Here is a 71,114-nt window from a genome sequence, read left to right as displayed (position 1 = left end):
TCCACAAAATTGGGCACATGTCTGGCCGGTTTGATCCGACCCGGATGTCCAAGGTGGAGCTCACCAAGGCCCAGGTCGCCCGCCGGGTGAACAACGTCACCAAGGCCAACATGCCGGAGAACTGGGACTGGGGGCTGATGCCTCACGACCGGGCGTCGCCGCCTGAGCTGGTAAGTTTTTTGTGCTTTGGCCGACTTCCGGCTTGCGGCTGCATGGCCGACTTGTTATTTACTGCCTTTGTTTTGTTTTCAGCTTTTCGACCGCCAGGGCATTGAGGACGGCGACCTGGAGCAGAAGGTCTGGGCGCCGGATCATGTTGATCCGGCTGACCAGGCCGTCGACCAAGCCGGCGACGACGAGCTGCCGGAGGTGCCCGACCAGGGCGGCCAAGGGGAGCACAACCCACCGCCCTCGCCAGAACAACAGGAGGAGGAGGAGCCGGCGACGTCCGCTACGGGGCCGATCCCTGCGATGCCCCTGCGCACGAGGCCGCCTGCCGCCTCGGCGACTTCTGCGCCCAAGGGGAAGAAGCGGGCCGGCGGCGGGTCCACGGCTACGCTGGAGGCTAAGGCCAAGAAGCAGCGCCGGCTGGCGCCCAAGAAGGTTCCAGAGGCAGCCGGGTGAGTCCTTTTTCTTTGTTGTTTGATTCCTTTTCTTTCCTTTCTTTCTTTGTATTTATCTTCTCTTGTTTGTCCGACTAGGGCTGCCATAAAATTCACCCAGGGCGGCGGCTCTCGGTCGGCTCCCCGCGTTGTGTCGCCGCTCCCGCGGCAAAGGAGGGAGTCGACACCGCAGCCTTCGACGCTTGCGCGCGCGCCGCCCGTCGTCGTCGTGCCGCCTACGACTACGCCTCCTTCCGCGGGGGCGTCTTCTTCAGCTGCACCTCCTTCTGCAGCGCCTGGCTGCGGCGCCCAGGGTGAGTCGGCGCGCCGGCCTACTCTAGACGATTTGTTTCCGCGCCGCGCTCGACTGTTGGAGCCTGGGGCCGGGGCCGGTAGGGGTGCGCCGCCTGCGACCGGAGCTGGAGCCGGCGGGGCTGTGCCGCCTGCGACTGGAGCTGGAGCCAGCGGGGTCCTGATCCAGCCGGTACTTAAATGTATCTGTCTAAGATGTTGCTTTTGCCAGGACAATTCGTTAAATCCCCGGGATACCGGGTGCATATGTAAGACAATATTATTATCCTTTTATTAGGGCACACTTTAATGTGTTTGTTAATCATTTGTGTGCCGGCTTGCTTTCTTTCGACTTGTTCGCTTTTTCCCATCCGCCCCACTCTTTGGCTTTGCCCTTGCCGATCGTACGTCCGACTTGCGGTCCGTCGCCGGATCAAGAGCGTGCCGCTGGGTGAGGCCGACAGTATTTCAGTCGAACGAGCCGAGTTTGGCAATCCGGCACTTTTATGAAGAGTTGTGCAAGAATCAATTCGCTTTCACTCTTTCCCTTGGCCGTCTTTCGCGTGCCGGCTCCCTAGGCACTTACTCCCGCCAGCCGGACAGCCGGGTTGCGGTCTGTAGCTGGTCGGAAGCCGGCTGTCGGAAACCGGATCACGTTACTAAGCCGGCCGCGTGAGAGGGTGTTAGCCAATCGGCGAAAACAGTAGAGTCCGCAAGAAACTTGTCGAAATCGGCGCTCTTAGCGCTTGCTTTTTCATAGCTTACAAAAGGGAGTACAAGGGATACATACATTCCTGCTCTCAAGTGTAAAATGGTCGAAGCAACCTGACATTCCAGAGACGTTTTGTCTCCTCGTCGGTTTTGTTCGCCTTGTTTTTCTTAGCCTCTTGGGCATCTATGAGATAGTAGAAATCATTGCCTACTGCCTTGCTCACGATGAAGGGACCCTCCCATGGGGATGACAGTTTATGTTGTTCGGCTGTCCGTTGGATCAGCCGGAGCACTAGGTCTCCTTCTTGGAATGCTAAGGACTGGACCTTCCGGCTGTGATAGCGTCGGAGGCTCTGCTGGTATATGGTAGACCTGGATTCGGCCATCAGTCGGACTTCTTCGACCAGGTCGACTCCATCTTCACGAGCTTCTTTGGCTTCAGCTTCTGTGTATAGCTTGATCCTAGGCGCGTCATGCTCGATGTCAGTCGGCAGGACGGCTTCGGCCCCGTATACGAGGAAGAAGGGTGTGAAGCCAACTGAACGGTTTGGCGTTGTGCGCAGGCTCCACAGTACATGGGGTAGCTCTTCAATCCAGCAACCGGCTGCTCGCTCGAGCGGCTCCACCAGCCGGGGCCGGATGCCGGCTAGGATCAAGCCATTTGCCTTCTCCACTTGGTCGTTGGTCTCCGGATGTGCTACGGATGACAGGTCCATTCGGATCCCCATCTCCCCGCAGTAGCGTTTGAAGATACCTTCGGCGAAGTTGCTGCCGTTGTCGGTGATGATGCTATGGGGGTAGCCGTACCTCACAATGATCTCCTTGAGGAATGTGACGGCTGTGGAGCCGTCCAGCTTCTTGATTGGCTTGGCTTCAATCCACTTAGTGAATTTGTCAATCATCACCAAGAGATGAGTCATGCCTCCTCGGGCTGTTTTGAATGGGCCCACCATATCCAAGCCCCGGACGGCAAAGGGCCAAGTGATGGGGATGGTTTTCAAGGCAGAAGCCGGCGTATGCCTTTGTTTGGCGAAGCGTTGGCAGCCATTGCACTTTTTCACCAGTTCTTCTGCGTCCTTGAGCGCAGTCGGCCAGTAAAAACCGTGCCGGAAGGCTTTGGCCACTATGGCTCTGGAGGAGGCGTGATGGCCGCACTCTCCCTGGTGGATTTCCCGTAGGAGTTCAATCCCTTCAGCCGGCTCGACGCACCGCTGGAGCACCCCACTTACGCTGCGTTTGTACAGCTCGTGGTTGATGATGGTATAGGCCTTGGCCCTTCTCTCAATCTGCCTGGCTTGAACCCTGTCATTGGGCAGCACACCATCGGTGAAGTAGGAGAGGAATTCTTGTGCCCATGATGGTACGCATTTTATTTCAAACACGCTGACCATCAATGCCTCCATCTTCGGAGCTTCCGGGTTCGACTGCATGGTCGCCGGGTTCGGCTGTGGAGCCGGCGGGTTTGGCCGAGAAGCCCCCGAGTTTGGCTGAGAAGCCCCCCGGTTGGACTGAGAAGTCCCCGGGTTCGGCTGTGGAGCCGGCGTGTTCGGCTGAGAAGCCCCCGACTTTGGCGATGAAGCCCCCAGGTTCGGCTGAGAAGCCCCCGGGTCAGCCGGCACGAATATGGAATCCGAGTCCGGTGACGGTATGATAGACGGCTTCCGCAGATGCGCCAAGGCAACCCCCGGCGGAATTGCTTGCCGGGTTGAGCCTATCTTGGACAGCGCGTCAGCCGCCTCGTTGTTTGCTCGCGGCACATGATGGAATTCGCAGCCGTCGAAGAAGCCGGCCAGCTGCTCGACGTGGAAGCGGTATGAGGCCATGTTGGCGTCCTTCGCGTCCCAGTCGCCGGATGCTTGTTGTATGACCTAGTCGGAGTCGCCGAAGCAAAGAATGCGACGCACGCCTATTTCCTTGGCCAGCTTTAGCCCATGGATGAGCGCCTCGTACTCCGCCACATTGTTGGATGCGGCGAAGTGGATCTGCAGGACGTAGTCCAGCCGGTCTCCCTTGGGAGAGGTGACGACGATGCCGGCTCCCAAGCCGTTTCGCATCTTCGAGCCGTCGAAGTGCAGCTTCCAGTGTGTGGAGTCAGGCACAGGCGGCAGGTATTGCATTTCGGCCCAGTCGACGAAGAAGTCCGCGAGGATCTGCGACTTGATGGCCGTGCGTGGCTCGTAGAGGATGGTGTGGGCGGCTAGCTCCAGGGCCCACTTGGAAACCCGGCCATTGGCGTCTTTGCTACCAATGATTTCCGCCAAGGGCACTGTGGCAACCACCTTGATGGGGTGCTCCTGGAAGTAGTGCTTGAGCTTCTTGGCCGCCATGTATACGCCATAGGTGACCTTCTGGTAGTGGGGGTAGTTTTGCTTTGACTGGGACAGCACCTCGCTGAGATAGTAGACTGGGCGCTGGACCGACTGCTCCTTGCCGGCTTCCTTGCGCTCCACCACCAGGACGACGCTAACCACCCGATTGGTGGCAGCGATGTATAACAGTATCGGCTCCATTGAATCCGGCGATGCAAGGATGGGCGCGGTCGAGAGCACGCGCTTCAAGCCACGGAAGGCTTCATCCGCCTGCGGTGACCAGACGAATTTGTCCGATTTCTTCAGCAGCTGGTACAGGGGCAGTGCCTTCTCCCCCAGCCGGCTGACGAAGCGGCTCAAGGAGGCCAGGCATCCGGTGAACTTCTGGACGTCCTTGAGGAACTGCGGCAGCTCCATCTTCTCAATGGCACTGATCTTCTCCGGGTTGGCTTCGATTCCTCGCTGAGAGACGAGGTAGCCCAGGAGTTGGCCGGCTGGCACGCCGAACGTGCACTTGGCCGGGTTGAGCTTCATCCGGAATCTTCGCAGATTGGTGAAGGTTTCTCTCAGGTCATCAAGGAGGGTAGGCATAATAGGATGAATATGGCGTCTCCACCTCCACCTCCGGCGACTAAACCCTAGCTCCGCCGTCACCAGTGATCCATCCGATCTCTGGCCATCTTCCTCCATGCATTTTCTTTGCCTTTCTTCCCACCATCTTTCCACCGCTTGGTTTTGTCTTTTCCTTGGTCAGATCTAATGGGATCTTCCTTGAAAGAATCCTGGAATGTTTCATTCCGAAGGGTTCAAGATTTGGATCTTGTGAACTTCCGGCCTAAGGATGGTGTACTTCTGGTTTCGGTTTGCGATTCTCGTTTTCTGTTCTCTCTTTTGGATTCATCTGGTACTGCCGTGACCTCGCGATATTCTCATGAAGGGGAGGTGATTCAGAAAGGATCTTATCTCACTTTCCCTCACCATGTGATCAAGGTTGGGGAGAAAATGGACCCTCTGGCAACCAAGGTATGTGATGTCTCCCAGGGATCTGATCTTTCTTCTGAGAAGTACGTGGGGGTTGAAGATATTGCTAGTTTTGAGGCTAAATCTAGGGCCAATCTTGTTGTCAACAATATCAATCCTAGAGGGGTTACGGCAAGGAGTAGATCTAGATCCTGGAAAATCACTTATTCTACTGTTAAGGACATCGATCGTGGTCGTATGAAAGCCTATGATGGGACGTTAGAATTGGATGAGATTGATCATTGGTTGCATCTCAGATGTGCTCGGGGCATACAGATTGGCTGTCGTTCATTGCAGAAGGGAGATCAGTTCAGTGTTGGTGCTAAGCTAATTTTCCCTATCCATTTTGTTCGTATTGGTATGTTCCTCTCAACTGGTACCTCCTCCACACGTGATTGCATGGTTCATGCAGATTCGGCAGCTGTTTTAATGACCAATAAAGAGTCTTCTTCTGCTGAGATCAAAGCGCATGTGGTAGCTACTGTCATAAATCCTACGCCATCTGAGGTCTTTCACTCTAACCCATCTTTGGATTTGACTATGTCTCATGGCAAGAATTTCTCAAAAGATGTTCACCACAAGTTTGGCTCATCAGTTCACCCATCTGAAAGAAGTGGTCATTTTCTTATGGTGGTTTCGTTTGGTAGAGCAGCCTTTAGGCTTAATGAGGAGACTGTTGCAGCTGCTCTTGAGTCAGTTCTTGGTGGCAACGACTATAAAATGAAGGTCTCAATTCTCAGGGACAGAGTGTCCTCCTTTTGTGTTTCTAGTAAACAGGTTGGTTTTCATATTCTGAAGCTAAGGATGTATAGGTGCTCTCTTTTCAAATGTTTCTTTCATCTGTGGGGTCGTGGTGGACCAAATTGGGAGCGTGAGTTTAATCTCTGGCAAAGGGAATGCCAATCGGAGTGGACATTGGTGAGTCCAGGGAAAAGAAGAGAGCAAATGGCTATGAAGGCTATGGAAAAACCAGTGCCTAGACCTATTATTAAAACCAAAGTGTCAGAGGGGAAGAAACTGAATTTTGCTGAAGCAATTAGTTATCCTGCTTGTAAGGGGTACAAGGAGAGTGTTACTGATCAGCCTGCTATATCTCAGTCTGTGGATACTTCTACCCCACAACATGATAATGGACAAACAGCAGCTGAACAAATTGCTTTATCTCCTGTTCAAGCCAAAGAAAGTGGTGACTCAATTCAGTCAAGTCAGGATAAGGAGCAACAGCCTGATTCAGATGGATCTCTTGAAAAAAATGATTCTGCGCAGCCCAGAAGCCTTGATGGGCTTGATGAGGTCATTGATGATATTGCATATCGTTTTTGGGAGTGTGGCCGTTGCCTTTCAATGGGCCATGACTCCAAGTCTTGTACTAAACGGGTTAGATGCAGATTCTATTTCCGATCAGGTCATTTTAGGAAAACTTGCTTCGACTGGTTAAAGAAAAAAAATAAGAAATGGGTCCCAAAAGTCGGTTTGTCTTCTCATATTCCTCCTGATACAGGGCCGTCCGCCGTCTCGACTCCTGTGCCAGGTAGCCAGGACACATTGATTGCGAAGGCAGAGTCCTGCCCAAATCCCACACCACCGCAGGCGGATCCACCTCACCGAGTCGCCATGGCTAACTTTGAGCTCAACCCTGCTCGATGGGTTCCGCATGGCTTCCACATTGTCGATGGAGGACCGACGCGGCTGCCACGCACGTTCTACAACGCCACTGTTGCGCCTGCGGTCACCCATGGTAATTTCTGTGTTGCTCAGCTTAATCCTCCGCCCCAGCAGCAAGATGAAATCTTCTGGAGAGATATTATTCGGGAGTTTATTGTCAATCATCATCAGCGTGCTGTGGAGAACATGCAGCCATGTCTTTTTGGAGTAGGGCTTTTTGAGTTGCGAAGCCCTGCTTCGGTGGCGGCTCTGGTTCAGCAGCAGCCTTTTGAGATTGCTGATAATGTTCTTGTGAGGTTTGTTCATCAGAACAATAGGAATAACCATCGACTAGTCCAGGGGGCAAGGAGGGGATGGATTATGGTTTTGGGAATTCCCTTTGATTATCGCAATGACTATGACATATCCAATGCAGTAGCTGCTTTTGGGAAATTTCATCATTGGCATCAGGATGATGTTTTCAAGGAAAGAACCATGATCTATGTCACCTATGACTCACCAGCTTCTGTGCCTAGAGACATTGTCTTTGGAAATTATGCTAATATTGGTGATCTGAAGGAGACCTGGACAGCCCCTTGCTATGTGATGGGAGCAGATGTTGCTGATGCTCTTCCTGCTGATGAAGACCAAATGCCACCAGATGGAAATCCTCACCCATTGCCAGGAAATTTAGTGGCTCCAGATAATATGATGGTTTTACCACCTTTTCCACAGCTTGGATGGAACAATGCTCCACTGCATGGGGAGCAAGTTTAGAATGATCAGCCTGGCAACAATGATCAGATGCAGCAACAAGAAGAACCACATGAGCAGCCTGTAGAGGAGGTAGTAGATGATTCCATTGTGGTTGATTTATCAGTTGCTGAAGGAGCCGCTGAAGATCTTGAAGAAGGGGAAGTGAATCAGCCAGTGATGGAAGGTGCTGCTCTTTTTCAGCAGCTTATGGGTGAAGAACAAGTTCTGCATGTAGGGATGGTGCACATTGGACCAATGCTACCACCACACATGATTATAGATAGACTGATTAATATGGCTCTCCCTTACTCTTTCTTCACACATGTCCCTAAATCACTCAGCTGTGCTCAGTTCAATTCTGTCTTTCTAACTGAACAAGAGTTGTTTTTCAAGGGATCTCTGTCAGTCTCTCTAGGGATTCACACACAGGTTGCAAGAAGGCCTTGGAGATTGCCATCAGCAAGAAGACAGGTTGCAACATTGACTGAGTGTGAGGACATCACTGATGTAACAGATGCAGATAATGCCCAAGTCACAGTTGACACTGTTGATGATCTCACAATTGAGGACACTATGCAAGATGGTGATGTGCAAGAGATGGATTCCCTTGTTTTCTGTGCCACACCAATCAAGAGTGTGCCTCAGAAGAAGAGGGGCAGGCCTAGGAAATCTGAGCCAGCAGTGGTGGATACAGCATATAGAAGGAGTACCAGGAGTTGTACCAAAAGGGATGGGCATAAGCCTGTATCTATGTCTGACACTGTCTCTCGTCCAAGAAAGAAGCTTAAACCTCAGAAGAAGAAGAAAGTGGAGGGAGAGAAGATAGATATGTCAGGCACTCAAGAGGAATCTAGTCAAGAGTCACAGCAGAATCATAGTGATGATAATGCAGTACAGATCCCTCCAGAGACACCTGTTCAAGTCATGCAGAGAGTGGGTGTGGCACTTGGCATTGATGCTAACTTGATCACAGAGGAGAGGCTTAAGGCTGATTCTAAGGGCAAGAATTCCAACAGTTCTTCTAATGATAGTTGAAGCAATGAAGAAAATAGGGAGTCCTTGCCTCCCTTGCAAAGCTGCTTTTGGTGCCTCTAGTTCTTTTGGCTATGAATTAAGTGTTTAGTGTGTGCTTCCTGGGTACTCTTCTTGGTTTTTATTGTGTCAGTGGATGCAGTGTGGGTGTCATGTAAAGCTAATGTTATGTTATGACTCTTTCAGTCCTTTTGGCAGTGGAGTTGGTCTCCTCTGCTTATCAGCCAAATCTTATTTATGTTATAAATGTGTTATGCAAAAGTGAGAAAATGGAGGATATTATGCTGGAATGTAAGGGGTCTAAATTCTGATAATCATCAAAGGGCACTAAGATCTAAAATTGAAGAAAGTCAGTGCTCTGTGCTTTGTGTGCAAGAAACCAAGTGTGAAAATATTGATCACAAATTCCTTAGGAAATTTTGTCCCAAGCGTTTTGATACTTTTGCTTTCTCACCATCTGTGGGTGCATCAGGAGGGATTTTAGTTGCATGGAACTCTTCTTTTTTTCTGGTGAATTGATAGAAATTCAGAGATTTTCAGTGGTCATAAAATTTACATCTGTTCACAATAATGACAGTTGGAATTTAGTCTCAGTTTATGGGCCTTGTTAGGGTGTGCTAAGGGACAATTTTGTAACCTGGCTGTATAATATCCAAATTCCAGTGGGAAGTAATTGGTTGCTAATAGGTGATTTTAATTTTATTAGATCAGAGGAAAATAGAAACAAGCCTGGGGGAGATGTGAATGATATGTTCCTTTTTAATGAAATTATTGGGCACTTGGGTCTGCTTGAGCTACCTTTAAAAGGGAGAAAGTTTACATGGTCAAATATGCAATCTCAGCCTTTATTGGAGCAACTTGACTGGTTTTTCACTAGTGCTGAATGGATCTCTTCCTTTCCAAACACTACTGTCATGCCACTGGCTAATACAGCCTCTGATCATGTGCCTTGTGTAATTAATATTGACACAGTCATTCCTAAGGCATCTATATTTCGGTTTGAGAATTTCTGGGTAGATCTGCCAGGGTTCATGGATTGTGTTAAGCAAGATTGGGAAGTAAGTTGTAACAAGCAGTACACATCAGCTATAATTGCTGCAAAATTTAAGTCACTTAGATATGCCCTGAAGCATTGGCATATGAATTTGTCCCAGTTAAAGGTTTTAATCCAGAACTGCAATAAAGCCATCTTAATTTTGGACAATCTGGAAGAACAGAGGCCTCTCTTTATCACAGAATTCAATTTTAGGAAAATTGTCAAACTGCACTTGGAGAAACTTTTAAAGATTGAATGCAATTATTGGAGGAAGAGATGTACTGTTAGATGGGTAAAAGTTGGGGAAGACAATACTAAATTTTTCCATGCTATGGCTACACAGAGAAATAGAAGGAATACAATTTCCATGATTAAAGCATCTGATGGAAGGGTGGTAAATGACCATGCTGAAATGGCAGCTTTATTGTGGTCAAGCTACAGGGACAGAATGGGTTGTTCTGAGGGTATAGATATGAAATTTGATCTGCCCAGGTTAATAAATAGAGTGCCAGGTTTGGAAGATATTTCCCAGCCTTTTCTGCAAGAGGAGATTGATCTAGTTATCAAACAAATGCCACCAGATAAGTCACCTGGACCAGATGGTTTCACTGGGCTTTTCTTGAAGAGATGTTGGCCCATCATAAAGCAGGATTTTTGCAAGCTTGTGCATGATTTCCATGAGGGTTCTTTGCAGCTACAGAATATAAATGAATCTTTCATTACTCTTGTTCCTAAGGTGCATAGTCCTGAGAGTGTAAATGATTTTAGGCCCATATCTCTCACAAATGCATGCCTCAAATTTTTGACAAAGCTGGTGGCAAACAGATTTCAGCAGAGAATTCTTTCCTGTGTGCATAAGAATCAATATGGATTTATCAAAAGCAGAACAATTCAGGATTGTGTGGCATGGACATTTGAATATCTATACCAGTGTCATGCTTCCAAAAAACCTTTGGTGATCATGAAGCTAGACTTTGCTAAAGCCTTTGATACTATAGAACATGAGGCAATAATCCAAGTGATGTCACATATGGGTTTTGATAGTAAAACCATCAAGTGGATAAAAGATATCCTCTCTTCTGGAACCTCTAAAATTCTTTTGAATGGTGTTCCAGGGAAACAATTTTCTTGCAAGAGGGGTGTCAGGCAGGGTGATCCTCTATCACCAATTTTGTATGTGCTTGGGTATGAACTGTTGCAATTAGTGATTAATGATGCTCTCAGAGATGGATTATTATCTTTGCCCACTGAGGTGGGAGATCCTGATTATCCAGTGGTACAGTATGCAGATGACACTTTGCTTATTCTTCCAGCTGATATGAACCAAGTGCTTGCTTTGAAGGACATTTTACACAAATTTTCTGTCTCTACTGGTCTGAAAGTTAATTATCATAAGTCTAGCATGGTTCCAATTAATGTGGATAGAGATGAGGTGGAACAGTTGGCCACTGCTTTTGGATGTCAAGTTGCCACTCTTCCCTTTACTTATTTGGGGTTGCCTTTGGGAACAGCTAGACCAAAGATTCAGCACTTGACACCTATTGTTACCAGATTGGAGAGAAAACTTACAAGCATTTCTAGTTTTTTAATCCCAGGGAGCTAGACTGCAGCTAGTGGATTCTGCTTTGTCTTCCATGTCTACATTCTTTTTGTGTTCCATTCAAATTCCCCCTGGAATATTAAATCAGCTGAATAGAATTCTAAGACAGTGTCTTTGGAGGGATAATATTGATACACCAAAGCAGTCATTGGCAGCTTGGGAAATGATATGCAAGCCTAAAAATAAGGGGGGGTTGGTACTGTTAACTTTCAAAAACATAATGAGGCTTTGTTGTTGAAATTTCTGGATAAGTTTTATAATAAAGCAGATACCCCCTGGGTCAACCTTATATGGAGAACTTATTATCAGGAGTCTGTTCCACATGCTGAGAATCTTTGTGGCTCTTTCTGGTGGAAAGATGTATGTAAGTATTGTTATCACCAGAATTTGACCGATTCAGAGGTGGGCCACGATTGAGATAGACTTGAAGATATACATGGAAGGAAGAACAAGAATTGGCCTTATACACGAAGTTGGGCTGAATTGCCCATGTATCTGTAATATAGTAGATCGCATCTTAGATTAAAAGTTAGAGTTTTACTCGTGCACGGTTAGGTGCACGTCCGAATTAGAAAGTCCCCTGGACTATAAATATGTATCTAGGGTTTATGGAATAAACAACAACTCACGTTCAACCCAAAACAAACCAATCTCGGCGCATCGCCAACTCCTTCATCTCGAGGGTTTCAATCAGGTAAGCGACATGCTGCCTAGATCGCATCTTGCGATCTAGGCAGCACAAGCTCCACGTTGTTCATGCGTTGCTCGTACTGAAGCGTCTTTGATGGCGAGCAACGTAGTTATCATAGATGTGTTAGGGTTAGCATAGCTCTTCGTATAACATGCTTACGTAGTGCAGCCCTTGCATGTCTAGCCGCCCTCACGCCTATCTCAAGTGTGGGGGCGGCACCCTGCTTGTTCATCATCTAGTAGATCTGATCCGTTACGATTGCTCCTTGTTCTGCAAGGATTAGTTTAATATCTGCAATAGTTAGGCCTTACAAAGGGGGGGAGGATCCAGCGGCACGTAGGGTGGCGTTCGCAAGTCCTAAACAGGATGTTCCGAGGATCAACGCCATGTTGGTTTTTAGGCCTTGTTTAGGATCGGCTTATGAGCACCGTGCGTGGCCGCGAGGCCCAACCTGGAGTAGGATGATCCGATTATGCGGTGAAAACCCTAAATCGTCGTAGATCTCATTAGCTATATCTTGATCAAGCAGGATCACCAAGTATTCGTGCACCCCGTACGAATCATGGGTGGATCGGCTCTTTGAGCCGATTCACAGGATAACCTGAGAGCCGATCGAGGCTCGTATTTAATGTTTACGTGTATGCCATGCAGGAACTAAGCGAGGCATCCCCATCACCTTCCTGACCAGGTATAGGTCAGGTGGCACGCCCTTGCACTTCGCATCGCCGCGTGTGACCAGAAGAGCATTGCGGGCCGTCGCTCGGAGGGGTCTCAGCCAGCCGCAGCTCTAGGCTCTTCCCGGCTCTACCTGTGTTGACAGGCCGCTACCCGCCGGTGGGTTTTGGCAGTCAACACATTCTGGCACGCCCGGTGGGACAATCGTCTACATCAACCACATCGCCATCTACATCTGAGATGGCGGCGGACGGCACGCCAGTCACCTACGAGGAGCTGCCTGACGAGCTCAAGAAGAGATACGACGAGATCAAGGTCACCCTCGAAGCCGACCTCATCGGCTCTTTTCAGAGAACCCGTTCCCATGGCATCAGATGGAAGGGATTCTCACCGCAAGGTGCACTCGATGGGATAGATCTCTCTGCCCCGTCGGAGGAACGCACCAGGGGCCTACGGCAGGAGATCAACTACTTGGTGGCTCACTCACTACACCGCCACTCTGAAAACTTGGTCAACGTGTTGGAGCGTCTCGCTCTGCGCGTGATCCAGGAGATCATGAGCTACCAGTACTCGCCGTCAGGACCAGCTCTCGGGACGCATCAAGGAGAGTTGCCGCTCCAGTCCCGTCCACCGCTGCCATATGCGTTGGCAGCACCGGCGAAGTGCCGGCTACACCGGCATTCGTCGTCTACAAGATTGGTGGTGACCCTAGTGACTACCGGTTCTTGGCTGAGGCGCCCAAGGAGATCCCTCAAGGATACGCGTGCACGTATGTGCCGGATTGTGGCAAGCGGGCACTCTCAAACCAGGCCACAACATCGGGGACTCCGGCGAAGACAGGAGGGTCGTCAGCTACAGAGCTTGAAAAGCAGACGTGGCTAACTAAGTACTCCACCCCGACGAAACTCGAGCCCGGCTCCTGCGGTTGGCTCGTAGCTGGAAAAGCAGACATGGCTGGCTAAGTACGCCACCCGGCGAATCTTCAGAGTGCAACTCCTGCAGCCAAGACGGCGGATCAGATCGCACCATGCGAGAGACCAGTTCGGCATGGTGCCGAAAAGAAGGGCAATCGGCTATTCCAAGCCGTACCCCGACGAGTACGAAATGATCCCGCTACCACCTAAATATCGGCTCCCTGACTTCTCCAAGTTCAGTGGATCAGATGGCTCCAGCTCCATCGAGCACGTCGGCCGATATTTGGCGCAACTAGGACCGGCTTCAGTGTCGGATCAGCTACGCGTGAGGCTCTTTTCACAGTCCCTCACAGGATCGGCTTTTGGATGGTACACCTCTCTGCCAGCAAACTCCATCCAGTCTTGGAAGCAATTGGAAGAACAATTCCATACGCAATACCATTCAGAAGCTTCCGAGTCTAGCATTGCCGATCTAGCACAACTACGTCAGAAGCGCGGAGAAACGGTGACAGAGTACACCCAGCGCTTCAGGAATCTTAGGAACCGATGTTATTCGGTTCGTATAACTGAAAAGGAAGCGATCGAGTTGGCGTAGCTGGCCTTGCAACACAGCTCAAGGACATGGCCTCCCAAGCAGATTATCCCTCGCCGGGCGCATATGGTTCGAAACTATCGGCATATGAACAGCGCCACCCGGACCTGTACCAAGACAAGTTCAAGCGTGCGATAGTCCTGGTCGATGCAGAGGAAGACGGTTCTGCGGGAGACCAAGAAGTAGCGATGGCTGAGTGGACTCGGGGAGGAACCCCCGTGTCCTGCAAATGGGTAAAGCCACCAGGGCCGCCCAGGGGATTTGATTTTGACGTGACCAAGACTGAACAAATCTTCGACCTCCTGCTCAAGGAGAAACAGTTGACGATTCCTGAAGGTCTCAAGTTCCCCACGGCGCAAGAGCTAAACGGAAAGCCGTACTGCAAATTCCACAACTCGCTCTCCCATGCCACCAACGACTGCAGGGTGTGGCGTCAGCACATCCAAGCGGCGATAGAGAAGGGGCGTTTAATTTTCAACCGCACGCCATGAAGGTCGACACCCAACCCTTCCCCGCCGTTAACATGGTGGAAGTCACCTACCCCGAGGGTTGCCAGCCAGGTCCCACGTTCAGCATCAACATGGTAGGACCTGGGAACCACTCTGGCAAAGATGGAGATGAGGGCAGCTGCTCTCATAGCAAGGATACAGAGGAGGCCGCTCCACGCGATCGGCTCCATCATGATGGCAAGCGCTACGTCACAGAGGGAGAAGTGAAGAATATAAGATATCAACGACCTCTCTCTGATCACCTCCTCAACAAATATGTGAGTCAGTATGACCAACGCCGACGGTCCAACTATGATGATGAAGGAGATCGTCTGGCTAGAGAAGCCAGAAGACATCGTCGGCGGGATCGCGACGAGGAGGAGCACGAGCGCCGTGCCACGGACACATCGAGGGAGCAAGATGACAACGCCGGTTCTTGGGACTGCCCTTTCTTCGGACACCGCTGGGATTCGGGAATGAGCCGATTGCCCACAATCGGCAATTGCCCGTAATGCAACCGAAGAAGAAGGAGGCAGCCAACGTGTCTGTGTTCAAGCGCTTAGGGCCTCTCCGCCACAGAGCAAACGTCTTGAGTCACCTCGTTGGGCAGATCTTGAGGATTCCGAAGACGAGGGACTAGAAGAAGAAGAAGACAGGTACCACCGTCCAAGGTGGTGCCCTGACGGACTCAGCCGTTCACAAAAACGCAGGGTTCAGCGGTTGCGCGGCCTGGAGGAAGCCGAAAGGTTATACCTGCATACGATAAGGAAGGCACGGCCTGATCTGGCTGCAAAGGTTCAGCGAGCCCTGGATGAAGAGGGTCGTCCACGGAAAATGGAGTGGCGCCCCAGACAAAGGAGAGCCGATGGTGAAACATCGGCTGGCACGAACATGGTGTTCATCCTCCCTTCAGAGTTCAGTGCTCCAGGGTTAGATGAGACATCCGTGGCACAACTTGACTGCGGCCCACGGCCGGTTATCTTTGAGAAGCCACGAGATAGGAGCTACAGGCATCTGAAGGCCCTGTACTTGCGAGGATATATCGATGGGAGGCCTGTAAATAAGATGTTGGTGGACACCGGAGCGGCAGTTAACATCATGCCGTACTCTATGCTACATCGGCTGGGACGCTCTAGCTCGGATTTAATCAAGACCAACGTGACATTGAGTGATTTCAACGGCCAAGCGTCTGAGGCACAAGGAGTTCTGAACGTGGATCTGACCGTAGGAAGGAAAACTATCCCTACAACGTTCTTCATCGTTGATAGCACGAGCAGTTATGCTGTGCTGCTGGGAAGAGATTGGATCCACGCCAACTGCTGTATTCCCTCCACGATGCACCAATGCATAATACAGTGGGATGGAGATGAGGTAGAGGTCGTCCAGGCCGATGACTCAGCCGAAATTTCAACGGCTGGCATGAACGCATGGGAAGCAGCAGGCCAAGAACCCCTCTCAGGCATCAACTTGGATGACTGCGAGCGCATCGATGTGACAAAGGGAAGGGTTAAGCTGGTTTTATCCACTGGCCTGACCATGTAGTTGAAGCGAAGCGATGTGCAACTTGGTGAGGCTGATCCTTGTGATCGGCCCCAAAGGTCTATGAAGGGACATTACAGAACCTTCAGTCAGCGCTCCAATCATTATGGAGGCCGATCCCAGCAATCGGCCAAAATTATCCTCACCACATGTTCTGTTTGTGTTCGCCCTTGACCCTATCAAGAGCCGACGTGCGAATGACGTCTGAGCCGATATCTGCCATTCTTTGACAGCTTCGGCTCGGGGGGCACCTAAACATGAGAACAGATGCAGGGGTACATGTGTGCAATGAAATACTGGGGGCCGATAGGAGAAAATCGGCCGGTAAAAAAAAAAAAAAAAATTTTTACAGCCGATGCAAGGGCATCGACTTTAGAATTGAGAAACAGCCGATGCGCAGCCATCGACTCTAGTGGAATCATGCGATGTTTATCGAGTCTCCACCAAATCCAGGCCAACGGTGGTGCCTTCTGTTGATTTCTTCAGCGGCTTCGAGCCTATCCGGGTTTCTGAACCTTTTTGTCGAGGATTTCCAATCTCTGGGGATAGTTCAGCCGAAACGGAAGATTATCGGCTGTCTGAGGAAGAAAGAGGATCGGTTGGCGCATTCTCTCTGACATTCTCGCCTCGAGTGAGGCTTGGGGGGCAGCAGGCTCGAGTAAGGCTCGGGGGGCAGCAGGCCTAGTGGATACTTTGTTTAAAGAACCGATGGGGATACCATCGGCTGATCTTTCATTGCAACCTTCTTCACAATGATGGGTACTGAAAAGGATTATTGGGTTTGGTTGGAAAAGTTTAAAGGTTTTCCTGAAGATCCTGCATTTTCTACCAGATTTAGAAAATCATCAGCTGAAGAAGAGTAGGGTGAATTTCAAAGGACCGATGCGGTGCGATCGGCTCATTACGCATTGGCAAAGGGGACGAATCGGCAAGGTCAGTAGAAGAGGGAATCGGCTCAATTAAACTCAGAAGGAATCGGCAAAATCAAAATTGGGGAAAAGTTCTTCATTGATTAGATGAGATTTCTTACATAAAGAGCTAATTGCTCTCAAAAGGGAAATACTAGGGGATCCATTGCCCCATCTACTACTACTGGCCCTATTCTAGAGGCCCTATCTATGGGCCGTCACTACCCTCGTCGTCGCCGTCGTCGCCACTATCGGCGCTGCTCCCGGCGGGCTCGTCGCCGCTCCAATGACCGCCGACCGGGCCCTCGTTGTCTTCATCTTCTTCGTCAGCGTCGTCCTCGTCGCTGTCGAAGTCGCTAAGATTGCCCGGCCAAGGGCAGAACCGCTTGGCCGGCGGCTCGTCGGAGGAGTTTTCGTCATCGTCCTCCTCCTCCTCTTCCTGCTCCTCCTCCCCGGAAGAGGTGAAGTCGCAGGAGAAGCTGTCGTCGTCACTCTCCTCCTCCGTTTCCCCAACGGCAAGGAAGCGGAGGTCGCTCTCCCCGTCTGTCGAGGATTGGTCGCCCTCGGACCAGATGGAGAAGTCGTGGTCTGACTCCTCCCCGGCCGCAATGGCGCGGCGGGTGTTCGCCGCGTGGACCTCTGCCGGGTTGTACTCCGGCGTCGGCTCACGGGATGTGGAGGATCGGGCTGGAAGGATCCGATGGAGCGAGAGGAGGAAGAAGACATGGTGGCAGGAGGGCTTTTGGAGTGCTAATGCGGAGGAGATGCGAGAGGAGAACTGTTCATGGCGGTTAAATAAAAGGGGATATAGTGGAAATTCAATGCCACAGCAGTTTCCGAGGAAGTGGTGCCTAAAGAAAAAAAAAACTGCCAGATCACGCGGAGAAGTTGAGAAGGCAGGACATCATGATGAAGGATACTGCAACAGTTCTGCCACGACATGACCCGACGAAGGAGTGATTTTGGAATTACCAATTCCAAAACCAGGGGGGCATGTGTTATCACCAGAATTTGACCGATTCAGAGGTGGGCCACGATTGAGATAGACTTGAAGATATACATGGAAGGAAGAACAAGAATTGGCCTTATACACGAAGTTGGGCTGAATTGCCCATGTATCTGTAATATAGTAGATCGCATCTTAGATTAAAAGTTAGAGTTTTACTCGTGCACGGTTAGGTGCACGTCCGAATTAGAAAGTCCCCTGGACTATAAATATGTATCTAGGGTTTATGGAATAAACAACAACTCACGTTCAACCCAAAACAAACCAATCTCGGCGCATCGCCAACTCCTTCATCTCGAGGGTTTCAATCAGGTAAGCGACATGCTGCCTAGATCGCATCTTGCGATCTAGGCAGCACAAGCTCCACGTTGTTCATGCGTTGCTCGTACTGAAGCGTCTTTGATGGCGAGCAACGTAGTTATCATAGATGTGTTAGGGTTAGCATAGCTCTTCGTATAACATGCTTACGTAGTGCAGCCCTTGCATGTCTAGCCGCCCTCACGCCTATCTTAGGTGTGGGGGCGGCACCCTGCTTGTTCATCATCTAGTAGATCTGATCCGTTACGATTGCTCCTTGTTCTGCAAGGATTAGTTTAATATCTGCAATAGTTAGGCCTTACAAAGGGGGGGAGGATCCAGCGGCACGTAGGGTGGCGTTCGCAAGTCCTAAACAGGATGTTCCGAGGATCAACGCCATGTTGGTTTTTAGGCCTTGTTTAGGATCGGCTTATGAGCACCGTGCGTGGCCGCGAGGCCCAACCTGGAGTAGGATGATCCGATTATGCGGTGAAAACCCTAAATCGTCGTAGATCTCATTAGCTATATCTTGATCAAGCAGGATCACCAAGTATTCGTGCACCCCGTACGAATCATGGGTGGATCGGCTCTTTGAGCCGATTCACAGGATAACCTGAGAGCCGATCGAGGCTCGTATTTAATGTTTACGTGTATGCCATGCAGGAACTAAGCGAGGCATCCCCATCACCTTCCTGACCAGGTATAGGTCAGGTGGCACGCCCTTGCACTTCGCATCGCCGCGTGTGACCAGAAGAGCATTGCGGGCCGTCGCTCGGAGGGGTCTCAGCCAGCCGCAGCTCTAGGCTCTTCCCGGCTCTACACTGTGTTGACAGGCCGCTGCCCGCCGGTGGGTTTTGGCAGTCAACAAGTATTTGGATAGTATAGGCAGGTGGCCACAGTTTTGCCTCGCAAAGGAGATACTTTTTTGTTCTGGTTGGACAGTTGGAAATTTGAGAACTCCAATACCCCTCTAAGTGAAAGATATCCAAGAATTTTTTCTTATGCTTTGGATGACAAGCTTACAGCTGAGGAGGTGTATGCAATTGATGATATTACACAGCTTTTCCATCTGCCATTGTCTTCACAGGCCTATGATGAATTGCAGGAGTTAAGTTTTCATATGAGGCGCAATCCTTTATCTGCGGGCAATGATTCTTGGATATATGTTTGGGGAAGCACATATACTGCATCAAAGTATTACAAGCACATACATGGGCATATTCAGGTCATTGGCCTTTATAGATGGATTTGGAAGTCTTCTTGCATAATGAAGCATAAGTTTTTTGCATGGCTTTTGATAAGTGATAGGCTGAACACTAGAGACATGTTAAAGAGAAGACATTGGAAGGTCACAGATGATACCCATTGTGAGTTGTGTTTTGCTAGATCATATGAGGACAGAATGCATTTGTTTTTTGAGTGTAATTTCAGTCAGAGGATTTGGACATATTTACAAATTGATTGGCTACAGGGACAAGATATTCAAACAGCTGCTACAAGAGCAAGATCAGATTTTGCTAAGCCTTTTTTCATGGAGGTGGTGATATTAGCCTGCTGGAATATATGGAAGCAACGAAATGAGAAAATCTTTCAGTATCACAGGCCATCTTTTCAAGGGTGGAAGAAGGGATTTGTACATGATATATCCATGCTTGTGCATAGGATAAAAAGGAAGCATGTGGACGATTTAGTTGCCTGGATAGGCAGTCTGATTTAGCTTTACTCTTTTTTGTTAGTCTTTGTACAGCTAGGTCTATTTTTTTCTTTTTACTCTGTACATATTTTAACTTGCTTTAATAAATAACTGTGGGGTTTTTTCCCCACAGTCACAAGGTTCAAAAAAAACGAGGGTAGGCATCTCCTTGGTTTTTACAACGACATCATCCACATATGCGTGAACATTTCTGCCGATTTGATCCTGCAAACACTTTTGCATGCACCTTTGGTAGGTGGCGCCTGCATTTTTCAAGCCGAATGGCATAGTCGTGTAGCAGTAAGCCCCATACGGGGTAATGAACGAAGTCTTTATTTGATCAGCCGGATTCAAAGGAATCTGGTGGTAGCCTGAATATGCATCTAGAAAAGACAACAGTTCACAGCCGGCAGTCGAATCTATGACTTGATCTATGCGCGGCAGGGGGAAGGGGTCCTTCGGGCACGCCTTGTTGAGGCTGGTGTAGTCGATACACATGCGCCAGGAGCCGTTCTTCTTCAAAACCAGGACCGGGTTCACCAACCAGTCCGGGTGCAGCACTTCCATGATGAAGCCGGCTGCTAGGAGCCGGGCGATTTCTTCACCGATGGCCTTCCTTCTTTCTTCAGCGAAGCGCCTGAGGGACTGCTTCACCGGCTTGGCTTCAGGCCTGACGTGGAGGTGGTGCTCAGCCAACTCCCTCGGCACACCCGGCATGTCCCTTGGAGACCATGCAAAGATGTCCCGATTCTCACGGAGGAAGCTGGTGAGCTCGCCTTCCTATTTGCTGCTCAATCCAGCACCGATGGTGACGTACTTGTCCGGCTGCGCCGGGTCGAGCAGGATCTTCTTGGTGTTGTTGGCCGGCTGGAAGTGAGTCGTCCCAGCCGGGTTGCCTACAGCCGGCATGTCCGACTGCGCGGCCTTGGCCAAGGCGACAGCGTCGTGGATGAGCTGCTTCTCGGTGGCGATGACCAGCGTCTGGGCCATCTTGGAGCTCTGCGTGGCGCAGTCCATGGAGCGGCGGTAGTCGCCGGCTACGGTGATGACCCCTTTAGGGACAGGCAACTTCATCTTCAGGTACCTGTAGTGGGGCACCGCCATGAACTTGGTCAGGGCCGGCCTGCCCAGGAGCGCGTGGTAGGGACTGACGAGGTCCACCACCTCGAACTCGACCTTCTCGGTGCAGAAGTGATCCGGCTTCCCGAACATCACCTCTAGCGTGATCCGGCCAATCGGCTGGCAGCATTGGCCTGGCACGATGCCATGGAAGACGGTGGGGGTGGGGCGCAACTCGGCCTCCTGGATGCCCAGCTTGCGGGCGGTGTCGCGGTAGAGGATGTTGATGCTGCTGCCCCCATTGATGAGGACACGCGAGAAGCGCACGCTGCGCCGGGTTGTGCCGATGGTGGGGTCGAGGACCATGGCGTAGCTGCCCGGCTTCGGCAGGACAGCCGGTGTATCGCGGCGATCAAAAGTGATAGCCTGCTCTGACCAGTATAGGTACTGGGGGACCAGCGGTATGACCGCGTTGACCTCGAGGGAACGGCTCTGCTGGCTCGTCTTGTCCTCGGGCTCGGAGGTGAAGATGATGTAGGTAGCATCCTCGGCCAGGTAACGGCCATGGTGCACGTGGTTAGCCTCGTGGTGCTCGAGGTTGGCGTTCTCTGCGCCGGCTTGGCCACCCAGCCCGCCGGCTGGTGGAGGCGGGGGTGGAGGCGGGAGCGGTTCGCCGCTTGTCAGCCGCTTCATGAAGTGGCAGTCGTGGGTGGTGTGGTTGGAGGGGTTCTTGCCGTTGTGGTACTTGCACAGCGAGTCGAGCATTTGCTCGAAGGTGTACTTCGGCTTCCAGGGCCGGTCTTGCTTCTGGCGCCGGCTGCCGCCAGCTGCCGCATGGTCCGACACGACTGCCACATGGGCGGAACCATACCGGTGGTCCGGCTGGTAGCTATGCCGCTTGCCGCGGTAGTTGTCCCGCCGGCCGCCATGCGAGCCGCCCTCGGCCGGCTTGTGCTCGGCCGGCTTGTTGTTGTCCCGCCTGGCGGGGGCCGGCGAAATTTCAGCCGGAACCTTGCCGGCTTCTTCAGCCAGCGCGTACTTGTCGGCGATGGCCATCAAGGCGGCCATCGACTTGGGGTCGCTGCGGCGTAGCTTGTGCCACAGCATGGTGTTGGGCCGGCAGCCTCCCATGAAGAAGCTGATGGCCTGGATCTCGTGCACGCCCTCGCAGGAGTTGCGCATTTCGCACCAGCGCGTCAGGTACGCACGATCCGTCTCGTCCGGGCCCTGCTTGCACATCTCTAGTTGCTGGGGGCGACCCGGCCGGCGGTAGGTGCTGGTGAAGTTGCTGATGAAGGCCTCTTCAAAGTCCAGCCAGCCGTTGATGCTGCCGGCTGGGAGGTTGTTGAGCCAGGTGCGGGCGGAGCCGACTAGCATCAGGGGGGAGTAGCGCACCGCCCAGCGCTTGTTGCCTCTGGCGATGCCGACTGCGGTGGAGTAGTCCAGCGGCCAGTCCTCCGGCTTGGCAGTGCCGTCGTACTTGGGGGTGTCGCGCGGGAGCTGGAAGCCGTCGATCATGGGCTCGTTGGCGATGCGGGGCCCGAAGCACTTTGGGCCGGCTGGCCCTTCTTCTTCCGCGATGCGGGATTCGAACAGTCGGTCGAGACGATCTCGGGCGTCAGTTGGCTCGAGGCGCGGGCCCAGCCGGGATCGTGCCGGCTGGCGAGCGCCGCTTGCTTCTGGGGCCGGCCGGTGCTGGCGGCGGGGCTCGGAGTCTTGCTCATGGTTCCGGCTTGGTGGGGGCCGGCTGCGGCTGCTGCTGCCGCTCGGCTGGTGGCTCGGCCGGCTTGAGCTTGCATGCGTGGCCCGGGAGTCACGGTGCCGGCTTGGTGCTGGGGAGGCGGACTCGGCCGTGTCCCTGGCGCCTTCCCTGTCGTTGCCTGCAGTGCCACGAGTGTGAGAAGCTCTGGGGGCATTGACATACCTGGGGTCGGCCGACTGCTTGGTGGCCGCGTTGAGCAGCTCAGTCACCCGCTTGGTCTGGCGGCGTAACTCTTCGTCTTCGAGGCGGTTCAGCTCTTCTGCGGCGGCTTGCGCCGCGCGCATGTTCTTGTCGGGGGTGTTGTAGACGGGTTGCTCCGCAGACGGAGCCGGCGAGGGAGCGCCGTCGCGGGCGATCTCGGCGCCTAGGTCACGGCCCCTGCGGTGGATCTGGCCGGCTTGGCTGGGACCGTCGCCGCCTGGAGTGAGGCCGTGGGCGCGGTTGTACTCGCGCTGGGTGATCTCCATCTGGCGCTTGGCAGCGGCCAGTTCTTCGGTTTGCTTGAGGAGGAGCTGGCGGTGTGCCTCCAAATCCGCCTCGATGGTGGTGGGGTCGCCGCCAGGCCTGAGCGGGGTGCTCAGCTTCGCCCGGACTTCCTCCAGCCGGGACGGTGGTGGCGCCTTTGCGCCCGAGCCGGACGCGCCGGCCGCGGTGGGACGCTCTAGGTCCGGACCACGGACGCGTGTGGACTTGGCCCTGGCGTCGTCGCCGGTTGCCATGACCTCGTGCATGATGCAGGGGCTGGCGGTGGTGAGGCTGGCGCCGGCTCCGGGAGGAGGGCTTGCGCAGCGCAGGATCTGGCGCGGGTAGCGCGGTGGTGCGACGGTGGCGACGTAGACGTCGAAGCCGCCGAAGCTGATGATGTTGCCGCCGGCAGGGAATGGCCGGTCGGCGAAGCAGCCAGCGTTGTCGCTGATGCAGTCGAGGGAGCCGAATCTCCAGATCAAGCCTGAAACGACCCGCTCGCCGGTGGTGATGGTGAGGCCCGTCCGGATGAAAACACCGGCCGCGGACGCTGAAGGCCCCACGGTGGGCGCCAAATGTCGTGGTATCGTCACGGCGTATGTCATAGGGTGGCTAATCGAAGGTGGTTCCTAGATGGTCTCACGGTGGTATCCGGATGCGGGTATGGGGACAAATGACACGGTCGACGTACCCAGGTTCGAGGCCCTCCTGTGGAGGTAACACCTCTACTCCTGCTATGAGTGTATAAGATGATCACAGAGTACAATGGTGCTCCTTGAGCTGTATCCGGCTGCTCGGGGAGGCTAAGGTAGACGAAGGTCTCTCTCCTCGATTAACGCTAAGACTAGAATGAAGTGAGAATGATCGATCGTCCCCCGCACGAGGGGGGTAGCCCAGCTTATATAGGCACTGGCACTTTACATAGAAGTCCCTATAGTCTAGTGGCCGGCTTGGCCGGCTCCTGCTTCCGCTCCTTCCCGAGGCGTTGACGTCATGGAGCCGTTGAGGCGTAGTGGCCTGTCCTGTCCGCCTGCGGGAGTCAGCGGCATGGCGAGGAGATGTCCCCGTCGCCATCATGCCCTGTAGCCGGTACGGACCGACGTACGCCATGATGGCCTGTCCGCCGCGTGGCACTATTGCTCCACAGTGCCCCGCGCTTTACGAGAGTTGAGGTCAGCGTGAACCCGTGAACCCGGACCACCTACCCAGTTCCTTCTCATGCAAGACTCGCCAGCCTCGAGTCGGTCTAGAGTGTAAACCCCAGTCGGATATGGCTTGTAGAAGCCGGCCCAGCCACAGCGTAGAAGGCCGTAGCCAGGCCGACTAGGACTTAGAGCCAGCCGGCTCCCGAGGCAGCCGGCCACGGCTCCAGCCGGCTGCTCCTCAGCCGGCTTTTGCCGCCAGCCGGCCAACCTCAAGCCGGCTGCTCCGCGTCCATTGCCCTACCCGGGGTCTTCCCCCGACACGTAGAACTTATATACGGTATGGCCCCTCCACCCATCACTTCCTACCGAACTATTCATGTCGCTAGAAAAATCACACTCTAGAATTTTATCATGGGTTAACACATGGTCACGTGCACCTTGCTTTCGAAGGCAACTTCTGTTCTTCAATTGTTTTGTGTTGGTGATTTAGTTCTCGAATATATAACTATAGATACTTAGACCTCCATGAATATTTATTTCTGGTTTCAGAAGTCTATAGAATAACTACCATACGAGCTTCCATTCCTACTTAAAAGAAGCATTTCTCATAGTGCCCTAATTGTTTGACGATTTTTTCATTTATCTGTGTATGTTTCATAAATACATGTCGTCCTAGAAAGCATTCAATCAAAATTTTCCATCTTTTTCTAACAATATGTACATAAATATTGAGATCAGGTAAGATTTTTTATGAAAAATATTTCATAATATGCAAAGTATAATTTTATTGACATATTTGTGTGAAAAAATGGTCAAAATTAGATGTTGGAGATTAAGACAATTTTAAAATGACATGTACTTCCAAACTAAAGGAGTTCAAATTTATTATTTAATAAGACACAATACGATAAAGTATACCCTAATACATCAGATCAAATACAAAATTGCCCCTTAATGTTTCACTCTATTTTGACAATTAATGTTTTTTTACAACTCGTGGAGGTTATTGTAGCACTTTATGTGGCTTGTTCTGTGATATGTCGCAAAAGAAAATAGAAGCATGGAAAAGGTTTGACTTGTACACCACAAAATGTTTGATCAATTATTAAGCTATTTTCTACTAGTATGATAATTTCTTTTATTACAATACTATATATTATTGTACTAATATTTCATATGTAATCAATATTTACCTTGTTGTTGTTGATGCTAATCTACTAGTGGAACAAGATCATGATTAAAGAAGTGCTAAACAAAAATTAGCAATGACAATAATCACGGAGCAAATTACGATTGTTAGTTGAACAAAAAGTTTAGAACAATTATTGAGAAATCAGAAACCTTATAGAATTTTGCAAATGAATAAAAATAATGATACACATGTGAACACATAAGTATAATAAAAAGTAAATTAACTCATGCAACTAAATGATAAAAAGTATAGAACATTTCAAGAATTGTTATTTGAAAGAATAAAAGTGGGTATACCATAACAATACCCAAAAAAAATTAGCAGCCAAGATCAAGAAAATGCAAGTAAACCAAAAGTTACAAAACCAAGAGTAAAAGCTCATAAATGTAAACTGGACAGATGGAAAAGGGAAAAAATGTTGAGTAACTTGTGAACTCATAGCCATTAAGTCATACCTACCTACATAGCCTACCACTGCAAAATAAAGAAATAAATAGCATTGCCCAATGTGCTAGTTAACTCTTCAAATACAACTAGTATCAAAAGAAGCCTGCCTTCCTATCGGATACGCTCACTTATACAAATAGAAATCCGAAATACCATTCCCTCTGTTCTATATGGTTTGTTTCACATGTGTCGCCACATAATGTATGCTTGAACTGAAATCCAATCCACTTCCATAACCGCGTGCTCTGCACCTTGAAGAAAATGCCATATCAAAACAAACTCTGAAGCAGCCCAACAACTTACAGGTGGATTGTGAAGTTGCTGTTGCAGTATTGAACGCTAGCAGTATCAAATCTCAATGTGTTTGTCCACAAAAATCTTTTCAGTTTAAGGCCAAAATCATTCCAATGGTACTGTAGGATTCGGGGCCGGCCTTTATTTCGCTGCCTAAGGACATCATCATCAGTTCATAACCATCTTCAGCTAAAAACTGCCCAAAAGTTTGCCAGACCGTATGCCACATCCACAGCCGTGGGGTGTGGAAGTAACGGAACCCAAAGGCACGCCTGTGTTCTTCACGAAAAGGCCCTTTTGGTGTCCAGAAAAAGCTCCCATGCTTTCAGTTACAGGAGAGCAGAGGACAAAACACGCCCCCATGCCGTCTTTGCTGCTATAAAGAACCAACAGTGCCCAGGCACATTCCTTCCCAAGTTCCCATTGCAGCCTCCCAAGAACCCCCAAATCCACCCCAATCATCCCCTCTCAACAATCATCCACTACTCATCGCTACGCCAGAAGCATCGAGGGAAAGGAGATGCGTAGCAGCAGCAGCAGCATGCATTCCTCCCTGAGGAATCCCACTGCTCTTCTTGCTCAAGTCTTCCTGCTGGTTAGCATCGTCTCCCTGCTGCAGCGCCCAGCCTCTGCTGAGATAAAGGTGATCGGAGAAGCTCTTGGCCCTTTTCTCTCTGTTCGTTTCTCCTTGTGTTTTTTGCTGGTGATGAAAAGGTTCGGCTGATTTGCCTGCAGCCGTATGTTGTGTACCTCGGCGCCCACTCGCATGGCAGTGAGGGCGCTGCGTTGGTGGCCAACCAAGAACGCGCCCGGAGCTCCCACTACCAGTTCTTGGGCTCCGTCCTGGGAAGGTAAATCGAACGAAAGTATCCTCTTGTCGAATTGATTCCTCTACCCTGTCGCGAGCTGAATGTCAAAAGATACAAGCAACCGAGCAAGTCTTCTGAATTTAACTGTGTTTCGATGGATGGTACCCATGCAGCGAGGAGAAGGCGCAGGATGCCATATTCTACTCCTACACCAAGTACATCAACGGCTTCGCCGCCACGCTGGAGGAAGAGGACGCGATGGAGATCTCAAGTACGCCTGTGTTCTTCTTCTTCGTTCCCTGTCTTCTCGCGTTCTCTGTTCCATGTGGTTTTCTGGGAGCGGGATTTGATTTTGATGTTCTCTGTTTATCTGGTGCTTGGTCCGCGCAGAGCACCCGAGCGTGATCTCGGTGTTCCCGAACAGAGGGCACAAGCTGCACACCACCCGGTCATGGGAGTTCCTCGGGATGGAGAAGGAGGGGCGGGTGAAAGCCAACTCCATCTGGGCAAAGGCAAAGTTCGGGGAAGGCATCATCATTGGCAATCTAGACACAGGTACGGACTCCTAACTATACATGCATGATCTCTCCATCTGATATCTGTTTCGGAGATCACTATTAGCACTATCAGGCTGTCACTTGACGAGATTAGCTAGAGCTGCTAGAGTGGGTCATTTTGTTGTGAGAGGATGAGAACCTAGAACATGCCATTAGTTAGCCTATTATAACCTTCTGTAATAACTTGTTCGATTAGCAACGGCCATAATTTCTTCAGCGAGAATGGCAATGTTCTGCAGGAGCATAGCAGTGGGTTAACTTAGTCAGACCAAAACACCGCTCCAATTTCCTTCTGCAATCAACACGACCCGATCCGTGTAGCATAGGCAGGCAGCAGCTGCTGCTCCTGTGAGGCGTGTGTACAGTGCAGTCTGCAGTGCACGCAGAGCTAGCGCACAGGAGCAATGGCAGCAATCGGAATCTACACAGACGCAAAACGTCTCGGCCTCAGGCGGGCCGCAGGCTCGCCGCCGAGGAGTAATATTGTCCCGTTGCGCTCGCGTGGAAACGCACGGCCGCGCCGCTCCCTGCCTTGAGCCGGGCGTCGGTTTTTATGAGCCGTTGGGACTCGGAACTGCCGCCGCGCAGCTCAATCCCGGCCGTCGGTCAGAAACGGAGGCAGCTTGTTTTCGTTTCTCAAGGTGCGAGAATGGCAACAAACAGGTGACGTGGATGGGCCGTGAAAAGGGTGCAGAGTCCATCACAAGTCCACTCCTCCACGCCCGTCTCGTAGTAGCAGCAGGCGGGGCCACCAGGCCGGCACGGCGGTGGGTGGTGGCAGGGAATCCCGGACGTCGTCGAGTCAAATCCCTCCTCATCCCTGGCCCCCGGCTCCGGCGACTAGCTAGCGCGGGACGGGGCCACGGCCGGCATCGGCATGAACGCATGTGATGATCTACCAATCTAACCTAGAGCTTTGCACTGTCTGTGTACAGGGGTTTGGCCGGAGGCCGGCAGCTTCAGCGACGACGGCATGGGCCCGGCGCCGGCGCGGTGGCGGGGCGTCTGCCACGACCAGAACTCCGACGCGCAGGTCCGATGCAACAGGTCAGTCTCCCACCAACACCTCTACTGTACTCGCTAATGTTCTCTGTGGCTTGCGTGCACAGTGCAGTGTACACGGCCGTTCTGCCTGGGGCGACGTGCGGGTTTAACGTTTAAGCCCTGTGGATGCCTTATCCCGATCGATGGTGCACTCTTTTGTCTGCCTTGGTTCGTGTTGTTTAGCTTTGTGCCAATGTGCTGACTGCTGAGCGCCTCTTGACTTGACTAGTGTCCTTGTGCAATGTGCTGCATCGTGGAGCTTAAACTAACCATACTGACTACTGTTTTGTTTGTCTTCAGTGACAACTGACAAGACATGCCTAGACTAAGATTTGCCCCATGAGTGGTTAGCTTAGCTGCTTGATTAGTCACATGCAAGTGCTTAGGGTTATCTTAATCAAGAGTTCATATATATCCACTGTGAGGCCTTTGAACCTATCTTTTGAACAAACAAGTGAAATACATCGGCAGACGGAATTCCCAGCCTCTTTCGATAATGAGTTTATCGTGCAAAAAATAACATTTAATTTGAATTTGGGTCGGTTGGGTAGTCCAAAGTAAATTGTACGTGTTTTCTCACATCTACTGTATAACCCCATGACTCACCTTATTTGTCTGAAACTTTCGCTTCATCCTCGTCCAAACATTATATCCCAATATTTAGACATTTTCGAGTTGGGTATTCAAATTTTATTTGAGAATCTCGTTCGGTATTTGAACATATAATTCTTGGCCCCCTACGGGTGATTGTTTTTATCAGGTACCCAAAACCTTGGGTGAAACTTGCTAGTTTAGGTTAAAACAAAAGAGACAGTATACGAGTGGTAAACTCTCATCCAAAAATGCGCTTGTGTGGAATTTCTCAGGCCGCATGATGTTTGTTCTCTTTGATGCTTTCTTTTTGGAGAATTAAACTCTGGGTGATATCTTAGGTAGTGTTTGTGTTATAACTACATTACTACAAGGTTTTGATCACCCTGGCGGGATCTCTCGTTTATTTCTTCTTATTCTTTTTGTAGTAGGGCTATGTGCATTGCATCCCTAATGTCCTTACGACATTTCGTTGTTGGGGATCGAGAAAAAAATTATCAGTGGTAAATGCTTACCAAAATATATTCCCTTTGTCGAGAAAAAATATGCAATGCAAACCCCACACACACTTTTTGAAATAAGCTAGTGCGACATCCGGAGTTTCAGATACATGGCTCAGGGCATCTCCAGCGGCGCGACGCATTTCGGACGCTCAAAAGTGGTCGCGAGCGTCCGTTTGCGTCGCCCGCGGACATATTTTGTCCGCTCGTCCGTTTGCGTCTGGGTGTGCTCCCACCGGGGCGGCCCATTTTTTGAATTGCAACATAGTACAAACATTGAAAGTAGTACATAAAAATGCATAAATACTATACAAAGTAGATCTATAGGCCTAGACTACTTGCTTCCTGACGGGCCGGCACCGTCGTTGCGTCGCTCCGTCGCCTGCTTCTCCGCCGCCTCCCGCGCGGCCGCTATGGCTCGGTGCGCCGCCGCGTCCTCTTGCGAGCATCGCTCCGGCCCTCGCGTTGGCGGCCTCATCCTTGAGCGTCTCGAAAGACTCGACGAGGGCCCGCTGCTCCGCCGCCTTCTCCTCCGGCGTCGGCGCATCAGGGTCATCGGATGACCAAGATATCTCCAAGTCGGAGTCCTCGGCTGCAGCGGCAGCCGCGAGCCTGCGCTGTTCCAGCTCAGCGTCCAACGCCGCGTGGCCCGCGCCTCCTCCTTCGCTTCGCGCCGCGCGAGTGCCAGGGCCACGGCGTCCCTGACCGGGTCGAGGAGGTCGCCCGTGCTGTCGTCAGAGTCGAACTCCTCGGAGGAGCTTGACGCCGAAGGAGGTGGAGTGGGAGGAAGGTGGAGGCGCGGCAGCCTGGCCGCGTCTGGCGCTGCTCATGGTGGATCTGCTTGAGAGGAAGCGGCGCTACGGCAGTGGCGGCTAGGGTTTGTGGGGAGGATGTGCTCATGGTGAACCCCTGTATATATAGCGCGGAGGCAGGGCGACGGCCGCGCCGCGTGGCATCGGCATTACTACGTGCGCAGAGGTAGGCGACGGCCGCGAGCCACGCGAGGCATCGCCATTAACGCGGCCGCAGATCGCCGGCGACGCCTCGGTGTCGATCGCGGAGAAGACGCATCGACGCCGCGCACGCTCGCGGAAGCCGAGGTTCTTCATTAACGCGGCCCGCAAAGGCTGCAGCGCGCCGCCTCGAAGTAATGCCGCGGAAGACGAAGCTGCGTGGCCGCTGCCAGCGGGCCCGTGCGAGGACCGAGCGGACATTTTCCGCGACCGCCGAGCGTCGCCGCGACGCAAACCTGGCGCATATTTGGGCCAGGTTTGCGTCATGCACGGCCCGGCTACTTTGCGTCGCTCATTGAACAGGCCCCAGACGCATTTCCGGTCACGGCGGACACAAATAGTCGCTCAGCGTTCGTTTGCGTCGCGCCGCTGGAGATGCCCTCACTACCATCTGCGCTTGGTTAAAATAACCAACACAAAAAAAACTCAAGTTGTACAGTGTACTACATGCTTTGCTTCTGAGCCCTCTCCACCAGTGGTTCAGTCCACGCTGCGAATCATGTGAGCCTAGGCAGAGCTTGCGTCCTGGACATCAGCAGACACGCCTTTTCGACTTTTCGCTGCCTGCCGGTACACCACAGATTGCCGCCATGATTCTGCCAAGATTACGGCCCAGAAAGATTTCCGTCGCTTTGTCGTGCGCTTTCCCATGATTATGCATGCCGTATAGTCCAAGTTCAGGTATCGACGAGGCACCACAAAACCACGTTGTTTTGTTCAGAAAAGGTAGCTCCAAAAGTACGCTCTGATCCATGGATATGCACAACGCAAGCTTGGCTCTTGGTGCGTCGGGGTCCATGGCTCCTGCATATCTTCAGTTGCTTCAGCATCGCATGTGCCCCTCCGTGATCATCTGCCTGCGGCTGGAGCTACAGGGAGGTCGCTCGACAACATGTAATGCAGCGCTAGCTAGCTCCCACTGCCATGGCCTGAAGAAATTCAGTCGTGAGTACAGCTTGGTTTGCATACACCGGGACCATTATCGCCAATTCGCCACATTAACTCCTCTGGCAAATCATTTGTTGCTCACTGAAGCAAGATGCTCCTGGAAACATTCGCTTAACAGCTTAAGCGCTAAGCATTGTTTGGATTGTTATCTGCTCATTTATTCAGTTATTCTTGCTCAAGATGCAGAGGCAGGGGTTAGTGTTTGATGAAAGCTAATGCGCTTGTGAATTCGCAGGAAGCTGATCGGCGCGCAGTACTTCAACAAGGGCTACATCGCTACTGTCGGTCAGGCGAACCCGGCGAGCACGCGGGACAGCGACGGGCACGGCACGCACACGCTGTCCACGGCGGCGGGCCGCTTCGTGCCGGGCGCCAACCTCTTCGGGTACGGCAACGGCACCGCCAAGGGCGGCGCCCCCGGCGCGCACGTCGCGGCCTACAAGGTGTGCTGGCGGCCCGTGAACGGCAGCGAGTGCTTCGACGCCGACATCATCGCGGCCTTCGACGCGGCCATCCACGACGGGGTCGACGTCCTCTCCGTGTCCCTCGGCGGATCGCCCGCCGAGTACTTCGATGACGGCGTCGCCATCGGGTCGTTCCACGCGGTCAGGAACGGGGTTACCGTGGTCTGCTCGGCGGGGAACTCCGGGCCGGGAGCCGGCACGGTGTCTAACACCGCGCCGTGGCTCGTCACCGTCGGCGCCAGCACCGTGGACCGCGAGTTCCCGGCGTACCTGGTTCTGGTCAACAAGAAGCGGATCAAGGTCGGTAACAATTACATGCGCCGGAGCATATTTTCAGTTGCTTCTGCTATGTGACAATATCTAACATTTTATCTTGCACAGGGACAGAGCCTGTCGCCGGTGCCCCTTCCTGCCAACAAGCATTACCAGCTCATCAGTTCTGAAGAAGCCAAGGCAGCCAATGCAACAGTTGCGCAAGCGTAAGACATAGATATCTTGGTGCTGAAATTTACTTGCACTTTCGTTTTAACTGACATGAGACTGTGACCTTATATCATGGCAGACAATTGTGCATCGAGGGGTCACTCGACAAGGCGAAAGTGAAGGGGAAGATCGTGGTGTGCATGCGAGGGAAGAACGCGCGGGTGGATAAAGGGGAGACAGTTCTACGAGCCGGCGGGGTTGGGCTGGTGCTTGCAAACGATGAGTCCACCGGGAACGAGATGATCGCCGACGCGCACGTGCTCCCGGCCACGCACATCACCTATTCTGATGGAGTCGCGCTGCTTGCCTACATGAACGCAACCAGGTGATGCTAAGTTATATATCTTTAGTTCGAACTTGTTACCAAATTGGCCTATTAGCTCAGCTGGTTAGAGCGTCGTGCTAATAACGCGAAGGTCACAGGTTCGAGACCTGTATGGGCCATTATTTTCTGCCCTTTTTTTGTTCATTTTTATGCTGAACATGAAGACGTTGTGCAGGCTTGCGTCAGGCTACATCACCGTGCCAAGCACCGCGCTGGAGACGAAGCCATCGCCGTTCATGGCCGCCTTCTCCTCTCAGGGTCCCAACACCGTAACGCCCCAGATCCTCAAGGTCCGGTTTAACTCCATAATCTTGTCTTAATCGTGCATCAGCTCATCGGCATACCTTAATTAGCTCACGTAAGCGTGTGTTGCAGCCTGACATCACGGCGCCGGGTGTCAGCATCCTCGCGGCGTTCACCGGCCTGGCTGGCCCGACCGGCCTCGCCTTCGACAGCCGCCGCGTGCTCTTCAACTCCGAGTCCGGCACCTCCATGTCGTGCCCGCACGTCGCCGGCATCGCCGGCCTGCTCAAGGCCCTCCACCCCGACTGGAGCCCCGCCGCGATCAAGTCCGCCATTATGACCACCGCCAGGGTGCGGGACAACATGAAGCAGCCGATGCGCAACTCGTCGTTCCTCCCCGCCACGCCCTTTGGCTACGGCGCCGGACACGTGCAGCCCAACCGTGCCGCCGACCCCGGCCTCGTCTACGACATGTGCGCCGCCGACTACCTCCACTTCCTCTGCGCGCTGGGCTACAACTCGTCCGTGATCGACACGTTCATGGGCGGCCAGCCGGAGGACAGCCGTCGCGACAACGAACGGAGGTCGACACCGCGCTATGGTTGCCCGGCGACGCCGCCCAAGGTGGAGGACCTCAACTACCCATCCGTCGCAGTGCCCCACGTGTCCCCGTCCGGCGAGCCGCGGACCGTCACGAGGAGGGTGCGCAACGTGGGCGTCGCGCCGGTCGCGTACGACGTGAGGGTCCAGGAGCCGCGCGGCGTGTCGGTGTCCGTGCGGCCGAGCCGGCTTGAGTTCGCCGTGGCCGGAGAGGAGAAAGAGTTTGTCATGACGTTCAGGGCCAAGAAAGGGTCCTTCTTGCCGGGGGAGTACGTGTTCGGGCGGATGGTGTGGTCGGACGGCGCCGGGCGGCACCGCGTCCGGAGCCCGCTCGTCGCCAGGGTCGCCGATCATCATAGGGCAAATAAAACTGGCATCTCCGTCGCTTGATGAGCTTAGTTAGGATCTGCGTACTGCTTGTTGTCAGCAACGGAGGAAGCCAATGCAAAAGAAATTGGCTTTTCTGGCCTGTGCGTTAACAAGGAAAAACTGAATACGCGCAAAACCAAGTTGTTGTCTCAGTCGTTAGTGAATCTTTGTTGCGCGTGTTCAAATGGATATATTGCATAGCTTTATTCCCCATCACCTCGAATTTTAATTATGTTTGCTAGTGCATCAATTCGATGTGATATTAGAGCCGACAATTATCAAATCAGATCCACTATTAAAACGAAAATAAAAAATATCTACAACGTACGAAGTAATTAATGCTTGAAAAAGCAAAATCTATACCTCGTGTTTTGTGTGTTTGATTACAACACTAGAATGTATTTCACCGTGTGTCTAGTTTGTTTTTGATAGATTTCCAAGTGCACAGTGCCCCCGCTGAACACTTCAGGATCGGAAGACTCAAGCGTAGCTTTTAGATTTTCTAGTTTTATGTGTGTGTCGCGAGGTAACGTGGTTGAAGAGGGAAAGAGGAAAAACCAGTTTTTTCCTGACTGGTAGTACCGGTACCAGTAGCGCTAGTACCGCTATCCCTACTGGTACCGGTCATCAGGACTTTGCACGAGAAAAAAGCAAACAGAAGGGGTTACGGTATCTCACCAATACTTCGAGCGGTAGTACCGCTACTAGCGGTACTTCCGCCCAGGTACCGCTTTGGTACCGCAAACGCAAGTTGCGGAACTTCCGCCCTGGTACGGCAACGGTACCGGGAGGACGTCTGAAACTTGCAGAGACCTTGCCGGTACCTCAGCGGTAGTACCTCTTTCTGCCCACGTGGTAGAACTGTGAGCTGTTTTCGAATCCAAAGCGGTAGTACCGGTCATGCGGAAACTGGTCATAATGGTTCGATTCCGGGGGGGGGGGGGGGTATAAAAATGACCCTTCTTCCCTAGCTCGTTTTATCTCTTCTTCCCCAACTCTTCGCCTTCAAGGCGGCTTAACTCCTGGGCGGGGGTGCTGTAGACCGGCTTGGCCATGGAGCCGGATGGCGCCGCCTCGCCGTCGCGGTTGATTTCTCCGCTGAGGGAACCTCCTCAATGGCGGACCTCTCCGACCCGGCTGGGGCCATTTTCGGCCGGGGTGAAGCCATGGCGGTGTTGTACTCGCGGGTGGTAATCTCCAGTTGGCGCTTGGCGGCAGCCAGCTCGTCCGCCTGTTGCAGGAGGAGGAGGCAATGCACCTCCAGGTCGACCTTGAGCGTGCTCAGGTCGGCGCCGGGGATGAGGGGAGCGCGTAGCTTCGCCCTGGCCGCCTCTAGCTTGGACGGAGGAGGAGCTACCGAAGAGCTTCCGCCTGCGCCTGGCACGGTGCTCTCTAGCGCAGGGCTGCGGCTGCGCGCGGACTTGGTGGTGTCTGCTGGCGCAAAGTTGACGTGGGAGTTAGTGATCTCTGTGGTGTAACTTTTCTTCAGGTCCCCGGCAACGGCGCCAGAAAACAGTCTTGATGACGCGTCAAGCACACGCCCGTTGGGAACCCCAAGAGGAAGGTGTGATGCGTACAACAGCAAGTTTTCCCTCAGTAAGAAACCAAGGTTATCGAACCAGTAGGAGTCAAGAAACACGTGAAGGTTGTTGGTGACGGAGTGTAGTGTGGCGCAACACCAGGGATTCCGGCGCCAACGTGGAACCTGCACAACACAATCCAAATACTTTGCCCCAACTTAACAGTGAGGTTGTCAATCTCACCGGCTTGTTGTAAACAAAGGATTAAACGTATGGTGTGGAAAATGATGTTTGTATGCGAAAAACAGTAAAGAACAATATTTGCAGTAGATTGTCAGATGTAAAAGAATGGACCGGGGTCCACAGTTCACTAGTGGTGTCTCTCCAATAAGAAATAGCATGTTGGGTGAACAAATTACAGTTGGGCAATTGACAAATAAAGAGGGCATAACAATGCACATACATATCATGATGACTAGAGTGAGATTTAATCGGGCATTACGACAAAGTACATAGACCGCTATCCAGCATGCATCTATGCCTAAAAAGTCCACCTTCGGGTTAGCATCCGCACCCCTTCCAGTATTAAGTTGTAAACAACAGACAATTGCATTAAGTATGGTGCGTAATGTAATCAACACAAATATCCTTAGACAAAGCATTGATGTTTTATCCCTAGTAGCAACAGCACATCCACAACCTTAGGACTTTCTGTCACTGTCCCAAATTTAATGGAGGCACGAACCCACTATCGAGCATAAATACTCCCTCTTGGAGTCACAAGTATAAACTTGGCCAGAGCCTCTACTAGCAACGGAGAGCATGCAAGATCATAAACAACACATATATGATAGATTGATAATCAACTTGACATAGTATTCCATATTCATCGGATCCCAACAAACACAACATGTAGCATTACAAATAGATGATCTTGGTATTTTTTTTCAAGACAATCTTTATCTTTTTATTATTTTTAGACAATATTTATCTTAGTATCTTTTTGAGACAATCTTTATCTTATTAGTTTTTTCGAAGTTGGTCTTCTGGGTCTTTGACCCGTTGATCTAGGTGACAAATATTTCTAGTGGCATGTAGTAACTCCCCCCCCCCCCCCCCGCCCCCCCCCCTTCCGGAGCACATGCATGCCAGTGAAAGATTAAGAAAGTATAGCAAAAATACCCGTGCATTGCACCGGGTAACCAAATACCAAATGCTCCAACAAACCATCTGTGTGATATTTTTCCTCTTTGTCACCATCATCGATTTTGATCATGTTTTCTTCTATTCAATCAACCCGAGTAAAACTTGAAATTTTGAGAGGTTCATATTTTGCTCCAAATTCAATCAACCCGAGTAACCCTAGCCTCAGTTTGTCCTTTTCTTATCATTGGGAGATGTGCATGTATTAAAGCCCTCTATGTTGAAATGACATCCACATGATCTTATGGTTCTGACTCCACTCCGCTCTTAGTATTTACCATAGAGGAAAGTGATCTTGCCAGATATAACCGTGCAAACGAAGAATATGTACTGAGAAATAGGCTAATAAAAATAATTATTCTCACAACTTTTTTTCATAGGATGTGCTTTGCTTGGATCAAACCAACAAGTATTTATACGTATGTAACATCAGGTAATGCTTTTTCGCAAAACAAATCAGGTAATACTCTTAGTAATATAATCGATCATCTCGCCAAACTTCTCCATCTGCCCCATTTGCGACGGCAGCCTATCTGATGCACCAAAATTACCATGAATAATAAGTTAGCTCCGGGATCATGTAAAGTCATGCACCAACATTATCATCATAGAGGCCTTGAAAAAGCAATATCTACATACGATTGCATGGTTTCCAGTTGAATAACGGATGGCAAGCCCGAGTCTAGCAGCAGACATCATATTGAAAATGCAGGTTAGGCCTGTATCAATGTCTTGGATTAATCTACACGAGGACATCGTATTATAGACTGGAAATTGCCTAGGACTTATGACGCCGTGAGCCACTGCTGCGTTTCTGAGATCCTGACTCCACAAGACCTCGCCCACAAGCTCGTGCTAGCTGACTTTTGGCAGTCATGGCAATTCCTTGGTCACGTGTTTCCAGCACCGGTGCTATCGCCGTCCAGGTCAACTGACGTTTCAGAGGTCTCTGTGCTGTACGAATTTCAAAGGTGGATTATTTTCCTCCATGCTCACTCGTTCCATCGCCTTGAGTAAATCGTACATAGATTCCCAGTCTCTAGCGGCATGGATCCAGGACGAATAGCTCTTTCGTGGTAGTGTAGACGCAGTACACCATTGAAGCGCGGCTGGTCTCGTCCCGTGGCGTCGAATAACTGATGCACTACCGGCACCTCCAAACACGGACCTGCGCCTACGGCCTCATCAGCAGGCTTATGGGCTGGAGCCGACCTCTCGTCCAGGGGAAGGAGTAGATCGCCAACTCGCCATTGAGATCTTTGGTTTCGGCTTCCGAATATCCGAAGCAAAACTTACATCATACCAGCTGTGAGGAATTCATTACAGTATTAATCCTTGGTTCATAAACTAACATCCACATGAGTTACTACAACAATCCTAGTCACAAGTTACAAGACACCGTGCCTTGTAGGTTCATATATAGATAAATTGTTGTCACACGTCCAAAATCATAATGCTAGAATGACCGAGACCATGGATAAACCCATGAATCTCACTAAATATCTTTTTGAACAAACTAATTTGTGTAATGTAAGCACAAGGATTTGAACCCTAGTATCAAGCTAAAGCGTCAGCACAGTTGCTGAACCATGGTCGCCGGAGCGCGGTGGTCGCCGATAGCCTCCTGTCGATGTTGCATGAGAGGAGGCCCTTGAGTACTTCGAAACCTTGTTCGGAGAGAAGGTCCTCCGGGAAGTGTTGTCGTAGCTTGTTGCGGGCGATGACATGTGGCGGCGTTACCAGCTTCCCGGCGAGCGGCAAGGATTTGTAGGCAGGCCAGGTCGTAAATAAAGGCACTCCTAGGACGTGGAAGATGGCGAGGAGCGCCTCAGCGTCGTCGTCCCCGTCGAACAGGGGCTCGCCGGTGAGGAGCTCGGCCATGACGCAGCCGAGCGACCACATGTCCACCATGGCGTCGTAGTCGGTCTGCCCCAGGAGTACCTCGGGCGCCATGTACCCGTACGTGCCGCGCCTCCCGTAGGGCGGAGGCTCGTGCATAGACACGGCGAGACCCATGTCGCAGAGCTTGACGTCTTCCTCGATGCCGCCGCGGCCGACGAGTATGTTCTCCAGCTTGATGTCTCGGTGCACTACGCGGCGGCGGTGCATGTGCTTGGCGCCGGCGAGGAGCTGCCGCATGATGCAGCGCACCTGGGGCTCCGTGAACGGGCGGCTGTGGCGGTGCTCGTGGAGTATGTCGTAGAGGCTGGGCCCGACGCAGTCCATGACGATGGAGAGCTTCCCACCGACGACGGCGTCGAGCGCGATCGCCTGGAGCTCGACCAAGGCGGGATGGCCGTGGCACTTGGCGAGGAAGGCGGCCTCCCGCAGCATGTGGCCGTCGCTGCAGGCGCAGCTGATGCCGTCGGCTTCGTGGTTGCAGCGAAGCGGCTTCTTGAGGGCGAAGGTGGTGCCGGTGCAGCGGAGGCGCGCCTCGACGACGCCACCGCTCGCGCCCTGGCCGAGCTCGCGCGTCTCCTCGTAGTCGTTGGAGCTCCAAAGACGCGACCTCTTGCAGATCGTTAGCTCCGGGGCGCCGCAGCGGTCGTTCACCGAGAAGTCGGCATCCTCTGTGTAGACGCGCTTGATCCCCATCTTGGACGGAGGTGAAGGAAATCGAGCAGAAGCGACGTGCTGAGGAAACGAGGAGAGAAAGGACAGGTAGCGTTGGTATGTATTGAGCTTCGGAGGCTCAGCAAAACGAGCTCCAGTTGAACTCGGATTTGGAGCCAGAGAACCTTGAGCGCGACTGCAACTCGGAGACGCGCGCGTTCAAGTTCGTAATCCGAGGGGAAGTCGAATCTATACCTAATAATAAAGGAGTTTCCGTGGTTCGGTCCGTTGGTTTCTGCCAAAATTTTCGTCCAACTTTTCGTTGGACCGTTTTAGCCTCCCACTAAAACCCATAATACTGTGCAATGTCACGCTTTAGTTAAAAAACGGTCAACTGTTTCAGACCGAACAGTCCATGGATTCTCGTCGTTGATTTCTCTCCCTTCCATCGCCTCCTCACCAGCCCGCCGGCCACCCACCGCATCGTATTGCCCCTTGCTTCCCCAGTGCGCCGTCCACGAACCTCTCCCGGCGCTTCTTCGAGGGACTACCTTGCTTGCGTTGGTCCAGATTCCAGAACTCCTCGGTGCGCTCCCTCCCCTTCGAGCCTCCAGATCCGCCGGTGGTGGCAGAGGCGGTGGACGGGATTGCGGTCGGGCGGTGGCCTAGGGAACGCCCCAGGCAGGTGGCGGCGGCTTATGGCGAACTGTACGGACGATCTGCTCCGGCGAAGCGAAGCGAAAACAACAAGCCCCTGCTGCACCGGCCTCACTGCCGCCAACCGCCCCCATCCCTACCCGCGACGCTGAAGCTTTACTCGACGGGGTGGCGCAGGTACGACTCCCTCCCTCCCTCCGTTACCTCGTCGCAACCACCATCGCACAGCCAATCTCGCTCGCCGTGCCCCATCCCCACCTCACCAGCCTCGCTCAGTCCAATCTCCCTGGCGGATGAAATTGGCCAGAGTTGTGGATGGAGAAGGATGAACACGTCAGGGAATAGGATTGAGGGATTCAGGGATTGGATTCACGGATTGGAGGGCGGCGGCAGATGCGTCCCTCCTGGAGAAAGAAATTTGGCTGGGCCGCAGTGCCGCACTGCCATGGACGCGGTCTGGGCATGCCGTTGAGACGCTAGAGGCTCTGTTCCTTCGTACTCACTGTACGGTTGCTGAAATTGTTTCAACTGAAGATTAAAATCTTGTAGATCCAGGCTCTCTGTTCCAAAAAATTAAGCTGTTGGTGTCGTAAAACTTATTCCTTGCAGGTCGCTTAGTTATAGCTCATGAGAAGTAGCAACAATATTTTGCTTGAGAGTTGGTTAGGTTGTGTTTCCTTTGTATACCGCACAGAGCTATTCTTGTGAGAAGCACCGGCTTCTATCCTTCCAATTTGTGCATTGAATCTCTGAACCTTCTGGGCAACTAGCCATAGTAGGTATTATGGTCTGTTTTGCGATGTGTGCGGAACAAATCTAATCTTCCCTTTCAGTGATGCTATTGCTCTTTAGAACTGCTGTAGAACTGTGTTAGAAAATGAACTAAAAATAGTTCACAGTCTAATGCATTAAATGGAATATTTTTTATACCAAAATAGTCCGTACAATCATATTTCACAATACATATCTCCTACAATGTTTTGTGTATGGGTATGAAAATTATAAATTAACGCTAATGTAGCAATGCATTGAGCTACGTAATATGTTTTTCGAAATTAAAAATAATAATAGTTGATTACATGAATAATAGCTCATATTTTTTCCATCACTATGTCTGGGCCGATCTATTCATTTGCCATCACTATGTCTGGGCCGATCATTGGTATCGCTGTAGCCCATCATGTTAACCCACAGACTTTTTGTCTCAATTGTCCCACCTCGCTATCCTATACCGTCTCCCACCAATTTATATGCCAAAGTTTCCTCGATTGTAACAAGCCTCCTTGGAAACAACAAGCAACAGCGACCAAGATCAAATGTGAGATATGATAAGGAGCAAGTGCACGTTGGTGGAAAGTGAATTAAATAAAGGGAGGAATTGCAGTAAAATTGCACGCTGCTGGCATATGAGGGAAGGAAAAGTAATCTTTCAGAAGAAAGGAAAAGCAAATTAAGGGGATCAATTGCAGAAGAATTGCACGGGGGAGGGTCAAAGCAAAGGGTGAGCTGCAGATATTGATGTCTCGACTGCCGAATCCTTAGAACAACTCGATTTCGTTGATTCTGCCCATCGGTGTACCTCCAGCTAGGCTGAGTGGACCCTCACATCGCTTGTGACACTAAAATCAAGATACGCTAGAAGATATTTTTAGTTGCTTGTGCTGCGGGCGTGGCCGAGCTACGCCAGCTCCGCCAAGAGCACGTACAGGTACAACAACCGGCTCTATTCTGGAAGGACGTCAGCCAACAAGCGCCGCGCAAACATCGTACAGGCCAAGGCCGGTCATCACCCCGTAGCAACGCACGGGCATTTCTGCTAGTACTAACATATTGCAACTTCAGAAAATTGCCAGGATCACAGCACCGTCTCCTATTCGTGTCATAAGTACCATCCACTCTCTGCTTTGAGAATAGTGCAGCTTTTGACATTTGTATAATGTAAAACTAATAATTGAGACATAAGTGATTTTTTTATGAAACTAAAGTGATACATGAAAAATATTGTGAAACATTTTGACAAAAAATGAAACCGATAACATCATTGTAGGTGTAATTGCCTTTAAAAGAGGTTTTCGTGTTCGAATATTATTGAGCTTGAACAGAACCGTTTCGTCCTCTCCTGTCGCTCGCTCCCCAGGAACGATAGGCTGGCGACTCCAAACCTTAACCCCAGCCACCCTCCCCCGCTCTGGCGGCCCACCGTGGTGAGGCTATCCCTCATGGTGGAGGCGGCAGATCTCAGCGACGTTGTGTTCTTCCTCGCTTGTGAGTAAGCAACAACACACCTTCTTTTGGAAGGGTCTTCTCGGGCGATGAGACGGCCTCGGGTGGTGTGGCGGCGTTAACTATGGCGGCTAGTAGCGTCTGCGGGTGCGCGCCATCATCCTTAGCCGTGTGGGTGGAGAGATAGCGGTGAGTGGCGGTCGTGGCGTGGTTGCTTTTCTGGCGCCCACTAGCCAGATCCACAAGGTCCATATTTTCCCAGTTCTCTTCCCCACCAGTGTTGGTGTGAGACCGGGAGCGGGATAAATTCCTGGTTGGTTGGACCTTCCGTGGGAGTGGTGATGCCCCAGGACGCCGTGCTTCTTCTTGAGGCGCTGCTGAGGTCCCATTTCTCCCCACCCTGACCTTGTTCCCAGATGAAAACCTACAATCATCTGGATTAAGCGATGATGGCTCCATGGGCGTCGCTTCTTCCTTGTGAGCGCTGCTTGGTGAACGGTGGGCACCGGTTGAGGGCAGCTGAGGTGGTAGGCGGCTCTTTCTTCATCAGCGATTGTGGCCCCTATTTATGTTCTTCACGACGGCTCCTTCGGTCTAGGGCAGCTCATCTTCGATGATTGCATCATCTTGGGCGAGGTGTTTTTGGCATCGGGTGTGTATCCTCCATAGATCTAGGAGCGCATCCGATGTCCGACGGTACGGCGTCCTTCGATCCAGGACGATATGGAAGGGATCCCCCTTCGGTATTGAAAATGTATGCTGTTGTAGCCCCTCCCAAGCTATGATGCAGACAATGATACCCTCAAGGCAGCAAGCGGATCTCTTGTGCTGCTTCTTCCTTGTTCGCTTCGCGAAGAGGCTTCGACATCGAAAAGCTATGTTTCTTGTTTATTTTGTGCTTTTGGTGTTCGTTGTGTTGTAACCTAGTTAGCACCCCGAGAATACACCCTGGAAGTTGTACTAATCGGATAGAAGAAAGGGCAAGAAAGTCCACACCACAATTTGCACTGTCAACAAGATATGACAGCTCCCCTACAATGCAAATGCCGAGAAAGGAAGGGGCTCAGGGAATCCGAAGGACACCGAGCGAAAAATCCTAGCTACACGCTCCCTATGGAACTCCTCCCTAATCCTACGTCTAATGGCCGCCACCTCCGGGGTGGCGCCATTGAACACGATGTCGTTTCGATGCCTCCAGATACACCAGAAGACCAAGATGATCGTTGTCCACATGTCCTCCGCACGGCCTTGGGGTTGGCGAGCGAGGTCCACCATTGAACAATCAGTGTGACAATGTTGGGCATCCACTCGAGCTTGCTATACCACGTCAGGGCCCATGCCCAAACCTCACGAGGGACTACACATCCAAGAAGGAGGTGCTGTATCGTCTCCTGTTCCTGGTCGCAAAGAGGGCAAGTGGTCGGCCGCGGGAGGCCATGTCGTTGAAGCCTATTCGCCGTCCAACACCTATTCTTGGACACCAGCCAAGCCAATAATTTGTAGCTTTATGACGCCCTTGAGCGCCAAATCTCCAAAGCCACTAGCGCCCAGAGAAATTGCGGTCCGCCGACCAACGCCACACAAAGGAGTCCTACTTCGGTACGAGCGTATAGCTGTCAAGAATGCCCCACACGTGAAAGAACTCCACCACCGTTGCACGACTCAGGTCCGGTCCGCAGTCACACAACCACTCACCGGTGATGACATCCTTGACCATGCGAACCTTGGCCTTTCGAGCCGAGACCATTGCCACCGAATTGGGCGCGTGATCCTTAAATGAGACCAACAGTGGGAGGTGGGAGGAACCACTGTGGTATTCTATTAAGACAAAGCTGAGGCTCGAACTTGAGCTGCCTAGCATAGCACCTCATGTGCTAGCCAGTAAGACCCCAGGCCTTGGAACTCCTCCCTAATCCTACGTCTAATGTCCGCTACCTCCGGGGTGACGCCATTAAACACGACGTTGTTCCGGTGCTTTCAGATGCATCAGAAGACCAAGATGATCGGTGCCCACATTTCCCTCCCCACGACCCTGGGGCTACGAAGCGAGGTCCACCATTGAACAATCTACGTGCCAATGACGGGCATCCACTTGAGCTTTTGCCCCACCGCGTCAAGGCCCATGCCCAAATCTCACGAGCGAATACGCATCGAAGCAGGATGTGCTGGATCGTCTCATGTTCCTGGTCGCAAAGAAGGCAAGCGGCCGACCGCGGGAGGCCACGTCGCTGAGACCTTCCGCCGTCCAACACTTGTTCCTGGACACCAGCCAAGCGAAGAACTTGCGGTGGTATGGCGCCCTCGAACGCCAAATCTCCGAAGCCACTGGGACTCGAACTTGCGGTCCGCCGACCAATGCCACACAAAGGAGTCCTCATGCTCCGGTATCAGCGTGTAGCTAGCGAGAATGCCCCACTGGTGAAAGAACTCCACCACCGCTGCGCGACTCAGGTCCTATCCGCAATCACGCAACCACTCACCGGCGATGCCATCCTTGACCGTGCCGTGCGAACCTTAGCCTTCCGAGCCAAGACCATGGCCACCCGATTGGGTGCGATCCTTAAATGAGACCAACAGTGAGAGGTGGAAGGAACCACGGTGGTATTCTATTAAGAGAGATCTGAGGCTCAAACTTGGGCTAGCTAGTAAGACCCCAAGCCTTTCTCAGGCTTTATTAATTTGAAGATGAACATTTATGTCTTATGTTTAAAAATATATTATTGAGGTTCGGACGAGGTCTAATTGAACTCGGACTGGGAGTCAGAGAAAGCGTTTCTTTCCTTGGCGCTACTGCAATGGAAAATCAATCAGTTCAGATTAGCAATCCGTCAGGGAGTGACAAAACCAACATAGTACTACTACTCCGTACTTCGGTTCGAATTGTCAGGCCTAATGGCTTACTGCACCCGTCTCCTACTCTGCTCTTCGTCTCATCTCCCCTGCTATGTTGTGTTCAAATTTTATGTTTATGACAACAGCGGAAGTTCTAACTTCCAACGTCCAAACAACAGCTGTACACAATTCATAACTCGTACTCCATACATTCCATAATTCCTGTGGCATATTCGGATCCATTCCATGATTATTGCATATTCAGATGTACACAAGTCATAACTCGTACTCCATCCATTCGATAATTTTCCATCCATTTCATAATTCTGGATAGATCCGAATTATGAAACAGAGAGAGTACTATTTTTCTTGCAAAAAGGGGGCGGTAACAGATCAAGAAAGTCTTGCAGCAAGACTTGAAGCACAAATGAAGCCAGTTACACCAGGTTCAGGCTCATCATTGTACCAGTGATAAACCCAGATAATAACTGCATACACTTTTGAGACCCTGAAGACAGCTCCATTGCAAAATGAGGCTTGGCTGTCTACAGGTGTTTCCTCAAACTACTTACTAGATAGGAGAAAGAAAACAGCATTGCTTGAGCTGTTCTCGACTCGTGGTCAGTGTTTGCCACGCAAAATGGCCCTAACTGTACATCATCAACAAAAGAACATCTCGACTCGAAAGTTGCATCGTCTTGGAAGGTCAGAGTTTCTCTGCTCAGTGAACCCTTACAGCAGCAGCAGAGACACAGCCTTCGAAACGATCCTTCACTGGCTGCCGTAGTGCGCAATCAACATCTCCAGCCTAGCCCGCCTCTGGACAGATTCGATGTAGCGATGTTCAAGGGACAGCGTATGCTGTCTGTGAATTTCATACTCTCTTTGCAGACCCTGGTATCCTCCGGGTGAGTAAGAGTAGTCACCTCCCCATGGTGGCACAACTGGAGGCTGCTCCGGATTTGCAAGGACTCTACTCGTTGGTGGACGAAAGCCGCATTGTGTGGGCAAAACCTTCAGTGGTTGCCCTCTGCACATTGGCTGTACCAGGTCCTGCTGCTGGTGGAAGTAAGGAGCTCTTTCTGCCCCAGAAAAGTTGACTGTAAAACCTGGATGTTCAATTGGAGCAACTCCAAAGGGTTGAGGAACAAATGGTATTGGCATGTGAACTGTGTTGACTGGAGGAAAATGTGGCTGAGGCCAGGCTAGAGCATGTGGGCGCAGATCAAATTGGCTCATACCAGCTGCTGATACGCCTGGATAGAATTTGCTGTCGCCAAGGAATGGGATTGAACCAATCATGTTTCCATGCACTTTCTTCAGCTTCTTTACGTCTCCAAGGCAGAACATGAATGTGCAGCAAGGACCTAGGGCGAAAGGTTGATCACACTTTGCACTAGCTCCTCTCTTTTGGTTATAACCAGGGTAGTCTTCCTTAGAAAAAGCAACTGTCCGAACCCTAATAAGACAAGAGTCATAGGCCAGCTGCTCGATATCCCATGTGTCATAAGGACGTCCTGTCTTGTGGCTAACGTGGGTTTCACCATAGGGCCGAAGCAGGTACCGCGCATTTGCAAAGAACCCATGCACCAGCTGCTTGTGCGCGCTACATGTCAAAACAAACTGGTTAATGAGAACTTAACTAAGAAACCAAAGGTCCTAAAAACCTGTTAAAGCATTAAACTATCAGAATGTTCTTTGCCTAACTGAACTCAATGAGGAACAATCAGTTAATTACCACTGGCACACAAACATTTAAATTCTTATGGCCAATCTTACCGATCTTACTTCGTATGGGAAGAAAGCATTTGCTTACAAGTTACAAAATAACGCCATTATAGTCCAAATGTCTTTGATTAGTGGGTAGTACATAAATGGAAGGAACTAACAATAAGTAATACAGAGTACTAAGGGATGCATAAAGAGATTTTGCATGAAGGTTCAGAAATACAACAGAATGTTATTAGTTTATTATGCTTGAATTGAATGTTACATGTGATCTTTCCGTCTATATGACAAGATAAGATGTCATCTTTACTTGATACAATCTTTGTAACACTGTAACTTAAAATGCTATTTATTATTACCATAAGATACAGATATAATGCATTTCAGACAATGAGACTATGCAATGTGGGTGATCTCATACTTAAGTTAAGCACTGATAGACAGTCATTAGCACATAACCAAAAAATATATAAAATAAGGACTTCCGACAGGTTCTATGCAATGTGGGATGCACATAAATTTCTAAGTTAGTTACCCACAGTGATGATGACTCATACACAGATTCAGCCATATAGATACAAAATCAAACTAAAACCAAAGAAACTCAGGAAGACCAACTATCATACAATCAGTCCACATGAAAAATGAGAGTGGCTTTGTAATCCATGAATTAAGCAATCATTAGTACACATACTTGATGACATGAAGCTGATCCTCTTTTCCTTTGAACCCAGCATGGGGAAAATTAAAGACAATGCGATCAAAACGTCTCATCTTCAGACATGAGTGAAGCTTCATCGTTTTTGCATCAACGCCATGCAAAACTGTGGCCCCCAATCTTTTCAGTTCTGTTACATTAGCTTCAGCTTTGCCATACTTGCTCGTTAGAGCCCCTGTAAAAGAGGATATCAAAGAAGAATGCAGAGAAAAAACATAAGATTATCTACAAATGGTCGCAGAAATGAAGATAACAACATTTATCCCTCTGAGCTTTGTAATTAGGAGTGAAGCAAATAAGAAATTGGAAGAGTAAAAACTATTTAAATACAACAACTTCATACAAGAATGTAACAAAAGTGGCTGTGGCATGGAATGAAATCAATATACATTTTTGAGTTAGCCTGATGCCTGATATGTTTTCACTGTGTTGATGTTCTCATTCATTTCAGTTTCTTGCTCAAAGAGCATTTTGTCATAGTGGTTGAGCCTCCCTTGACACGAAGAAGTTGCAAAAAATAGACTAATGGTCTGGCAGTGGTTTGGGCAGCAAGGTGGATAACTATGTCAAACAAACGTTACCATAAAATCTGTCATCAGCAAAACAGGGGATCTCAGCCTAAGAGGATAAACAGACAATTTCTAGCAGTGAGACCCCATATGGCATCCAATTTCTGGCAGTAAGAAACAGTATGGCACACAAATTGGGAAATTTCTTCATACATCACAATTAGATTCAGTGAGATAATATGAAGTGCTTAACAAAATCAGTAATGTTCCAATGTACAATAATCATACAGCTGAGGTAGAATTACCACCACCTCTGCATTAGTTCGTTATGCTATGTTTGGTTTACTGCCGACGCTGACCCTACTGACTTGTTGGCTCGCCCAAGAGATTTGGCTTTCGTTTGGAACAGCGCCGACGCCTGGGCGCGCCGAGGGCACACAAATCATTTGCCAAAAAGTTGGCAGCTGAAATTTTGGCTGGGCTAGTTGTGGCTTAAACCAAACACACCCTATGTTACTAACCGAGTGAAGTGCATCAATGCCTTCTTCAACTAGCAGAAGATACTTTGTTCTCTTAGAAGCATCAAATCTACACGTGGTTCCATTTATTCGACATGGCACAAAATATCCAAAACGTAGCATCATCTACTATTACAGTAGCATTAACACAAAGCGCACATCTGGCCATATGACAAGCAGAAAGAGACAGCGGAAAGGAAACCGAACCATAGGAGTCGAGGGACGTGGCGACGAGGTTCTCTGCGGAGCCGAAGGCGGTGGCGAGCGCCAGCGAGAAGGAGAAGTCCCCGTCTCCGACGATGAGTATGCTCTGCGCCGAGGAATAGTGCTTGAGCCACTTGATCCCGTCCTCGTCCTTCTCCGCCTTGCCATTCCCCTTCACGGCGATCGGCTGCACCCCTTCCACCACCGGCGCCTCGTCCTCCCCGCCTCCGGCCGCTGCGGCCACCGGAAACCCTAGCAGCGGCGCCTCGCCCTCCCCGTCGACGGCGATCACCGGAAGCCCCGCCGCGCCCTTCACTCCCACCGCCTCCACTGGCGCCTCTCCGCCGCCGCCGCAACCTCCGGCCTTCGCCGGCCGCCGTGGCCGCCGCATTTTCCCTCTCCTCTCCCCTGGCGAGAGCGACTGCGACCGCGACCGCTGTGTGCTGCTGTGACGAGGCGAACAGAGTAAGCGCGTGGGACTCGGGTCCACTTCCTTCCGAATGCTGCAATCAAACCCAAGCGTTGGCCTTTTGACCTGCCATTGAAAGTCACTGTTGCGCCGGATTTTGCGCGGACGCCGATACGTGGCATCGATTCTGCGCTAGATTTTGAAATTCGAAATACTGGGTGACGTTTTCCCAGATTTCTACTTGCCGCGGTGCGACATTGCAACAGTTTGAAGATAAAAAACATGACCTTTTTTGTGTGTTCTTTTTTCGATAAAAAGCGTTTTATTATTTAAATTTAAAGTATAAGAGCCTCTTCAGTCGCGTCCCTTAAAAAACGTCCGGCACGAATGATTTGGAGCACGTTTGGAACCGCGCCGGATAAAAAGAGACCAAAAATCTATACAAAAAAGAAGTCCTTTCCAACCGTGTCTCTCAAACATCGTCCAAATGCATGCATTTTAATAGAAGAGATCATCCCATGTGGGAAAAGTAGGTGAGAGAATGGAGCTTACACCAATAATAATAATATGGTAATTAGGTCTAGGAAAATTGTCCTTTCCAATTTTCCATGGCTTGGAAATATTTAACAATTACAGAGTATGGAACATTTTTTTCGATGGCACTTCCGCTTGTTTTCTCGAATGTGGGCAGCAGCCCTGAGTATGGAGTATGAATCAAAATGGGCCAAGTTATGTTGTTAAGGAACAACCGAACATGCTCTAGCTGGCCAGTTAAACTAATAAACGTATATGCTGAAGTACATGTACGACGGTGACGAGCCCGGACACGTGCCCTGGGTGCCCATACGGTAAGTCCGCTGCTGTTTGTGGAGGGTATAAGGTAGAACATATCTGAATGATTGACTATATAGATCTCGCAAATAGAAAATGGAAGAAGAGATATTTTATTGTCTCTTGTTCATGACAGAAAAAACATTTCGTTGATCCATGCTAAATGCGTTTTGCAAGGTTATCTTTGGTGAGAATAACACCACGATGAAGGCACTAGTAGGAAAAGCTTCATCAGTGACGCACGAAAACATGATTCTGTGGCGCACGGGCGGTGCGCCACAGAAACTTCGCCACAAAAATAGGGTTTCTGTGGCGCACCGTACCATGCGCCACAGAATTAAGGTGTTCTGTGGCGCACACGATCCGGCTGCGCCACAGAAATAGGTGCGCCACTGAATTCCATTTTGGTGCGCCACATAACAATGTACAGGTATACTCGATTTTTTGCTCCCTGGTGTATTATACAGGTTTTATACAGGTTTTGTACACAGTATACAAGTATAATATAGACAGATAGACAGATATAATATGGACACATATAACATAGCAACATTATACATCATCATCACAGTACTTAGAGCCCGATCGAGATACATATATAGTGGCAAGTGTCAAATGTTTTGCATACAACTCTTAATTCATACAGATTTCATAATTTCGAGATACAAAGTAGTCTTTCCTCCTTTGCTCCCTCCTCTCTACCCATCAGGCTCGCTTGCATCGGGGTCTTCATCCGGTTCCTAAATGATTAAAATGGAAGAAAGTGAGACCAACAAGTCCGATGCACAAGAGAAATGGAATAAATGCCTCATACATTGTTGGTCAACACAAATATTAACATTCAGGGATGGCGTAAGTGAGACCAAGTCCGATGCACAAGAGATTGATATTTGTGCTATCTTACCAGGCTCACTTACGCCACCCCCGAGTGTACGAGTGACCAAACATTTTAATCATCAGCATTTTGAAAATACCAAAGAAAATGGAATGACAAAATGGAATAAGTGCCTCATACATTGTTGGTCAACACAAATACTATGGTCAGAAACCATAGTTGCAGTATACGCATGATATACTTTGCGAGAAGATCCCCTTTCCCCGGCCGTCGTTCGTGAACGGGTCCTTGACGAGACAACAACGCCGATCTGCCTCTCGGCGCGAGAACCACAGCGATCCCGCCGCCTCCCACAGTGGCCGCGTCTCTGCGCTCTTCTCCATGGCCGGACCACAATTTGACTCACCGGGGGAATAATGATAATCGCCATCACCACTATCGCCGGACTCCACGAGTGCATAGCGATTTGCGGCGGATGCCACTTTTCTTCCCTCGCCGTGCGATGAACGAGTCCTTGATGCAAAGACCGTGTCGGCACGCGACATTATGCGGCCCGTGTTGCGCGCTTCGAGCCGTGTGTCCGCGCCTGCCTTTGTTCGCCTTCTTGCCCGGTGAACCAATAGACTGATCATTGGAATAAGGAAACCGATGACGGTCGGTCGCAAGATTAGATTGCGATCGGCCGTCATCGGCTTCCTTATTCCAACGATCAGTCTATTGTTCACCGGGCAAGAAGGCGAAGAGTGCAGGGCGCGGGAGACACGGCATGAAGCGCGGCAACAGGGGTCGGCATGATGCTAGGGAGGCCGGCACCGTCTTTGCATCAAGGACTCGTTCACGTACTGGATGGCGAGAGAAGAGAAGTGGCATCTACGCAAAGTACTCTACACTGGAGTGCAGTGATAGTGGTGATGGCTATTATCATTATTCCCTCGGTGTGTCCAATCGTAGTCCGGCCATGGAGAAAAAGCGCAGAGCGCAGGAGACGCGGCCACAAGGGAGGCGGCTAGGACTGGCGTGGTTCTGCGCCGGAGAGGCAGGTCGGCGTTGTTGTCTCGTCAAGGACTCGTTCACGGAACGTCGGCCGGGGAAAGGGGGGCCCGTCTACAAAGTATATTGCGGTGTATAGGTGACCAAACATTCTAAACATCGGCACTAAAATGGAAGAAAGAGCCAAGTGGTATCTCAACTAGATATCATATGCCTCATACTTTGTTGGTCGAAAGAAATATTAACATTCAGGGATGGGGTCAGCGAGGCCAGGTAGGATGCACAAGATATTGATATTTGTGCCATCACACCAGGCTCACTGGCCCCACCCCAGAGTGTACAAGTGACCAAACATTCTAATCATCGGCCAATGCAATTAAGAAGTGCCAACTCAAATAATAGACAATTGAATAGTATGAACTAAATGGAATGCCTCATACTTTGTTGGTCGAAACAAATATTAACATCCAGGGATGGAGTAAGTGAGGTCAGGTAGGATGCACAAGATATTGATATTTGTGCCATCACACCAGGCTCACTTGCTCCACCCCCGAGTGTACGAGTGATCGACCAACCATCTACTCAACGGCAAGTACAAAAACACCCACAAACCACCAACCATGGTGACATACGGCAAGATGCTCAAACACACATAGCAGGCATGGCGCAGATGCTCCAAAGGGATTATTCATCACTTGGTATATAGACCAAGTGATGCGGCAAAAGAGAGGCCAATCAAGAACCGGTAAATCCAGGTAAGTGATAGATATGCCTAAACAAGCAACAACACATAGCATATCCCGACTAACCAGATGAGACAAGTCTTGGTAGCCAACTTAATCACCTAGCACCACCCAGCCTTTTAAAACCATCGAAATTGAGTCCATTTTCTTCAAAGGATACCACAGTGGCATTCATTTACATGATCCCCTACTGTGGATATCTCTATTTTCATCAAAGCCAACAAGAAATAAGGGATTACCATAAGGGATTACTCATCACTTGGTAGTAATTAACCAAGTGATGCTGGCTAGAGTCCTTAAAAGAAATCCATCATAAGCATGGTCAAATACACATATATAGCATGGGGCAGATGCTCCATAGGGATTATATATTCATCACTTGGTAATTTGGAGAGCAAACAAGCAGTAGTCATATCACTCAATCCAATAATATAGTAATTTGGATCATAAGGCATCAATTAAGGAGGCAATTAACCAGGGACAAAGGGAAACATTTGATGATCCAGTAAGTGCATGACACTTTGAGCTACCAAGAATAAAGGCCAACAGTGGATAAACATCTGCAAGCAGCTCACACACACATGCAAACACATGTGTTGACAGTAACTAAACAGCAGAAGAACACCACCAGATATTCATGGGTACTTAGGATCAGTAGGGAATTGATAAAGTACAGCGAGGAGCAAGCATACCATCAGAAACTGTCCATTTAAGAGAAATAACATTGGGGTAATGTTAAAATGTTTGTCTCCATATTTGGGAGATATTTTTAATATTGGAGTCTAGCTAATGGAAATCAACAACTAGTCTTGATCTCCAAATGGTGATTAGAGGGAATTTATTCATCTTAAGCAACATTAGGGACAAATGGGATCATGCAAGGGACTTGGGTCATTTGGATCATAAGGCATCAATTAAGGAGGCAACCAGGGACAAAGGAAAACATTTGATGATCCATTATCATAGACAACAAAGCAGCAACTTTTCCCCCTCTAATCTAGCTAGAGTCCTTAAAAGAAATCCATCATAAGCATGGTCAAATACACATATATAGCATGGGGCAGATGCTCCAAAGGGATTATATATTCATCACTTGGTAATTTGGAGAGCAAACAAGCAGTAGCCATATCACTCAATCCAATAATATAGTAATTTGGATCATAAGGCATCAATTAAGGAGGCAACCAGGGACAAAGGGAAACATTTGATGATCCATTATCATAGGCAACAAAGCAGCAACTTTTTCCCCTCTAATCTAGCTAGAGTCCTTAAAAGAAATCCATCATAAGCATGGTCAAATACACATATATAGCATGGGGCAGATGCTCCATAGGGATTATATATTCATCACTTTGTAATTTGGAGAGCAAACAAGCAGTAGTCATATCACTCAATCCAATAATATAGTAATTTAGATCATAAGGCATCAATTAAGGAGGCAATTAACCAGGGACAAATGGAAACATTTGATGATCCAGTAAGTGCATGACACTTTGAGCTACCAAGAATAAAGGCCAACAGTGGATAAACATCTGCAAGCAGCTCGCACACACATGCAAACACATGTGTTGACAGTAACTAAACAGCAGAAGAACACCACCAGATATTCATGGGTACTTAGGATCAGTAGGGAATTGATAAAGTACAGTGAAGAGCAATTATACCATCAGAAACTGTCCATTTGAGAGAAATAACATTGGGGTAATGTTAAAATGTTTGTCTCCATATTTGGGAGACATTTTTAATATTGGAGTCTAGCTAATGGAAATCAAGAACTAGTCTTGATCTCCAAATGGTGATTAGAGGGAATTTATTCAGCTTAAGCAAAATTAGGGACAAATGGGATCATGCAAGGGACTTGGGTCATTTGGATCATAAGGCATCAATTAAGGAGGCAACCAGGGACAAAGGGAAACATTTGATGATCCATTATCATAGGCAACAAAGCAGCAACTTTTTCCCCTCTAATCTAGCTAGAGTCCTTAAAAGAAATCCATCATAAGCATGGTCAAATACACATATATAGGATGGGGCAGATGCTCCAAAGGGATTATATATATTCATCACTTGGTAATTTGGAGAGCAAACAAGCAGTAGCCATATCACTCAATCCAATAATATAGTAATTTGGATCATAAGACATCAATTAAGGAGGCAACCAGGGACAAAGAGACAAAGTAATTTCGTCGAGCACTTTGTGCCCGCACGGGAGAGGAAGAGGGAGGGGAGGGGAGGCGCTAGAGGTGGAGCTCACCGACGATGCTGTTGGAGGAGGGGCCGGGTAGAGGAAGAGGGAGGGGCCGGGTAGGGGTGGAGGAGGAGGTTGACGATGATGGCAGGGGTGGAGGAGGAAGACGCGGCGGCTCCTCCTCCTTGACGCGGAGCCGGCCCCTCCTCCTCCATGCGGCGGCCCCTCCTCCTCCACGCCGCAACGGCTTGTGCTGCTGGTGGCGGGGATGGGTGGAGCGTGGCGGCATGCGGCCCTCGCGGAGGAAGGAGGCGGCGGCGGCGACGACGACGGCGACGCTCACCATGGAAGGCGGCGGCGCGCGGCGGTAGGGAGAGGAAGAGGGGTGGAGGAGGAAGAAGTACGGGCGGGGGGGAGGGGGTACGGTTGGATATAGAAGGCGCTATTTCTGTGGCGCACCAGCACAAGTGCGCCACAGAATCAACTACTTCTGTGGCGCACCAGAAACAGTGCGCCACAGAAACACTTATTTCTGTGGCGCAGCACGCCATGTGCGCCACAGAAATACCTACACTAATAATTGGTGGTGGCAGGATGTGGTCCCCACATACTTTCTGTGGCGCACAGTTCAGTAGTGCGCCACAAAAATAGCTTATTTTTGTGGCGCATTCTTTCTCGTGCGCCACAAAAAATCTTTTTGTGGCGCATTTCTGTTGGTGCGCCACAGAACTAAGCTCCACCTATAAGCATTTCCTTACTAGTGAGGTACCATGCAAATAACTTTGTCTTAAGTGGTATCCTCAATTTCCAAATTAATTTATTATTACTAACTGGTTGTATCGGTTGAATTAACACTTTATACATGGACTGAACCGAGAAAATCACATTCTTGTAAGTCCCCAACGAAACTCATCAGTACCCTGTACCAATTGTACTAAAGCTAATCTTTGTAATAGCTCATTCCAAGAGGTCAGCCGGGGACCGACAAGATCGCGTATGAATGCCATAGATGGCGGTGTTGTCTCCAACACTTTCTGCAAGGTATCACCTTTATGACGTACAATACTGTATAAAACGGGATATTGTTCTCGAAGGGTGGTTGATTCTAACCATTTGTCCTCCCAAAACCTTATCTCAGACCCATCCTGATCCATATTGGAAAAAGTACATTTATGATGCCATTATTTCAGCCCAAAAGTGAGAATTTCCAGGTTTCATATAACCTGGGAAATCGCCTTTGAACCAACGTACTTTCTCCTCAATATATTTTGACATATGTCATTCTTAGTTAACAACCTAGCCAGCCATTTTACTAGCAAGACATAGTTTTTAACCTCTAGATCATGAACGCCAAGTCCACCCTGATCCTTTGGATGACATAAAATACTCCATTTAGTCAATCGATATTTCTTTTTCTTGCTATCACCTTACCAAAAGAATCTGGATCGGAAATAATCCAATCTGCGCAGGATTTCTTTAGACAACTGGAAGAAAGAAATCATATACGGTACCATGTTTATAAGCACTGAATTAATGAGAACTAGTCTTCCATCTAGGAACAACAATTTTCCTTTCCAACTATTTAGACGCTTATGTAATCTTTCCTCCACAATTTTTCGTTCAACAATTGTAAGCCTTCTATGATGAATCGGAATACCCAAATAGCTAATTGGAAAACTGCCCAACAAACAACCGAAAAGTTCGGCGTACAAGTTGACATCTTCTTGTGTCTCGCCAAAACAAAACAATTCACTCTTACGGAAGTTAATCTTAAGATCTGATAAATGCACAAACGCTGATAAGATTAATTTCAGGTTCGTAGCTTTTTTCAGATCGTGATCCATAAAAAGAATTGTATCATCGATGTATTAATAAATAGACAATCCCTCGTCAACAAAGTGGGGAACCACTCCTTCAATCTGGCCATGGACTTTAGCGCGGTCAATTAATATGATGAATCTTGATCTTGTTATAAAAGGAGAAAGGTAAATCATGAACTTTCTATTCTTTGACCACAATGAGGTAGTGCAATTAATGCAAGAGATTTTTTCTCGACCGGGATATCCAAAATCTCGACGAAAAACAAAAATTCCGTTACCTCCAAAGAAACACTTATACCCGCCAAAACAATTCGGTTGGATTTGAATTCAAACTATAGTCTGCATGAAAAAAAAGTTATATATCAAAGAGATGCTCAAACTAGCTAAACATGAGACCCAGCCAGACCTAAACTAGCTCGTAAAGTCTTCCCCGTCACGCTGCAGCCGACACACCTCAGCTACCTCTAGGGAGCATCGTCCATGCCTGAGGCGACCAAGATGGGGCCAAAATTAAGGGTCTAGACCGTCGGCACAGCCCATAGGAATAGCCGCCGAGGGGCTGCCACGCTTCCAATCAGTGAGTGTTGTGCCGTCGGCATAGCCGCTAGTCCCGCGCCTAAAAAGACGTGCAGAACTGTGCCGCCGTCAGCATAGACCCTACCATTTGGCACGACCAAAGACCATTTGTTACTTTTTTTTGTTCCAGCGAGCAAATAGCAATTAATTCACAGAATAATTAGCAGCAAAAAAAACAATTAAATCAAAAGATCATCATCACAATGTCATTCCCGTAGAATTGTGCAGCCGCCTCGAGGATCATCCGGCCGCGCCCGACCTCCATCGAGCTGAAGAGCACAACCGTGGGTCCCCGTGCGGCGCACCACCGCACACAGCGAGTGGCAATTACAATTCCAAATTTCATAGATAGCCAAATGATGGTACAACATTAAGGTGTTTGTTATAAACGCGACAAGCAAATAACGAAGAACGAAACAAGAACACACGCAGGGGACACAAGATTTTAATGTGGAAAACCCACTCCAACAAAGAGAGGTAAAAACCACAGACGCCAACCAGCAAAACTTCACTATATCGAGGAGTATTTTTACAAACGTCGTGGGATATCTTATAATCTGATAAACACTAGACGGCGGCTTACAAGAGGTATATATAGACGGTGGCATCAATCCGTACCGCTTCGGCCCAAGCCTACTGGCGACGGGGCTCGCTCCACTCGTCAGAACTTAGGTTCCCTTTAGAATGAATTTGGTTCATAATACGACAATGTTTGTGGGTGGATTGTCACCGCCTACCGTGCCACGGGTTTCACTTTTTCCGGTGGATTGCAATAGCAGTTAAATGCCCGGACCAAAAAAAACTTCAGGAGTAGGTGCAAGATGCCTCTTAGAAATATGCTCACAAAGATTAATTCGGGAAGATATACTCACAAGGATTGAAGAATCAAACAAGCATTATAGAAAGTTTTTCTAAGAACTGAACCTTACAAGATATCCTTAAACCAAAAAAGCTCTAAACATCTAGAGGTTATAGCACACTTAGCATATTGCCCGCCAAAAACTACAACTACCACAAGAGGTAGTAATCAGCGAAGCAGAAAGGTTGCAGATTATGTTCCTTTGGTAGACGCTAGTCAGGTCGACGTTCTCGGGAACAAACGTGCACAAAAGTTACCAACAGACAGACCATATTTCAGCTCAATTAGATATAGTTTGCCTGATCAAACTGTTCGCCTATCGAAGCTAATCTACATACATTGGAACTTTTTTTTTTGACCTGGCATACATTGGAACTACAGTTTTCCAAACTGAAAAAAGCACCGTGAAAACTGATTCTCCAACGAACCAAACACTCCGAGCAACTAACTAGATCGAGGTGCTCAAAGTCAGGAACAAGATGTTTAGAGCCAATCCAAACATATTTGGGCCCCTACCACCATCTTGAAGACAACAGATGATGAATCAAACAACCAGGAGGAAATCCGCTATCCTTATTTTTCTCTCTTTCCACAACATTTTCAGATAGACATTTTTAACCAGTGTTGAGATCCAATTCAAACATATGTTCATCACATAGCAGTCAAATATAATTTCGAAAGCAAAATACAAATGGAAACAAAATGAAGGCGCACCGAACCCATAAAAGTGTGCTAGATAATCTGCTGCATTTTCCAACGCCATCAGCTTATATGATGTTCATCTTAATTAGTATGGGCAGCTCAAATAAAAGCCTAGATCATTACGTCGCGTCCGAGACAACATCTGACGACCGAGTTCATGCTACCGCCAGAGTGACACAGTCACAAAGACTCACATGCCTGGCTATAACAAGAGAATCTATCCCTTGAGGAAGATGAATGTGCGGGAATCACTTATATCGAAGTCTCGGTCGCACCTCCAGCCAGACCCTCTCTTCTGGTTATAACCTGGGTAGTCTTGTATTTGAAACGCAGCTTCCTCAAGCATAGTGAGCGAGGACTCAGATGCTAGCTGCTCGATACCCCACGTCCAGTAAGGATGCTTTGTCTTGTGGGTAACGTGGACCTCACCTTGACGAAAGAGCATGTGGCGCGCCGTGGAGAAGAAGCCCCTCACCAGCTCCTGATGCGACCTAGAAGCCAGATCGATCAAGAGGTAATTACTAATTAATAGAGGTCTAAGACTAGTCACAATGGGAAGTATCATAGATTAGTATCATGCATATGATACTAGTTTATGATACAACACCTATAATGCATAGTATCATGAATTAGTATCATAGTTCTATCATATTTAATGTTTTGTAGAATCTCAATGCAAATATGTGTACATGATGTGTTTGCCACTAAAATTTCTAGTTTTACGTGCTATGATACTGTATCTACATATGATACTACTCTCACCTCTCTCCTCATTAATTGATGTGCCACATCAGATTTTTGCTTACATGGCATGCATGATACTACCTATGATACTCCCATTGTGGCTAGTCTAAGCACAAAACAGATGACCACAATTAGATCTAGAAATCGAGCAGATATATACTTGATCATATCCGCGTTGTCCTCACGTCCGTTGAACCCAGCGTGAGGAAAATTGAAGACAATCCGATCAAAAAGTCTCGGCCACAGATCGGCGTGGACATTCATCTCTTTCACATCGACGCCATGCAGAACCGTGGCACCCAACCTCTCCAGCTCCTTCACATTCGACACCGCGTGGCTGTACTTGGTATTCAGTTCCTCTGTGGAAGCAGATTTGCGCGCAAGAAATGCACGTGGAGTAAATTGTTCAGTGCAAACTGAAGATGATCATACGAATTAGACCGGCCAAAATAAGCATGGAACAGCATGCATGCATGTTCCTTTCATGCCAGAATAGAAGCCTTCAAATGACTACTCCAAACGGGAGTACGAGTAGCGGAACCGAACCGTAGGTGTCGAGGGAGGTGGCGACGATGTTCTTGCCGGAGCCGAACGCGGTGGCGAGCGCCAGCGAGAAGGAGAAGTCCCCGTCTCCAACGGTGAGTATGCTCTGGTCCGAGGAGTAATGCTTTAGCCACTTCGTTCCCGCGGCCACGGCGAGCGCCTGCATTCTTCCGCTACCACGGCGAGAGGGACTGCAGCTATAGCGTGTGTGGGAGCGAGCTAGCTGGGACTCAGTTAGAATCGAACCGTTCTGGGGAGGGGTATTTGATGTACTGGCGCGCAGGGAGATCAAAGGGCTGGGTCGCCTTGAGTTCTGCTGTAGAGTGATCTTGGGCTGGATGTCCTCCATTAATTCTGCGCTCACACTTGGGAATGCCAAACGCTTGGATGCATAGAAAGTTGGCATGGAATTGAATTGGACTAAGATTCCAAATCCGAGATGGAAATGAATTGGTTTCAAATTCGATTCCGTTGTTTGGTTGTGTTTAGAATTTACTGTTGGAATTGAAAGTTGTAACCAATTCTAAATCCCGTTTGGATGTACAAAGTATGGAATCTGATGTTTTGTTGAATCTGGACAACTTTAAACATAATAAAACATTAAACTAGGAAAATCTGCCGGCGCTGGGTGCATGAGCCGGAGCAGTGCACGGCCGGCCTGCCGTTGAAGGAGCCGGCCGGCAGCGGGCGCAGGGTCATGCGGCGGCGGGAGCCCGAGCCGGTGTAGGGCACGGCCGGCGTGCCGTCGAAGGAGCCGGCCGGCGGCGGGGACGCGGGCGGCTGGATCTGCCGGGCGTGGACGTGGGCGACGGGAGCTGCCGGAGCGGGATGGGCGCGAGGGCATGCGGCGGCGGGGAGGGGACCTTGGCGGAGGGAGGGGACTCGGGGCACGGAGGCCACACGGCGGCGGGGGCTGCAGAGCTCGGAGGTCACGCGGCGGCGGGGGATGCAGAGCTCGGAGGCCACGCTGCAGCGGGCGGCGGGGCCACGCGGCGTGGGAACGGCGGCGGGGCCACGCGGCGTGGGAACGGCGGCGGGCGGCAGGGGAACGGCGGCGGGCGACGGGGGAACGGCGGCGGGCGACGGGGGAACGGCGGAGGGCCCGACAGGAGAGATTCGGGGAGGGTGACGAGCGAAACGTTTCGCTCTTTCCGAGCGTTTCCGAGCTCGCTCCCTCGGAATGTTTGGCTGGCTATTTGCACAGGAAGATTCGGAGCTCGGAATTTTGTTGGGTTTCCACGCGAAGATTCCGAACGCAAGCCAAACGGCGGAATTGGCCCATTTGGCCCAAATTCCAATTCCACGTCGCAATTCTACGCAACCAAACACAGCATAAGTGACTTGTGCAGTTTTTTTACTTTCGAGGTGGCTTTTATTAGGAAGTTCAAGAATCTGATGAATGTAATACTTTGATCAGAAGAATTGAGCAACAAAATCTTGATCATATTGCACGTAATTGGCATACTTCATCCGTTAACAGGGGCGCACATAGTCCAAAAAATTGCTGTAACCATTATTTTGGTTAATAAAATATGATTTTTTTTATCATTTGACACCTTTTTCGAATACGAATCTAATGGTATACATTTTGTAAACATATAATTCATATTTTGGTGATCAAATTAATGGTCATGTCGCCTATTAAACTGAGACGGATGGAGTGGTTGGATTCGTATTAAAAACAATACCATTTTTCTATATATATTTTATGTAATTATTAGTTGAAGCAAAAATATGAAAAACAAGGTTACCTTATTCGTTGGAATGGAGGAAATATCACTATAATCGCTATACATGGAGTAGTATAGGAGTATGGTTTTAGAAATTCTAGCTTCTAAGGGCGTGTTTGATAAGGGCGTGTTTGAGAACCTGGCGATTCACTACGGGAACCAGTCAAGGTGCCGACGGCCAGATCCTATGCCGACGGCAAAATATCGGGGCCGTCGGCACAAGACTCGTTCTGGCCAGGCCAGCAGGTCAGCCGTCGGCACAGGTAAACCGTCGGCACATGAAGGTCTGTGCCGACGGCAACCGTCGGCACAGTTTCGGCCGTCGGCACAGTTTCGGCCGTCGGCATAGCCTCTCCGCCGTGACGGCGAGCTAACAGCGTCAGGCCTGTGCCGACGGCAAAGCCGTCGGCATATATTTTCAGCCCTGTCGGCATAGCTATTTTCCATTTTACGACATTAATCTTAAAAAAATCATAACTAAATCATTATAATTCAGAAAAATACAAATAATATATCAAAATTTTCAGAAAAATAAGTTCTATCTTGGAAAAATATCAAACTTGAAATATTTAAAATGAAAAAGATCTTCATGCCCACCGTTTTGAATATAGTTTGAAACGGGCATAAAATATTCGAAAACGATCCAAACAATGTGAAACCTTCGCATGGTGTCATATTATGTGTCATAGTTGCAAGGAAAAATATTAAAGTTGGAAAATTGCGAACATCACAAAAAATCCTTCACAAAATGAGCTATCATGTTCGAGGTTTCATGACATTTAGGTCAAACGACCATGTTATGGATAGAATCACGGCATAGTTTCTGATAATGTGCCCATATTGTGCACACATGTGCATCTTGGGACATCTTACGATATTGCAGGAGGAAGTTTTCCATTTTATCGCACGAAAAAACCATTTTTCATTTTTGAGGTGCCGAAAACGGGGTGTTTTGTGAAGCAACCACCAAATTAAAGATTGACATTGGTACCAACACATTTTAAAAAAATACTAGACCAACTAAGATGCAAAATTCTCAACCGGTGTATCTGAAACCTTTCTGTCCACCCCTCATGAAAAAGACAAATTCCTGCCGAATCGGCAGGAGGCCGACCAGATTTGAACTACGGGTACATGAAATATTGCTCAAGATTTTTTGTAAAAATCATTTTTAGATTCACAACATGCTATTTCATCAGAGATCCAGTGCAAGTTTGGCGAGCCTCAGCCCCGGGCAAAGGATCTTCATGCCCGCCGTTTTGAATATAGTTTGAAACAGGCATAAAAAAATTGAAAACGATCCAAACAATGTGAAACCTTCGCGTGGTGTCATATTATGTGTCATAGTTGCAAGAAAAAATATTAAAGTTGGAAAATTGCGAACATCACAAAAAATCCTTCACAAAATGAGCTATCATGTTCGAGGTTTCATGACATTTAGGTCAAACGACAATGTTATGGATAGAATCACGATATAGTTTGTGATAATATGCTCATATTGTGCATACATGTGTATATTGGGATGTCTTACGATATTGCAGGAGGAAGTTTTTCATTTCATCGCACGAAAAAACCATTTTCCATTTTTGAGGTGCCGAAAACGGGGTGTTTTGTGAAGCAACCACCAAATTAAAGTTTCACATTGGTACCAACATATTTTTTTAAAATACTAGACCACCTAAGATGAAAAATTTCCCTACCGGTGTATCTGGAACTTTTACGTCTATCCCTCATGAAAAAGACAAATTCCTGCCGAATCGGTAGGAGGCCGGCCAGATTTGAAATACTGGTACATGATCTAATGCTCAAGATTTTTTGGAAAAAATATTTTTAGATTCAAAATATGATATAGATGTCATATTTGGATTCCTCTCATTTTTCTAATCGATTTAGACATATTATTTGTCAAATTTTGATTTACAGATTTAAAGATATTAATTATTCCATATTAAATAAAAAAGAAAAAAATAAATCATTTTATTGTCCATTTGAATTCAAGATTAATATACTTATTCTTGTAGTTTATGTAGGTAATTGTTTGGAATTCAAAAAATAATGATATGCAACATCAAGTAATAAGGGTTAATAGTATTGATATGGTATTATTGTCAACAAGGTGTCATTTCTTTCATGGAATCTAGTCTAAATGGAACCAAGAAGTTAAGCGTGCTAGGGGTGGAGTACTGTGAGGATGGGTGACTGACCGGGAAGTTTGACCATGAGTGGAATTTGACCTAATATTAAGTGTAGTTAGAGTTAAAATGGTGCATGTGAGAGATTAAAAAGATATGAAAAAAAAATTTGAAAAAATTTTAAATTTATTTTTTTGAAAAAATTCGAGCCAGAATTACCAAACGGCGTTATTTCAAAGCCGTCGGCACAGGATGCTGTGCCGACGGTCAGCCTGTGCCGACGGCAACTTTGACTGTGCCGAGGCGTTATTGTGCCGACGGCAAGGTGCCGACGGCTGCCGTTGGCACAAGCCTGTGCCGAAGGCAAAGCAAGCTGTGCCGACGGCCGCCGGCCGTCGGCACCTTGACTGGTTCCCGTAGTGATTGTCCCGTGCGGTTCATTAGCTATCAACACGTTTCAATCTGCCGTGCCAAATTGAAACACAGTGAAACTCGACAAAAGTTGATAAAACCCCAGTGTGGCACTAATATCTTAAAACAGGCAATCGATGGCACAAAAATACACTCATGCGCGGAACAAAAACATTTCTCTATTTCTTAGTGGTTCCACTCAAATATTCCCAACCCAAGGACTGCGTGTTTTGGTGTCCAGGGAATGTGAACCCCTTTTCTTTGAAAAAATCAAAGCCATGTTTTAAAGATTTTCTAGACAATGATGCATACTCCAAGTGCACAAAATTTAATGCGGAATACAAACCACTTATGCGGTACATAGTACATACTTTCGACATGGCTCGCAACAACATGACCGATCACCCCTCTTGCTTCTGTCAGGGCCCGCCGGTGCAATGTCGTCGTGTTGAGCAGGATCCTCCAGTGGCGTTGGAGGAACAAGCATCTCCGATGAGGGAGGAGGGTCAGTCCCTCCCGACGACAGACCACCAAGCTGGCTCCTCCCCCTCGTACTGCGGCTGGTCCTCCTCGGACAACGAATGCAAAAGGAATTTGAAGGACGACGAGGACGCGGCGACTACGATAGAGGAAGATGAGTCTCCACAGCTCGAATAGTGGGAGGTGGCTAAACAGGAGGCAGAGGAGGAAGAGGACAAGTTGCTCGAATAGCAGGGGTTGTTGATGGTGTCCTTCACGCACAAACGAGAGGAATACAAAGAGCGCGAGGAGATGTGCATCAATGTCATACCGCCTACGATGTGGAGGCCTCTGCCTCTCGTGTAGCGGCGACCTTGTCCACCGGGAACGACGATATCATCTACATCTCCAACAATGATGAGGAGATTTTTGGATAAACATCGCACACGCTTTAGTATGAGAAAATCATATGGGATGCTAATTATCACACACGGTTTCAGTTACATTTCACAAACTTAGATTCTCTATAAAAAAAATTGTGAATATTTTGATCGTGAAATATTCTTACGAGTTCACCAATTTTGTTTCAAATGCAAACTTAGAATCTTCACGCAATTTACATCCTCGCCTATAAAATGTGTCACCCACTCTTCCCGTTGGTGGCCTCCCCGCATCTACACCATGCCTTCCTACAAATTCACTCTAGTATACATCAACCACGCGCCATCTAATGTGGACGAGGAGCATTCCTCAAAGCACACTGCTTTGGGGAAGCATCATCAACCTCACGGGTTCTAACTCGGAGGAGGAGCAAGCTCCAAAGCAGGAGGAACACATTCCAGGGGAGGAGGAGCTGGATAGGATGCACGAGGAGGACTTGGAGGAGCATATGGTGATGGAGGATTCTATCGCGTCGGAGCGGCGTGAGGAAGAAGCTGAGCATCCCAGTAGTGGAGGACACCTGTAACATCTCAGGATTGGGGTTACAAAAAAGAGAGGAAACAAATGTGTGCATTGCATTCATGCATAGAAAATCCAGAAAATTTTCGCGCTTTCAAATAAAACATATCACAGTAACTCAAGTTTCACTTGAGTTGATGGAATTGAAGTAGATCATCAAGTTAAGTGCTATAAACATCAATGTGACTTTTGCTTAAACCTTGTTTTGGGTAGAGATGATTTAATCTATGGGTTACATCAGATGGAACTAGAACTACTCCAACCACACTTTAAGTAAGGATTAAATACCAAATGTTCTAAAGGATTATAATATGGTATTCCTTGCAACCATATATGGATATAGTTCAACCACCAAATAAAAAATAAGAAAGAATCAGGAAATCATTCTTGACTTATCTTTTTACCAAATAAATACTTCTACCATGATCCTCTTGGTATATCTAAAACTCAATTCTTAAAATCATGTCAAGGACATTACACAAGTTCTTTATCAAACCTTAATCATTCCATTCTTGTCTTGTCAACACCCGGATTTTTAAGTCCAGATGCCTGTTATGCCATACATCGCAATCCCAGGAATATTGTTGTTGCGAGACATAACAGTTGAATATCATAAGTCATCATTCATTACATATCATAGTCGTCTTACAAATAGACCACATGATCCAATATTACAATAATAGTGAACTATTGTTTCAACACACATCACAAATACATAGCGGAAGCGTAGATAGAAGGGGACTCTATAGTCCACAGGCCAACGCTTGACGTCAGGAGTTGTCCTAGTTGTCGTAGACGTCCTGCTGTCCATCCTCTTCATACTGCTGCTCCTCTTCATAGTCTGGCCATTTGAATAGCCAGGGACACAGCCGTGAGTACTTTAAAGTACTCGCAAACTAATACTAATGTAAGTACTAACATTTCTGGTAAGGGGGTGCTAAGCTCTAGTTTTTTTGCATAAAGCCAATTTTAGTTCACAAGTATTTGAAATAAAAACTCTTCATGTGCTAACTAACTCAAGTGGGAACATTAGTGTCATTCCCACAACTCAGTTGTGTTTCAAGTCAAAGTCACCATTTCAAGTTTGAATCACAAGTCACCCTTCATATGTCACATTTTTGAAAATGGTCTGATGACGGAACAGTATGGCCTTTCCAACCGTCCATAACCGTGGACGCGGCTATTCGAATAGTTCTACACTCTGCAGAGGTCGTACACTTGTGCCACAACATTTGCAATAATCCGTCAGGGTTAACTGGCCCTGATTTATCACACTCCGTGTGCGGACTACCAACCATAACCTTTCACTTACATACCCTAGTATAGGCATCTCTCCCCATGAGCTTGGCCTCCCAGTGAAGACAAAGCTGTCGGCACTGGAGGCTGCACGAGGCTTGGGCCGGACATTCACCTCATATTCACGTCATATCACATCATTCCATATTTCTTTGGAGGCAGCCCTTGGCATAACCCCGATGACGCTTGTTCAGAGGGAACCCATACTAAGATACATAAACTTCTAGTTAAGCCCTACCCATATCAGGTATTGTGGGGGTAATTGTAAATTGGAATGGTATCGTATCCGAACCCAACCATCAGTTTTTGTAAAGTTCACCATGTCATTCACAAGTCACATTCACCCTCAAAATCTTTCAATAGAATGACTCATCATTCCAAGGTTTTCAAATTCATTTCAAACTCACAAGTTCCCATCTAGAGTAGTCCATTTTAATTTAGCACTAGCATCTAAGTATGAGGGGTGCTAAGTAATTTGCTTTGCTTCTAGGCTAACATTGATACTCTGGTACTAGTCCAATACTACCAAGTGAATCATGAATCAAAAAGTACTTTGATAAAACAAAGGTAAGTAAAGCTTGTAAAGTAAAACTGGGAAATAGGATCATAAACATAAAGTAAATGGGTAATGCCTTGCTCATGGTGAGCTTTGCACTTTGCAAGAGTATTATCTTGCAACAATAGAACTTGCAATGGTGTTAGCTTGCAAGAGTATAGCTTGCCTTGGTGGTTGAGGTGATCAAAGTGCTCTTCTTCTTCTGGGTAGAATCCTTCCTCTTCCGGGTATTCTCCGGTACTAGCGTCTATACACGAATACGAGGATACAATCACCAAGCAATTCATTGGCTATTCTAAACATCACATGTATTCACACAAACTATTCTATTCACACAATTAATACACTTTGGTGCATTGGTGGTCTTGCTTGAGGAAAAATAATTTCCTCTCATTTCATATGTAAATGATAGTTTCCATATAGTTCTTGAGGAATAATTTCCTCTCATTGAATCTTCTTTAAGATTTAATTTCTCAAACAATCACTCATGAATTCAGGTTGTCCTAAGTCAACCATTCATCATCATCATTTGAGAAAATGATTTAAATGAGGCAGAGATACCTCATACTATTTAACACTTCTACAAATGATTTAAAATCTCCAAGTATTTCATATGAGAGCATTTGACCAGGGGTCCAAACTTCATATGAAATTACTTGGGACAAGATTTAAATGAAGTGAAACACCTCATATAATTTACACAAATTAAACTAGCATTACACATTACTATTAAGTGGGTATATGTGTTGTTTTCTTATTTAAGAAAAATAATTTCCTCTCGTACTAATTAAGGTGTTACTTTTAATTACTTAGAGAAATAATTTCCTCTCATTATCTTATTAAGATTTAATTTCTCTCATGAATAATATATGACCTAGGTTGACTAAGTCAACCTCTTCACACTCATCCTTTAAGAAAATGATTTAAATGAGGTGAAGCACCTCATACAATTTAATCCTAATATGGTAAAGATTGAATATCATAAAATAATTCATATGAGACCTAAATGACCAGAGTCTCTACCTCATTTTGAGTGGTTCATGACAAGATTTAAATGAGAGAAAAACTCCCATGTGATTTATTAATAGTTTTAGACAATATCTTTGACTAGAAATAGCCATATAGTCCTTTAATTAATTTGGGCCATGATCACTCAAGGTAACCATACCATATTTTTGCATAAACAATTAGTGCAAGTGGAATGTGAATTATATCAATTGGATTTACTTCAAAATTCAAAGTGGTTGATTTTTAAGATTTATTTGAACTCACAAAAGTCCCTGACTTAATCTTTTTGTCCCTGTAATTCTACAACAGATCTCACAGTGAGACCAGTGCCATGTTGTAGATCTTTTCAGTAGCTTTCTAACAACATCAAGTTTGTTAAATTTGGCCAAGCCAAACAAATTCTATGGATTTTCAAAGTTGGGGCCAGTGTTGAAATTGAGTTGAATTTAATTAAACGAGATTTGAATAAAAGAGGCGGCGGGAAACTGAGTTGGGACGAATTGAATTAAAACAGCCCACGTCCAGCCCACCACGGTCCACAGACGCGTGGGCTGCCTGACAGCAGGGGGGCCCGCCTGTCAGTGGTTGTTGCTTACCGAAACGGTACTGGAGGCTGTGAGGCGTTAGATCAGAGGGAGATCGGACGGCAGAGGATCGTCGTCGTTGTCGACGAGAGGCAGACGCGGGCGCGGCGGAGGAAGGGGGTCGACGGCGAGCAGGGACTCCGGCGAGGGTCGGTGACGAGGCAGGAGGAGGTTGTCGACGACGGCGGTGCTTCTTGAACAAGTCACAGATCCTGGGGTGGCTTCTAGCTCCGGCGGCTTCTGCGGCGGAGCACGGGCGGCGATGGTGCAATTGAGCGGTGGTGGTGCGCAATGTTGAGGGGAGAGAGTGCGAGGAGGCTCAGAGGAGGGAGGGAAGTCGAGGGGCGTGCTCAGAGGAGGAGGATGAGCTCTCGTTTTATAGGCGCTCGAGGTGCTGCGGGGCGCGGGCGAGGTCAACGGCGAGGTCGTTGGTCCACAGCAGCGAAGGAGCGAGGAAGGGGCGCAGGAGGTAGGCGACGTCATGGCTGTACGGTGAGCATTATTGGCGCGGTACGGCGAGGTGTACGATGGTCTGGCGATGGCGCGTACTGGCGCGGCCAAGGCGGGATTGTGTCGTCGTCTCCGGCGGCGGCGGGCAAGGGCAGTGGTCGCGCGCGTGTCTGGCGCGTCTGAGGTGGCGTGCTGAGGCTCGACGAGCAGCGAGAGGGTCCAGGGCGGGCGCGAGGTGGCCGTGCTGCGCGTGTCCAGGGCGTGTCCGCGCGTGTACTGCTGTGACGCCAGCGGCATGGTCTGGCCGTCCTGGACGCGCGTCGTGCGGCGGCTGTCGACGTCTTCCTCGACAAGTGGCGATGCTAGGTGGTGTAGGGAGGTCTGGTGGCGTTGTTTGACAAGGTGGCCAGGGTGGTCGACGATGGAGAGGAGGGGAGGTGCGGCATGGCCGGCATGGTCATGCACATGCATGCTAGCCCTCCTCTCTTAGGGTTACTGTGGGGCATTGAGTGAGAGAGGGGACAAGGGGACAGGGTAGAGTGGTTTAGGGCATTAGGGTTGGGTGTAGGACACTATTTCAAATAGTGTTGTTTGTCCCCTTTTTGTATTTCATCAATTTTTGCCCAATTTTGATTGAGTTCAAATGGCTACCAATTTTGAAAATGGGGTGTTTAGTTGAGTTGCAAATGATCAGAGAGAATGAGAGGTGGTGGTGGAATTTTCAAATTCAAAGATTGGCAAAAATGCTAAGTGTGAGATTGTTGCACATGTTAAAAAGTCCCAACTTTACATGAATATAGATTTTTATCCAAAGTGAATTTGGCATGGTTGTCTTTACAAAAGTTGTTCACCTTGATGTCTTCTTGGATGACATGCAAATACTTGAGCAAGTTTGGTTTGAAAATTTTGAATTGCAAGGGCTCAAAGTAGTGACCAGAATATAATTGGCAGATTTGACCATCATCATATGTGAGCACAATTTGAGTTTGAATTTGATTTGATTTGTGTTTCTTTGATTTCAAAAGTTGTAATAAGTGTTTAGTAACATAATACAACTAATGGTGAAGGCCAAATTGGTCTAGGTCAAAGATTTGGAAAAATGGCATAAACCATATGTGACGGTTTTGTGATTTTCTAACTTTTATTCTTTTATTTTTCTTTAGTTCATTTTGGCAAGGGTGAGGTTTATTTAGTGTTAGAATAAGTTGGGTAAAGGGTTCAAACCATTTTGGAACAATGGGGGTGCCTAGGTCAAGATTTAATATTTTGGCTAAGTGCCACATATACCTCTATGCATATGTTTTGATTTTATTTTATTTCTCACTTGAATTGGTTGGTAAGTACTTTGTTGAGTGTGTTGATGTATTTCAAAACATCTACCAAGGTTAACACTCAAGGTTGGAGCATTTGCAAAAAGTAGCCATAGGCTTGCATATGCCTTTTTCTTATTTAAGATCACCTCTTTTTATTTTGTTTTTCAAAGATTTGTGACAAGAGGAATGAGGTTTA

General features: G+C 48.9%; 4 protein-coding genes and 1 non-coding gene across 5 annotated transcripts; 2 read left to right on the top strand and 3 right to left on the bottom strand.

Annotated features, from left to right (window-relative positions):
- Positions 1-26,388: 26,388 nt before the first annotated feature.
- Positions 26,389-34,343, top strand: LOC127302010 (subtilisin-like protease SBT5.3). Its single transcript, XM_051332356.1, is given in 12 exon segments — positions 26,389-26,535; positions 26,538-26,606; positions 26,608-26,811; positions 26,904-27,019; positions 27,151-27,248; positions 27,368-27,532; positions 28,470-28,581; positions 31,866-32,394; positions 32,476-32,573; positions 32,657-32,902; positions 33,078-33,192; positions 33,278-34,343. Coding segments are annotated over 12 exon segments (2,757 nt in total). The 3' UTR covers positions 34,136-34,343.
- On the top strand, positions 32,948-33,021 carry TRNAI-AAU (transfer RNA isoleucine (anticodon AAU)). The gene has a single exon. It is a non-coding gene; the product is annotated as a tRNA-Ile (tRNA).
- Positions 34,344-38,394: 4,051 nt separating the features above from the next.
- Positions 38,395-39,432, bottom strand: LOC127298247 (putative cyclin-dependent kinase F-2). Its single transcript, XM_051328156.2, has one exon. It carries the CDS (start codon positions 39,430-39,432, stop codon positions 38,395-38,397), a length of 1,038 nt encoding a protein of 345 aa, XP_051184116.1.
- A 6,061-nt stretch (positions 39,433-45,493) lies between these two features.
- Positions 45,494-49,291, bottom strand: LOC127302009 (uncharacterized). Its single transcript, XM_051332355.1, has 3 exons — positions 48,783-49,291; positions 47,525-47,723; positions 45,494-46,708 (listed from the first exon to the last, which is right to left on the bottom strand). The coding sequence occupies exons 1-3, from the start codon at positions 49,168-49,170 to the stop codon at positions 45,874-45,876; spliced, it is 1,422 nt and encodes a 473-aa protein (XP_051188315.1). The 5' UTR covers positions 49,171-49,291; the 3' UTR covers positions 45,494-45,873.
- A 9,658-nt stretch (positions 49,292-58,949) lies between these two features.
- LOC127304124 (heavy metal-associated isoprenylated plant protein 41-like) lies at positions 58,950-60,185 on the bottom strand. Its single transcript, XM_051334830.1, has 3 exons — positions 60,023-60,185; positions 59,637-59,835; positions 58,950-59,223 (listed from the first exon to the last, which is right to left on the bottom strand). Exons 1-3 carry the CDS (start codon positions 60,183-60,185, stop codon positions 58,950-58,952), a joined length of 636 nt encoding a protein of 211 aa, XP_051190790.1.
- Positions 60,186-71,114: the final 10,929 nt, after the last annotated feature.

Source organism: Lolium perenne, chromosome 5 (genome assembly GCF_019359855.2).
Source record: "Lolium perenne isolate Kyuss_39 chromosome 5, Kyuss_2.0, whole genome shotgun sequence".
Taxonomy (NCBI): Eukaryota; Viridiplantae; Streptophyta; class Magnoliopsida; order Poales; family Poaceae; genus Lolium; species Lolium perenne.
Note: the sequence above shows the minus strand (reverse complement) of the source record. Positions and strands in the feature narration are given on the sequence as shown.

Bases quoted from the DNA above. Each gene is read 5' to 3' on its own strand.
- LOC127298247 (XM_051328156.2), bottom strand. From the start codon at position 39,432: ATGGGGATCAAGCGCGTCTACACAGAGGATGCCGACTTCTCGGTGAAC.
- LOC127302009 (XM_051332355.1), bottom strand. From the start codon at position 49,170: ATGCGGCGGCCACGGCGGCCGGCGAAGGCCGGAGGTTGCGGCGGCGGC. The intron at 47,724-48,782 runs GTTCGGTTTCCT...CCTCTTTTACAG, and splicing joins CACGTCCCTCGACTCCTATG to GGGCTCTAACGAGCAAGTAT. The intron at 46,709-47,524 runs GTATGTGTACTA...TTTGACATGTAG, and splicing joins GATCAGCTTCATGTCATCAA to CGCGCACAAGCAGCTGGTGC.
- LOC127304124 (XM_051334830.1), bottom strand. From the start codon at position 60,185: ATGCAGGCGCTCGCCGTGGCCGCGGGAACGAAGTGGCTAAAGCATTAC. The intron at 59,836-60,022 runs GTTCGGTTCCGC...CTGCTTCCACAG, and splicing joins CACCTCCCTCGACACCTACG to AGGAACTGAATACCAAGTAC. The intron at 59,224-59,636 runs GTATATATCTGC...TCTGGCTTCTAG, and splicing joins GACAACGCGGATATGATCAA to GTCGCATCAGGAGCTGGTGA.